This window comes from Maylandia zebra, linkage group LG16, assembly GCF_041146795.1.
Source record: "Maylandia zebra isolate NMK-2024a linkage group LG16, Mzebra_GT3a, whole genome shotgun sequence".
In the NCBI taxonomy this organism is placed as follows: domain Eukaryota; kingdom Metazoa; phylum Chordata; class Actinopteri; order Cichliformes; family Cichlidae; genus Maylandia; species Maylandia zebra.
The window spans coordinates 2,852,322-2,907,218 of NC_135182.1; the positions used below are offsets into that span (position 1 = coordinate 2,852,322).

General features: G+C 41.3%; 3 protein-coding genes across 8 annotated transcripts; 1 reads left to right on the forward strand and 2 right to left on the reverse strand.

The window, feature by feature from the left end:
* Nucleotides 1–1,946: 1,946 nt before the first annotated feature.
* Nucleotides 1,947–27,087, forward strand: tmprss3a (transmembrane serine protease 3a). The gene is made up of 14 exons (XM_024800065.2): nt 1,947–1,971; nt 2,081–2,121; nt 4,969–5,197; nt 5,672–5,788; nt 6,229–6,345; nt 6,913–7,036; nt 8,051–8,170; nt 8,887–8,933; nt 14,925–15,090; nt 20,108–20,277; nt 20,990–21,085; nt 21,199–21,341; nt 22,002–22,154; nt 26,962–27,087. Exons 1-14 carry the CDS (start codon nt 1,947–1,949, stop codon nt 26,989–26,991), a joined length of 1,578 nt encoding a protein of 525 aa, XP_024655833.2. The 3' UTR covers nt 26,992–27,087.
* Nucleotides 27,088–27,143: 56 nt separating this feature from the next.
* On the reverse strand, nt 27,144–42,979 carry pknox1.1 (pbx/knotted 1 homeobox 1.1). 6 transcript variants are annotated; one of them, XM_004571960.4, is made up of 11 exons: nt 42,855–42,945; nt 41,385–41,497; nt 34,786–34,916; nt 33,718–33,889; nt 32,857–33,057; nt 32,547–32,664; nt 32,307–32,404; nt 31,758–31,886; nt 31,593–31,669; nt 30,916–31,067; nt 27,144–28,975 (listed from the first exon to the last, which is right to left on the reverse strand). In XM_004571960.4, exons 2-11 carry the CDS (start codon nt 41,433–41,435, stop codon nt 28,794–28,796), a joined length of 1,311 nt encoding a protein of 436 aa, XP_004572017.1. In that variant the 5' UTR covers nt 41,436–41,497; nt 42,855–42,945; the 3' UTR covers nt 27,144–28,793. The 6 variants fall into 6 exon arrangements, with proteins under 6 accessions (XP_004572017.1, XP_012780393.1, XP_012780395.1 ...); XM_012924939.3 differs by having other exon boundaries at nt 32,514–32,664; XM_012924941.3 differs by lacking the exon at nt 42,855–42,945 and adding an exon at nt 41,947–42,357 and having other exon boundaries at nt 32,514–32,664.
* Nucleotides 42,980–43,380: 401 nt separating this feature from the next.
* Nucleotides 43,381–54,054, reverse strand: ndufv3 (NADH:ubiquinone oxidoreductase subunit V3). Its single transcript, XM_024800063.2, has 4 exons — nt 53,840–54,054; nt 50,675–50,780; nt 47,244–48,218; nt 43,381–43,672 (listed from the first exon to the last, which is right to left on the reverse strand). The coding sequence occupies exons 1-4, from the start codon at nt 53,882–53,884 to the stop codon at nt 43,506–43,508; spliced, it is 1,293 nt and encodes a 430-aa protein (XP_024655831.2). The 5' UTR covers nt 53,885–54,054; the 3' UTR covers nt 43,381–43,505.
* Nucleotides 54,055–54,897: the final 843 nt, after the last annotated feature.

The following is a 54,897-nucleotide window of genomic DNA, read 5'->3' on the forward strand; positions in this document are numbered from 1 at the left end:
ATGTAAATGGAGAGTCCTCTTCACACACTGAGGTTAATTATGGAGTTCCACAGGGTTCAGTGCTAGGACCAATTCTGTTTACATTATACATGCTTCCCTTAGGCAGCATCATTAGAAGACATAGCATACATTTACACTGCTATGCAGATGACACCCAGCTCTATCTGTCCATGAAGCCAGATAACACACACCAATGAGTTAAACTGCAGGAATGTCTTAAAGACATAAAGACCTGGATGGCCGCTAACTTTCTGCTTCTTAATTCAGATAAAACTGAGGCTTAGAAATATGGTATCTAACCAGATTCTTACTCTGGATGGCATTACCTTGGCCTCCAGTAACACTGTGAGGAACCTTGGAGTCATTTTTGACCAGGACATGTCCTTCAACGCACATATTAAACAAATATGTAAGACTGCGTTCTTCCATTTGTGCAACATCTCTAAAGTTAGAAATATCCTGTCTCAGAGTGACGCTGAAAAACTAGTTCATGCATTTATTACTTCCAGGCTGGACGACTGTAATTCATTATTATCAGGAAGTCCTAAAAACTCCCTGAAAAGCCTTCAGCTAATCCAAAATGTTGCAGCAAGAGTCCTGACAGGGACTAGAAAGAGAGAGCAGATTTCTCTAAATCCAGAATTCAAAATCCTGCTCCTCACATACAAGGTCTTAAATAATCAGGCCCCATCTTATCTCAATGACCTTGTAGTACCATATCACCCTATTAGAGCACTTCGCTCTCGCTCTGCAGGCCTACTTGTTGTTCCTAGAGTATTTAAAAGTAGAATGGGAGGCAGAGCCTTCAGTTTTCAGGCCCCTCTTCTGTGGAACCAGCTTCCAGTTTGGATTCAGGAGACAGACACTATCTCTACTTTCAAGATTAGGCTTCAAACTTTCCTTTTTGCTAAAGCATATAGTTAGGGCTGGACCAGGTGACCCTGAATCCTCCCTTAGTTATGCTGCAATAGACGTAGGCTGCCGGGGATTCCCATGATGCATTGAGTTTTTCCTTTCCAGCCACCTTTCTCACTCACTATGTGTTAACAGACCTCTCTGCATTGAATCATATCTGTTATTAACCTCTGTCTCTCTTCCACAGCATGTCTTTATCCTGTCTTCCTTCTCTCACCCCAACCAATCACAGCAGATGGCCCCGCCCCTCCCTGAGCCTGGTTCTGCTGGAGGTTTCTTCCTGTTAAAAGGGAGTTTTTCCTTCCCACTGTTGCCAAAGTGCTGCTCATAGGGGGTCATATGATTGTTGGGTTTTTCTCTGTATGTATTATTGTAGGGTCTACCTTACAATACAAAGAGCCTTGAGGTGACTGTTGTTGTGATTTAGCGCTGTATAAATAAAATTGAATTGAATTGAATTTACCCAGGGAAAAGGGTAACATCTCCTGGGTCTGGGGCCTGATTGCCCCCCTGGGGGCGGTGATACCTGGACCTGGGAGTATAGAGTATGTTTGGGGAGTGCATGTCGTGTAAACCCTTTGAGTGTTTACAATATAACACACTTTAAGGCAGCTGTTGTTGTGATTTGGCAATATGTAAATACTGTTTCATTGAATTCACAGTTCACAAAGAGGTGTATGTGCTTTACTTACTCTCCAGCTGTTTCCTGCTTATTCAGAGAGGTCTGTTTGCAGGAATCAATGTTCAGGTGATCAACAGCCTTCTTCCTCCCAAACTTGTCTCTATGCTTCGAATACACTCTGTAACCCAACCCACAGAGCAGGAGATACAGCGTCACCTGATCTTCATGCTGTGTGGGAACATTTACCTGCTCAGGTGTCAGTTTGTATCAGAGCGGAGGCACAGCGGGAGGGCAGCCATTAGGACAAAGACGAAAAAGGAAAAAGACAGTGATCATAATGAAGAGATATTAGGGAGTTTGAGGTCTTATGGTCTTAGTCAAAGTGTAGCTGAGTGTGGACGATGGCATGATGACTGAAGACTGTGAGAAGATCAGTACGTTGGACATAATTTCGAATTTAGGAATCTATTTAGGAATTTATATCTACTCTGTCAGTAACATCTCCAGTTACCTCTCTGTAGCGCTGTCTCTTTATTCCCACAGGTCCTGCTGCTAGTGCTGATAACACATCATCCACCTCAACAGTAAGTGGACAAAATCGAGTGCATGAGAAACGTTGTATTTTCTTCTTCGTTGAAGGCCACCAGGGGTTATGTAACATCCATGCCTTAGACATGAGTTACTGCTTCAGAGTGACTAACAAAGCTACTGTGTTTTAATCTAAAGGTTGTAAATGTAAATAACAAACTATAATCATATACAGTTCACTTGGAAGACACGGCTGTTCAGGCTTTCCTTTATTTAGTTTTAACTATTTACACCATTTTAATCGTTGTTTCTTATTCTGTATTTAAAAGCACTTTGTGAATTGTGTTCATAAGCAGGGCTATATAAATAAACTTTACATTATTTTAAGCCATTTGAACATATTTTCACTAAAATAATTTCCTGACAGTTTGTTATCGATCTGAACGCTGAATTATAAACATGTTTAGTGATATAAATAAAAATTTAAATTCATATATTCAAAATCTCATTAATCTGCATTCACAAGGCAACAACAACGAGACGTGTTTTTGCAAAGCAAGAAAAATAAAGACATCTGTCATTTTCAGACAATTCTGTTAAAAACAATTCCATTTTATTGATATAGCTCCAAATCACAATAGCAGTCACATATATTGTAAGGTAAAGAGCCTAGAATAGTACAGAGAAAACCCCAACAATTAAACAACCCCTATGAGCAAGCACCTGGTGACAGTGGGAAGGAAAAACCTCCCGCAGAGCCAGGCTCAGGGAGGGGCAGCCGTCTGCCACCACTAGTTGGAGGTGAGTGGAGAGACACGGGACAGAAATTAATAAGAGAGACAGAAGTTAGTAATTACTAATGATTAAATGAAAAGCGTTGTGTGAGCTCATAGACAGTAAAAAAGGTGATTGAGTACATCAGGGGAAGCCACCCGGAGGTTGCGTGTCCCCTGCATATTGCAGCGTAACAAAGGAAGGTTTTAGGATCCAGCCCTAAGTATATGCTATATGCTATAAACCAAGCTTTGATTGCTGCCAAAAGCTGAGTAACACGTGTCTTTATCAGGAAGGTGACCAGACACCGCTTTGTTAGTCAGGCTTTTATCTGAAAGTAACAAGAGAGATATTTCATTTCAGGGCTATTTGCCAGAGATTCTCGTAAAACTTGTTGTTAATCTTGTAAAGCTCCAAATTTTACGACCAGACTGTCAATCTTTTCCTTCTCTTAAGGGATTTTTGTGCCAATCTGAAAGTGAAAAGTGAGGATAATAAGGGCAAAAATGTAAATAAATTTAATCCGAAAAAAGAATTGTTTTGGTTATAATCAAACCCCAATCAACTCGGGATAAAGAGCGTTTGACAGATTAATACATTCACCACAACCTGCTCCCTACATCACACTTGTCCCCCGGCATGATGGCTCATCTAATCCCAGCCAATAGAATTTCATCTGTTAATCAGAGGTCTGTTCAAGTAAATTGTCTTGATGCACACTCAATCATCCAGGTAAGGAAATCACAAAAGGTTGATTCAGTTCATCTGGACGTAGCGTTCAGGTGACGTCTTCAGTCTCAGCTGACTGCAGGTTTCCAATCTTATAAACAGTACATTTGCATAATGACTGAACCAGCCCACTGAAGGAACAATGGGCAGTAAGTTCAGTTCCTTGATAATTAGTATGCAAATTCTCATGGACATTGATCAGCAACCAATGATCAATGTCCATGAGAACCATTCACAGAAAAGACACCTTTCCAAAAGCAAACGCACTTGGTTGATGCTGAGAGTGGTGCTGTTGCTGAGGTTGGGGTCATCCTGTAATCTCTTACAACCTACCCCCAACGCTTCAGTGACTGGGATGCAAGTGAAGAGAGATGTAACATCGTACAAGACCATGGTTTCATCTGCCTCCATCTCTCACGTCTCACAAAGTTTTCTCATGATAGTCTTTCTAGTTTGGCAGAATCGTGCACCTACCCATGTCTGCTGGACGTTGTTGTCATTACTAAGTGATGTGAGCGCCATATTACAATAAGTAAGCCAAACGAACAGCACGCAGCAAATAAGTCAAACGTCCTTCGTTGCCTGGTCTTAGACTTTTCTTGCTGAGCTAGATGAGCTTTCTCAGTTCATTCAAACACCTTTTGAAACAGATGTTTGTTGTTGTTCATCAATGGTCATAAAATTTGCATCTTAATGATCAAGGAACTGACCTCCCAGCTCATTGTTCGTTAGTGGTGCTAATGGTGCAGTGGTGCAGTCATTGTGCAAATGTACTGTTTATAAGATTGGGGTCAGTCAGCTGAGACTGAAGAAGTCACCTGGATGAGTGACGACTCGTTTCAAGTTCATGTAAATTGTTGACAGGTGGACATAACCACTGGAATTTGCATTTTAAGTTCTCAACATTAGCAATTTGGCAGGGACCGTTTTGTTTGTTTGTTTGTTTGTGCTACAATTTATCATATTTTGATGAGAGGGTGGAGCGTTTTGTTATCTGCCTTGTTTAGCCAGTTTGATTAACAAGCAGCATTCATTACTTATATAGTTTTAACACACACACTTGCATACTTGTTAATCCAGTGTTTAAAACAGTTATAGTGGCCAGTGTCAGCTGACCTGTGGGCCCGAACAGTCATGTCCATGACTTATAGTTCAATTAGGAAAACAATTCAACTATTTAATCATCAGGCCCAGATGTTGCTGCTAGCCCAAGCTAGTTCTGGTTTACAGCAAATTTGGGTATTTAGACGTTTTAGTTTGACAGTCACACATAACACAAACATTTTTCTAGCAAGTCTTGTGTTGGCTGTAAATGTCACATAGTTTATCAAATAAACTGAACATTGTTATAGTTGTATTGTATCTGATTTGCCCTTTTTGTTTTTCAATCTTACACGTAGGAACCAAAGAAAGAGGCACCGGAGCAACCAGGCTCCTCCACGATAGATGTGGTCTCGGTGACAGAAGAAGACCTCCCTACTGTCGAGACCCCCACCAGTCTGAACATCAGCCCCCTGGGCAGCTTTGTCATTGAGCCACAGTCAGGGAACTATTGCACTAAACCTGCAGATCCCCAACCTCCACCCAGTCCAGCCATGCCCATTACCAAAGTGCAGCCATTTATGCATGGTGAGATGCTGTGATACTCCAGGGGTGAATATGTACTTGCATGACATAATGGAAATATTACTGTTCAAGGCTAAAACTAAAAGGAGATCAGCACAAAATCCAACTAAATACAATGCAAAAGATCTTTTACAGATTCAGCTCTTTCTTACATGAACGTCTTTACGTCTCCCTTTTTAAAATGACTTTTACAATTTGCTTTCTACCAAAAAGGTCTGAGTAATATTGAAGAAAATTATTTTGACAATCGTCTTGAAAAATGTCAAAATAATCTTGCTGCTAGATCAGTGTTTGCAAAGGGACACAGTGTGTTTCCTCGGATGTAAAATGCGATGACTAAATAAAGCACACAGTCAGTGTAATAAAGCCTAAACTTAAGAGCCATTTAGTGTTGGAGTTGAAAAACTTTTGAAACTCAGGTGCTCATATTGTATATTGTTGGCACAGCGAATTTTCACTAACCCCGTCTGTCCACAGAAGATGACATGGATAAAAGCTGGAAGAGCAGAATCTTAGCCCATCGCTTTGCCGTTCTGATATTCGCTGTTTGCTGCATCCTCGGGGTGGCTGTCCTGCTCAGCGTTGGCCTTGGATGTAAGGAGCTCAGTGCTGTGGTAACTCTCTACATTTTGCAAAAATGGAGCCACTGAAGTGTCAGGATTGTTGCACGTTCGATATGTCACGTGGTTGGTGGTCACAACCTTAATAGGACTGTGTGAAGAATGACCAAGAATGACAGAGGCAGAATTTAGTGGAGCATTATTTTTAACATGGCAACTCAGACAGAATCACACAAATTAATAAAATGTTCAGTAAATAATCAATAAATACAAAAAATACTGAAACAAAAATAACATTTACTCCACACAAGCAACTTATTACAGACCAGCAGAGGTGTTCCTGCCTGGTGCCCACAGGAAACAATGCAGGTTGCCCATCTTTTCTCTTTATGTCTGCAGTATTACCGAACACTGAACAAGATCATTCAGTACTTCTAGAACCTTCCTTATCGACAGTTTCATCTGTGCCTACAGTGGGCCTGAGCTGTTCGGGGAGGTTTCAGTGTGGCTCCTCGTCTCAGTGCATCAACAGCATTTACCTGTGTGACGGAAAACTTCACTGCAAAAATGGGGAAGACGAGCTTGGCTGTGGTAAGACACACACACACACACACACACACACACACACACACACACACACACACACACACACACACACACACACACACACACAGCCATACTAGTTTTTTAATATTTCCACATGTGGAAATACAGCAACTGTACGTTTAGCTAGCAGACACATTTTGTGCAAACTGTGCAGAAATATTTGTGCTTCTGCTGGGATTTTTTAACAGTTTGAAATGAAGTGGCCACAACTTTAGTGACATCTACAGCACCACAAGCATGAGAAGAAAAAAGGATGTGTTGAGGGTGTAAACAGGCTGTGGGATGACACTGTTTTCATATTACTGTGTGAGTTTCTCCGTGTGGTCAGCTCACAGCAATGCCAGCCTGCAGGACAAACACACAGGATCTGGGGGATCTCAGGTGGACTCCCATACAACCAGGCCTGGCTCTGCTTAGCTCCTGAGCTCAGATGTGCTCAGTTGGCATTAACTGAAGATGCCAGAACAGCAGTTCTATGTTTTAGAAAACAGGATAGTGTACCGTCTCCCTTCTTGTAATTTCCTGTCTGTGTCGCATGTGTCTGTCTCTCAGTGCGTCTGAGTGGCAGAAGTTCAGTCCTGCAGGTTCAGATCCAGGGAAAATGGAGGACAGTCTGCTCAGAAGATTGGAACAACAGGCTGGGCAGAGCTGCCTGCAAGCAGCTTGGATACTCCAGGTTACACCAATGTTTCATTCATTTCTGCAGTGTCTAGTTGTCAGGCTGAGATGATACATTTCTTATTCGTGTCCTTTTTTTGTTTAGCACATTTTCTTGTTTTGGATGGACTTTTAAAAAGTGGACCACTGCTCCAAAGGTGGTGGACCAGTGGTCCATTTGACCAGAGTAAACTATCTCCAATTAAATTACAGTACAGTTACTGCAATAGACTGGGAAACTGTCTGGGATGTATTTTATTTATTAACTTGTGGAAGATGGAACATCCATGAATACTGTAACATCTGAGATACTGATAATATAGTACTAGAGATACTATATGTCCAAAAATATGAAGAAAACTTATTCAGTTTGTGTCCAACGTCATCTGCAACTGACATCACTTCAAAATAATGCTTGAAGGAAAGGATTGCTTACTTGGTTAAATGGCTGTTACCTTGAACCCTCCCTCCTTGTGTCCCTGCTCTGTTCACATCAGTGATTCTCTGTGACTGTGCTTCGATGTTCGGGCTTGTTATTATGCTGCAAAATGAATTTGGCTAGTTTGGTTTATGCTGGCAGCAGAAGATAAATTATAAAGACTGCTGAACCAAAAATGTATTTAAAAATGAAAGTAAGAGTCAAGTCAGCTTTAATTGTATAGCACGTTTAAAAGACATTAAGTGTCATGAAACTAAACTCTTACTGCACATAAGAGAGTACAGTTAGAGTTTAGTTGGAGCTGAAAACAACTGTGTTTACAGGGCTTTTATCATTCCAACTACAGTAAGAAATAGATGGTTTAGGTCACAGAGTAATTATGGTTTTGAAACAACAGTAACCGTTGGTTTAACAGAGACAATTTTGCAACGTGCATCACCTTCAGGGGAAAAGACAAACAGGACTGTCAAACCCTGAAATGTATCTGTGTGAGCCGTAACAGATCCAAGACATGAAAGTCTCACAGGATGTCAGACTATGAAGGATAGATATATGAAGATATATGAACATAACCCTGACCCTTTTGTTTTTCAGTTATTTAGAGTCTTTCTTCATCTCTCTGACCTACATTGAGAAGGACCTTCAGACTGACCTGATGTCTTTTCACTGGAACAAGTCACAGATAATCAAGCTTCAGAACGCCCCATCTATCAGGTGTACACACCTTTTGTCCTGTTTGAGTAAATGGAAAGTGTGTATTTGCCCCAAAGTGATAACACTGCTGTTGTCATCCAATTAGCCAATCAGAATTTAAAAAAAAAAAAGAAGAAATTGCGCCTCAATATTAACCAGTCAAACAAAATACTCTCCAAAAACGGTCTGTTACACAGCAATGAGCGCTATAAATATTTTCACGAAACTATGAAAACATTACAAATTCAAAAGAGACAAACTGTTACTATATCAGCCACATCTGAACTCTATAGACGTACCCTGCATGAAAACATCAAAGACTTCTGATGACCACAGACTGCTACAGAACACTATTGAAATCAATTCTGCCAAAGTATTCACTCACCCAACCAAAGCAAATACTTTGGGTAAAACAGTGTGCAAACATACACTTCACTGGCTTTAGTATCAAGAACACTTTACTATACAGACCAGAGGAGCCAGACATCAAATTACAACCCACCAATTACCTCGTGATCTACAGCTGTCCAGTGGCTGAGCATTTAAAGAGAAGAAGTAGAAGAGGTCATATTAAAGCTTAGAGGGAACGAGATTAATAAAAGATCTTTTAGTCCAGTACACCATCAAAGTATTTTGAAGCTTTCGTTTTAAGGTATAAGAGTGTTTTAACTTGTTGTACGTGTTCAGTTCGGCTGAGCTTCCGTGTCATTTGACCTATGGTTTCTATTTCACCACAGTAAGACACAGTGCAGCTCAGGGCTGGTGACAACTCTAAAATGTCTAGGTGAGAAAGCATGCAGCATTTGTTTTATTGATGTTTTTATTATATAAGAAAGTTTTCCACACACTTTGCTTGTTCTGTGTTTTGTCATATTACAGCCTTATTTCAAAATGGATTAAATTAGCTTTTCACTTCCAAATTCTGCAAACAATACCCCATCATGACAAAAAAAGGGAAAAAATATAACATGCGTATTTAAGTATTCACAGTGTTTGCTCAATGCTTTGTTGAAGCACCTTGGACAGGATTTACAGTTTTACATCTTTTCAAGTATGATGCTACAAGCTTGCCACACCTATTTTCCTCTATTAATCAACCACAGACCAAGACAGACTTTAATTCATTTGAAAGCCTGATGCTTAACATTGTCCAACCCAGCTGTGAAACTCAGAAACCAGTCTTACTTGTTATCATCTATCGTCCACCTGGGCCTTACACAGAGCTTCTGTCTGATTTCTCAGACTTTATATCTAATTTAGTTCTGAGCTCAGATAAAATAATTATTGTGGGTGATTTTAACATCCATGTAGATGCTAAAAATGACAGCCTCAACATGGCATTTAATCTGTTATTAGACTCAATTGGCTTCTCTCAAAATGTAAAAGAACCCACCCACCACTTTAATCACACTCTAGATCTTGTTTTAACAACGTACGACTCTGGATACTGTAGCTCAAAGGTCTCAAATCAGAAGTACCTGACTCCGTGGTATAATTCTCAAACACGTACCCTAAAGCAGATGACTCGTAATCTGGAGAGGAAATGGCGTGTCACAAATTTAGAGGATCATCATTTAGCCTGGAGAAATAGTTTGCTGCTTTATAAGAAAGCCCTCTGCAAAGCCAGAACATCTTACTATTCATCACTGATTGAAGAAAATAAGAACAACCCCAGGTTTCTCTTCAGCTCTGTAGCCAGGCTGACAAACAGTCAGAGCTCTGCTGAGCCAACAATCCCTTTAACGTTAACTAGTAATGACTTCATGAACTTCTTCACAAATAAAATTTTTATCATTAGAGAAAAAATTACCAGTAATCATCCCACGGATGTAATATTATCTACAGCTACTCTTAGTACCATTGATGTTAAGTTAGACTCTTTTTCTCCAATTGATCTTTCTGAGTTAACTTCAATAATTACTTCCTCCAAGCCATCAACGTGTCTTTTAGACCCCATTCCTACAAAACTGCTCAAAGAAGTCCTGCCATTAATTAATGCTTCGATCTTAAATATGATCAACCTATCTCTAATAATCAGCTATGTACCACAGGCCTTCAAGCTGGCTGTAGTTAAACTTTTACTCAAAAAGCATCTCTAGACCCAGCAGTCTTAGCTAATTATAGGCCAATCTCCAACCTTCCTTTATATCAAACATCCTTGAAAGAGTAGTTGAGTAGTGGTGAAGAGCTGCAGTCCTTCTCTACAGAGCAACGCTCTTGGTCACCTCTATGACTAATGGTCTTCTACCCTTATTGATCAGATTGGCTGGTTGGCCAGCTGTAGGAAGAGTCATGGTCTTTCTTTCATTTATGAATGATGGTGGCTGCTGTGCTCTTTGTTGTGGAACATTTTCTTTACCCTCTCCCTGATCTATCCCTCAATACAATCCTGTGCATTTTATGTTTTTTATTTTCAATAAATTTGCAAGAATTTTGAGTTTATTGTATGTAGAAAGGCGTGAGGTGAAAACTAAAATTTAATCGATTTTAATCCTTCATTGCTTTTTTTGAAATAAAGCTATAAAATATATATATATATAGAGCAAATATATATATCCCCTACAATTAGGAGAGAGGAACCTGTGTCACTCTCCTTTGAAAACTAGTCTAAACAAACTACTCTAGACAAAAACTATTTTGTCTAGATTTAGCTTTAAGAGCATAGCAAGCAGCCTTCCAGTGGCCCTTTTTATGACAAAAGTTACAGACTTTGTCCAGGTTGTACAAGTTGACCTCTGATCCACCTGACTGGTCAGAAACACTAACAGAATCAGCACTAGCTTCAAGTGTAGTACCAGGGTTATGAGAATCCCCCAAAACACACTCATGAGCCACCATATAATCTTCTGCTAGAGCAGCAGCTTCAGTAGCAGTGTTTGCTTTTTAATTGTTGATGTGCAACTATAGCCTCAAGAATCCAAATTTTAAACTGATCCAAGACTATAACCCCGTAAGCCTAACCCAGCCTACAGGGTTTGATGTGATCAGATAAACTCAAGATTGTTTGTCCTCCTTTTTTTCCAAGTCCCAAATCGTTCCCTGTAAGCGTAGAGAAAGCTGCTTTTACAATATAATAACTTAGAATAAAGAACCTTGAACTTTGTCTTTCTAGTAAACTTCCAGTGCAAACTGTAGCATTAGTGTCAGCAGTATCGAACTACTGTCATTGATGTGAAACATGTTCGAGCAAGGAGAAAAAAGTTTTCTGAATCATTTTCATTAAATTTTGACAACAGTGTCAGGTTGCACAAAATATAATACTTTTCAGTCCAATGGTAAAATAAAGAATACCGCAGCTCAACAAGATTTCAGTTTTCCACTTTTAATCAAATATAGCCTATATCTCTCCGCAGCTTTCAAAACACATTCTCTCCATTGCTAACTGCTTCTCATTTTCTGCATTTTGTTTCCTTGCATCATGTTCTAGCAGTAATTTAAGCAACTCATTTTACTGCAACTCGTTCTGACACCTGGCAGAGAAGAACTAGGAACAGCTGAACCAAGTTCCCTTGTACATGAATCAAAACAGCCATTTCACTTAAATTTGCTTGAATACTTTAAACGTGTCCATAAACCTCTTGTCAAATCTCAGTCTCATAATGATCTACTATTGATCATCACTATTAATGAGATAAAAGCCTTAATAAAGGAATCTATTTAGCCATATTTTTACAACACACGAGTCAGAGGATCAATTGACCTCCTCTACATGTCATGCTAAAACCCAAACATTGCTGCTTCCAGGGTACAAACAAATCCAGAAGAGTACAAATCCCTTCTCATATACTGCCTGCTTATAAAGCATAACCTGATACTTAGCCTACTCTTCATGCAGTGTCAATGCCAGATTGGCTGTCTGTATCTGGAAGTCCCCCGGGATCTCAGCTTGGTCATTCTCAACCACCCTGGGGGGCATATCCCATTTTCACTTCCAAGGGGCTTCCTAGCCATACTTGACACAGATGTCACTGTGTACTATTCTAGCCACTAGGTTATGGCGCTCCATGTATGCCCTGCCTGGTGTGGTAAACTCCAGCTCCTTTCAATCTTGTGCTTAGAGCTTGTTCCTGTGCTGCCATGATTATTGCCTCTGTCCTGTCTTTCAGTCCAGCTTTGTCCAGCCATTGTTAGGATTTCTCAATATTAGTTACTTCTTCTATCTGCCAGTACATGTTGTACAAGGGCACGTCCTTCTATAATGGTTTCTCTTCTCGCCCCTCTTCTTTCTTGAGTTTCTGCTGATGGAGAGTGGTTTAGACACACACTAGTCCTTGGCCTCCTTTCTTCTGCTTCTGCTGGACTTGGGGTGAAACCCTCGTGGCATGGTAAGGAGCTTTCTTGACCTGATGTAAGTGTCTTCTGTCTTCTCCTTTGACCAATTATTGTATCAGCAGGGTATCTGACAAACAGCAGGGCACAGGTGTTGGCCGGATCTTTTTCTTCCCACTCATCTGAGTCCTCAGGACTTACCTTACTCTGCAGGTATTTGGTGGTTACAGCTTTTCTAGCAGCCTCTTCATGGTTCATATTTGCCTTTGGGATTCTGAGGTCCTTGATGTCTGTAATGTTATCTTGTCCCACTCTTTGTTACCATCTGACTACACTTCTCCGGACCGGATGAAGTTTCAATGTCACTTCTGTTAGATCTTAGTGGTGTGGATCAGTGAACTGATGTCTCGTTCACTCCTGGCGAAAAGATTGATGTCATCCATGTAGAGGGTGTTTGCTCCATTCGGAATTCGGTATCTGTAGCCAGACTTGCTGATGATCTGGCTGGGGGGGTTTAGGCCTACACCGAACAGTTAACCTCTTGTGTTTTTCCGCCCATCTTCATTTTATTCTTGATGACGGCTCTTAGGGTCCTGTTAATCTTGTACAGTTCTAGATATTAGAATATGAACCATGTGCCTATTCATGTTAGCCGCTATGATGCCAGGAGCATCCGTGTTGTGCTGAGGCAGATTTTTGGCCAGTAGTTGGATGGGACCAGTCCCTTTTGGAGATTCTTGAGGATCAGGACTATCTGGCCTGCAGCTGGTCATTCTGGGTGCATCAAATGCATTAGCAGCTGGTTAGTTTGTGCTGCCAGACACTCATTGAGTGCAGTTAACTTATTGAGCAAGTTGGAGAGCAGGCCCTGGTCCTGTCCAACTTTTCATGCTGTTTCTTGGATGTCTCCCATTGTGACTGTGACTGAAGCATGTTCAGGGTGGAGATTACCATGGTCTGCTCTTAGATCCACCAACCACTGAGCATTATTGTTATGCAATCCTTCTCCCATATGCTCTTCCAGTAGTGCTGCACCTCCTGCCCTGGTGATGATGTTCTCAGACTGTTCCTCTGGCACTGAAAGAACATCTTGGATGGTTTAATGGAGAACATCTGGTTTATCCTTCTGACTTTTATCTCTCTATATCTGCCCAATCATTTATTGATAGGGACCTAGAAGAGAGAGACCTAATGTTTAATAAACCAAATTTAACTGTTTTGCTGCGATTTAAGCATTGTTTAAATGCTTAAATGTGATGCTTAAATCGGTATAAATGGTAGAAATTTGTTTTTTCAGCAGGCCAGGCATTCCAAAATCTGCTTCTTTTCCCCTTCTTTTAGGCTTTAAGCAGTGGAGTTGCTGCATGTTTCAGATCATACCTGCTGCATAATCAAGGCCTAAGGGCTTAAGATTCAGGGCCTAAACTGAAGGCGAGACCTTCTCCTTCAAGATTGTTTAGTACAGAGCAAGGTTTCATCAAAGTAGCAGTAGTAGTGGCTTTTTTTTGGTCAGCAGTATTGAAGTCGTTACCCCACAAATGTAAGGTATTACACATTACTCATCACTTTCATTGCTACTAATTACATTTACTAAAAGTAACATTTTCTTAAAAGTAATCCATTACATTCCTTAATTCTTCACTGGAAAAACAAATTCTTTACGCTACTTGTTGCATTAGTTTGTCGTTACTCTGTAAAATTACTAATTTACAAAACACGCATTATTTCAAGATGCAGTGGTCAGCACAGAAGAAAGTCCTGGGTTATGTAAGTGTGATTGGCTGTCTGTCTCTCTGTGTCAGCCCTGCAACTGCCTGGGCAGGGTAAGCCCCTCCTCCTGCCATATGGCAGCTGAGATGGGCTCCAGGATCCCCGTGACCCTGAAATGGATAAGCCCAGGAGACATTATATCAAATGTTTATTATTTATTTGGCTTATTAACCTCAACATACGACAATGCTGCAAAAAAATTAATTTTCAAGTACAAAAATAAATACCAAACCAGTTTATAATCAGGTGGACGAAAAGATCCATTCACTGATTGTATGTACAATATGCATAAACTTTGAACTATTTACAGTGAAACAACACAGAAGATCAAACAACATAACATAAATTAAAATATGTAAAACTCAAAAAAAGCATCCATGTAACAATTTTAACAACTGAAGTGTATCACTTATTTCCTCACCTTTCCAGCTTGTTATCTTTGTAGTGCTATACTCTTTCTCTGTCTCAGCCCCCCCCCCCCCCCTCCCTTTTTATTTTGTGTGTGCTGAGTCTGTAACCCCTCCCCCCGCCCTTCCCCTTCCTGCTCAGTGCATAGCAATGACTATTTGATGTCCTGTAGTCGGCCAATCACACACAACTTGAACAGAAAAAAAACAGAAAGGAAAAAAAGAAAAAACTAAAGCTCTAAAAGAAATTTCGTTCCCAGCCGACACACTGTCACTATAGGACAGTACTAACCTTCTGGTGGTGACACTTTGTTTCTCTGTGCCCTCAGATTGCGGTCTCAGGCCTCAGTACAGGACACGTATTGTTGGAGGTAACATCACGAAACAAGGCCAGTTCCCCTGGCAAGTTAGCCTCCATTTTAGGAATGAACACCTGTGTGGAGGCTCCATCATATCACCATACTGGGTCATCACTGCAGCACATTGTGTGTATGGGTGAGTCAATCAGATGTAGATATTTTACATTCTCTACAAACATCTGGTTCTTCTTAATACTGACAACAAAGGCCTGTTTGTTGAGCGGGCATAAAAACACTATTATGCTTATGTCTGTTAAGTCCTTGTTGTATCCAAGGGTTCTTCTCCTAATGCCTGGCAGCTCCAACTTTGCCTAATGTATCCACTATCCCTCTTCTGCACATGTCCAAACCACTTCAGGTTGTCACGGTCTGTGTGGCAGACCGTGGGGATGAGAGGAATGAGGACCCAAGATGCAGGACTTAATGATGAAGGCAGTGTGTTTATTTACAGTGGTGTAATAGTTCACAGAATAAATCCCCGTGTTTTCCCCTTGACTTCCGTGTCGTCTCTTCACCCACAAGTCCGTGCTCTTCCTCTCCTGTGTGCCCTCGCACCCTGTGCTCGCTGCTCTTGTCTTCCCTGCTCCTTGCTGGAGAAAATAACAAAGAGGCAACTTGTCAGGACACTCGACTACCGCAGGCATGCACTCACCGGACTTAACATTTATCACCACTAACATGGAGTCTCACACAACAATCCCACACCGAGGAGCACTCAGCCACAGTCTTAAGAAGCTCCCCAACGACGCTTCATTAGCTGCAGGTGTATGTGATCATCTACTTCAGGTGTGGCCATCCTCTAGACAGGACACGCCCACCAGGCCTACCTGAAAAGTCCTTTCAGAGAGGCGGGCTCTCGCTTCGGCCACTAAGAGAGTTGGAGATGGTTTTGATCTGACCAATGAGCCGAATTTACGGCCTTCTGACAAGTGAAGCGTGCAGAGTTTTTTTCAACCAAAACAGCTTTGCAGACTCTCCAGAAACACACAAGTCCTTACCAGCTGCCCCACGACCCAGTGTTTCAGATGGCTGAAAGAAATGTTTGATGGCAAAAGGCAATGCAGTGTTGAGGTTCTAACGTTTAAATAAGAAAATGCCAAGAGGAGACCAGCAGCCCTGAGTCTGCATGCAAAACATGAAAAACTCCAAAGCAGATGCTTGTTCTTACATAGCTGCACATATTCTTTGTTGTGGTACTTTTCTGTTCCAATGAAACAAGAAGATCTCATTTTAAAGTCCTTTTTTTTGCCATCCTGTGATTGCATTTGCCATATTCTCTTAATATCTTCGAGCTATTTCCAAGAATGCTGATGTTAGATTCAGTTTTAAAGCTGGATGTGATCTTAAAGTCACTCTCACAGCACTGATTTTAGAGTAATGTACAATAATTGTAATGTCATTTAAATTTCCAAACGGCAGTCAGGGTTATGTTGAAGTACAGGCTGTATGGAGGACCGTACCTTATCTGTTAAGCTCGCCTTTATGACACCATGTCTGTGTGAATTACTGACATGATATCAACATACCAAGGAGTTTATGACTTGTTTTTCTTTTATCAAAGAAAAGATGGAAAACTTGAAGTTACAGCACAATTTCTCCAAATGTGTACTTCTTTTTAAGCCAGGGTGCTTTTACAGCATTCACATTAGCTCAGGTGATAAAAATACAATGACCACACAGACAGGAAGTGAACTTTAACATTCGAGGTTCTGTTCGAGTCTTTCTTAGATGATGTGAACAGTCTCATGGAGCTTCTTTTTTATTTATTGCAAATCACTTGTACTTTATTTGAACACATGCAGGGAGCTTCTGTGATGCATTTACTTCTCCGGCCTCGTGTTCCCATCTTGTATTTCTAAAACCCAACTTCTGTGTTTGCTCTGTAGAAACACCAATGAATCTAAACATTCACAGATTTCATCAGTACATCTTCAACATTTTAAGTCTTTGTTGTTTTTATGTTTTACATTTTAAAAAAGTTTCAACATTTTCTGTTTTCAAAGCACAGTGGCATGGAAAAAGATTTTTCTGCTGCTGCAGAAATGATTGTCCCAGAATGATTCTGGGATTTTATGGTCAAACATTGTGATTTCCTAACTGTGTGTGGAGTAACATGAGCTTTCTCTGATGATGTAAGTGTCCTGACCAAGAATGGTTCAGGATTAAACAACACAAACTGTTTTGATAGCAGAAACGGTCTATCTTATAGCTCTCAGAGGTTACAGACAGTTTTACAGACACATCCTTTTTCATGTCTGTTTACGTGGTTTTTATGTATATAGTTATTCTCAATAGTACACGCATCGTCTAACTTTTCTTTGCTCTACAGTGTAAATGTAGGAACTTGCAAGTTTTTTTCAAACTCTCACAATTTAACACTCAATGCCAAAAACAGGGTTGACCCATGTTTCTATGATGTCTGCTTCAAATATGTACAGCTCTGAAAATCCCTTCTTCTTCTTTTAAAGTAATGTAGAACATGATCTCTCTCACTCTTTGTGTCTGTAAAAAAGAAAACCACAAACTGGTAATCGCGTAATAATAATAATAATAATAATAGCTTAATAATGCAGAATTGTGATATGGAAATAAAAAACTGAAGTTGTGCCTATTTGAACACGTTGCCTGCCTGCAGCACTGAAGCACTCTGTGAGAGACGTCTGTCTCGCCCTAGCAGCACCTGTCCCTGTCCTCCTCTTCACTTTGCCTCAACATATTTCATCCTATTCTGTGATATGATTTACTCTGAGGTGTTTGACGAGGTCAGTGCTGTTGCCACAACATCTCACTTTCTTGCCACATGTATCGCAAACCGTGTCGTGGCCGTTTGTGGAGATAAAATACGTCCACACATGACTCCGTTTCACTCAGCCATTGTTGTGAGTGCGCACGCCAGTGGCTGCAACACATTTATACAGCCGTGTTTCGCACATGACTATGAAAGGCGGAAGAGGAAGTAGTTCCTTCCGATTTAGACGATCCGAATGATATAGTTTCTTTCCACTGTGTTCCTGTTAATGATAAACTACAAATTTACCCCAAAGTACTAAAATATCGATGAGAATCGATTCTAGAACATAAATTACTGGTATCGGAAGAATCGATATTTCAATATCAATCTGCACATCACTACTATCCACAGCAGCCTCTGACCTGATGACCTCAGCGCTCGGGAAGAGGGATGAGGTTTCAGCAGATCAGATATAAAATGGGGAGCTTGACCATGCAGGGCCCTTAAGGTTAAAACCAACATTTTAAAGTGAAACCTAAAGTTTCCTGGCAAGGAAGTTGTTGTTTAACCATTGCTTGATATCTGCCGGGCAATTACTTAAACAAGACCATTTAAAACTCAGACTTTGAAAGAACAGTGTAACTGAATGTCATCAGCATAGAGATGATAGGAAATATTGTTGTAATGCCTAATGATTTGGACCAGGGGGGAAATATAGAGCACAAAACATGGAGTACACTGTGTTTAATACGTTTAAAAGAGCATTTGTATCATGGTTCAATTTTACAAGCATCCTGTTTTATTGTGAAGAGCTTTGTAAGAAGAAGTGAATGTGGTTGTGATCGGTAGCAGGATTGAGAGAAGTTGCAACGGAAATTACAAGAAGATTTGTATTTGTATGAACCAGACTGCTTGATAGTCCGTGTCCATGCACACATTTTGCAAACCGCCTGTGAGAAGCTCGAAATCCACAGTGCAGCTGCTCACTTTTGTTTTAGCATCTTGGAGTTGTCCGCTAATCACTCTGCATTCCTTCACACATAACTGTTTCGGTACATAAAACATGCCCTCCACCCTCTCGAAACATGAGACTACAGAGCCTATCAAAGCAGTATAAAAACATGTCTGTAATGAGTTGAAGTTTGACAGTGAAAAGACGTCCACAACAACCACATTTTGGCCCATACATGGAGGTCGTACAGACAACAACACTAGATGTTCAGTAGACATTGGAAAAAGATGTCTCCTGGCATTCCAAAACAACAATATTCAATTTCAATTCAATTTTATTTATACAGCACCAAATCACAACAGTCACCTCAAAGCGCCATACATTGTACAGTAGATCGTACAATAATGCATACAGAGAAAAACCCAACAATCATATGAGGAAGCACTTTGGCGACAGTGGGAAGGAAAAACTCCCTTTTAACAGGAAGAAACCTCCGGCAGAACCAGGCTCAGGGAGGGGCGGGGCCATCTGCTGTGATTGGTTGGGGTGAGAGAAGGAAGACAGGATAAAGACATGCTGTGGAAGAGACACAGAGGTTAATAACAGATATGATTGAATGCAGAGAGGTCTGTTAATACATAGTGAGTGAGAAAGGTGACTGGAAAGGAAAAACTTTTTCCTTTTCCAGAGGATTCAGGGTCACCTGGTCCAGCCCTAACTATATGCTTTAGCAAAAAGGAAAGTTTGAAGCCTGATCTTAAAAGTAGAGATAGTGTCTGTCTCCTGAATCCAAACTGGAAGCTGGTTCCACAGAAGAGGCGCCTGAAAACTGAAGGCTCTGCCTCCCATATCAGCCAGCTCGCTCTATTTACCAGTCATGGCCCTGATTCTTTCCTCCTTTCTCCAATGTTTCCTTTTCTTTCTCTATCTCAAACAGGTTTTCCTCCTCTCCTTCTACTCTGTTTTCAGTAACATAATTTCCACGCTGAGTGGCTGTAGCTCAGGAGGTAGAGCAGCTCATCTGCTAATCAGAGGGTTGCTATTTTGGTGACTGTTCCAGCCTGCTTGCCAAAAACTTGTGGGCAAGCTACTGATCATTTCCAAAGTTGCTCTCTGATGAAGCCATCAGAGTATGACTGATGTTGTCTAAAATGCTTTGAGTGTACAGGTAGAGCAGAAAGGCTCTATAAGAACAAGTCAATGTACCACGCTGCTGGCCAACAACGGCTGAGGTCACGTTCAGTATGTTTATTTATTAAATGCAAACATCAGGAACATTTTAGATTGACGTAAGCTTTTCTCAGTTATCATCTGTTATTGTTCACACTTTGCCGCACTTATAAGATCACACTGAGGCTGATGGAACGACTGGGACAGACTGAGCCTACCCTATTTGTTGTGTGCTCATGTCTTTTTTCCGTTTTGTCCCCCCCCCCACCCCCCGGATCTTTTCTTGCTGTTTGTGCTCAGGTTTGTAAACTCCTCCATGTGGGCGGTCTATGTGGGACTGACAGAGCAGCCGCTTCACGGGGCCCAGGCTTTGGCTGTTGAGAAAATCGTATACCATAATCGTTACCGACAAAAAGGACTCGACTATGACATCGCACTGATGAAACTGGCCAAGCAACTTGAAGTTAATGGTATTAGTATCCTTCAACCTCTCATTCGCTACAACTTTTTTCCTTGACAACACTCCCTAACACTCATTATTTATAGCCAAAGCTAGAGTGATCCAGGTGTCTTCATTGGCAGACTCACAGGATGCAGTTCAATCCCCAGACCAGGCAGATTTACTACTTTTGTTATTCACATTCTTTGTAGTTTACTTCATATTCCTGTAAGTGCATCTTTGTTAGAATGTCTTCAGCACATACTGCAAGCGAACAATGAGCATGGCTATGCAAATACATTTCACTACATACAACAGTAAATGCATCCTTATTAGTATAGATTTTACTACATAGAAAAGCACATATCAGAACACATCCCACTTCAAATGGGTTCCCAACAGTGATTGCACACTGAACACCAGTTGCCCCATGAGTTGGTGTACGTTCTCTGTTCACTGGTAAATCTAAATTATTGACGGCCTTATTTTTTTCCCATATTGTACTTTTAGACCTATAAACTGCATAGTGCACTGCATCAAAGATCGTTCCGTGTCTGGCAAACTTAAAATACGTGACAGCTATCAGATAATCTTCCTTTCAGTCCTGTTTAGGGATCTTTCACTCTCTTCCCTCCCTTCTGCTTTACTTTCTCTCCTAGGATATTTTCTTCCTGACCTTGGAGTCCCATAGATCAGATTGTATGAATAAGTCTGACATGTATCAGTAACACTTTTCCCTGCAGGCTCTGTGCAGCCCATCTGCCTGCCCAGCCATGGAGAGGAGTTTAAGGAGGGCACCTTGTGCTGGATCTCTGGTTGGGGTGCAACAGAGGAAGATGGTGAGTGTAGACATCTAAAGCTTATTTTGTATTCTGTTTAGTTAGGTGTTGTTTAGGGTGTTTTTGTGGGGATGGGGCCACATTTATATGGTTGAAATTCTTCTTTTTAACAGGAGACACTAGTGTTGTTCTGCGCTCAGCTGTGGTACCACTTATCTCCAACCAGAACTGCAACAAACCAGAGGTTTACAAGGGCTTAATCTCCTCCTGGATGATCTGTGCAGGATACCTGGAAGGTGGAATTGACTCCTGTCAGGTAGAGCTAGTTTCCTTTTGCGCTAAAATGAGATATATTAGTTTTATGGGGAGGAGGTGGATTGCACAGATGAGAGTCTGAAAGGGAGAATGACAGAGCACAGATTTAAACTACTGTACGCGTTGCTATGACCACAAGCACGCAAACAAGGTACAAGGGTTGTAATGGCAAACCAGTCGATCCGAGTCGAGTCGAGTCTATTATTAAATTCCGTTCTTTGTATTCTCTAACGGCAAAGAAAGACACGGCTCAAAGTGGTCTAACTCAAAAAATGATCTTTAATTTTACATTTTCCGGAAAATGGAGACTGAGCAGACACACAAACACGCCAGCCCAAGTCTGAGGCATCAGCACCCCGTCTTGCTATATTTTGCAGCACGTCACACCCAGTTTCGATACAAACATTATATAGTTCCTCTTTTCTTTGTGTCAAATTTCCGGTGCAGCTTTGCACTTCCTCTTTCTAAAGTCTGTTGCCAGGGCAACCTGTCACCCTTAACATAGTTCTCATCTGGGTCTGGCATACATAAAACAATATAATCAGACAATAAGCACTAAGATTATATATTAAATACATGACACAATCCGTGGCAAGTCGACATGATTAGGTAATAATGGAAAAGGGGCGTATGTATGTTTTCACCTATCTGGTGTTTCCAGGGGGACAGCGGCGGTCCGCTTGCCTGTGAGGACTCGTCTGTGTGGAAGCTAGTGGGAGCAACCAGTTGGGGCATTGGCTGTGCTCACATAAACAAGCCGGGCGTTTACACCCGCATCACACTCGCTCTCAGCTGGATCCACAAACAGATGGAGGTCAGTGTCCATATTTAAGGTCCCGATGTAGCAAATCTTGACTTGAGTCAAGTACTAATCCTGTCTGTCACATCCAGCAGACAATGTCTAAAAATGGATTCAGACTGATTATGAATGTAATATTACTATTAATGCACATGCAGCATTCTTGAGGCTCATCTACGCGCAACTGGTTTAAATGTCTTTACACACATAGCGGGTTTAGTCCGTGCGTTTTGATTAGCTTGTGAACAGATACACAAAGCGTTTTATTATGCAATGAAAATGCAAAAATGTATGCATCAGATGTCATCATCCACATAACTTATTCAAAGTTTGCAACATGCATATACAAAGATGCAATTACTTCTCATGTTAATGTTTAAGACGCTTGTGGTGGGGCGTGGTCTGCGGTGCCGTGCGGACGCACCTGCACGGCATCCGCAATCACGCCCGCCGTGTTAAAACACGGGGACTCAGGGGTTGGTGGTGGTTGTGGTGGTGTGATGCAAATGTTAAATAAAGAAAACATGGATCTGTGGTCCCGTCGTGCCTTAATTCCACCACAACGCTATATTTAGAAACTGAATCACTATCATTGCGAAGTTTGAACACAAGCAAGGAATTTGTCGTTGTTATATTCTATCTCTGTACCACTGTTTGTTGTGGTACAGAGATAGAATATATGGTACATTTCTATGTAAATATTACAAATATGAAAAAGAAATACACACAAAGAGAATATATACTAACTACCTACAGATATAGATCACAAATTAGAAATGAAGAAATATGTATGCAAGGTATATATAAGGTACGGCATGATATGCAAAGTGGCAGCAATCTTCTTCGCCCGTTTCAGTGTCCTGGAGGTGTGCAGGTCAAGGTCAAGGTCAAATTTATTTATAGAGCACATTTCAAAAAGCCGATGCTGCACAGAGTGCTTAACAATATAAAAGTAGCATTAAAAAGCAGCAATGTAATACAATAACAATATAAAAGAATAATAGGACTATAAAAGAATTAAAACAATAACTAAAACTATTTCAAATAAGATCAAAATGCTTGGGTCATAGTGTGTTAAAAGCCAGGGCATAAAAATGTGTCTTTATTAATGATTTAAATTGCTCAAGTGTTTGTGCAGATCTAATATTTAAGGGGAGACTATTCCAAAGTCTGGGACCTGCCACAGAGAAGGATCTATCACCACGAGATTTGAGATTAGTCTGTGGGATGGACAACATTAATTCTGAGCTAGACCTCATGGTTTTTCCTGGAGCATAAGCACAGAGGAGCTCAGACAGGTAAGGAGGGGCTCGGGCGTTAAGTGACTTAAAAACAAAAAGTAAAAGTTTAAATTGGATCCTGTAGGAGACAGGAAGCCAGTGTAAAGAAGCTAAAACTGGGGTTATATGCTCTCTCCGTTTGGTACCAGTTAGCAGGCGAGCAGCTGCATTTTGAACCATCTGAAGACGATGGATGGTGGCCTGATCTAGACCATAATACAATGAATTGCAGTAGTCTAATCTGCAAGTAAGGAAAAGGTGAATAACACGCTCAAAGATGTTAGCCGGGAGGTATGGCTTTACCTTGGCTAGCTGCGTTAACTGAAAGAAGCAGGACTGAACTACTGCACTCACCTGCTTATTCAATTTAAAAGAACCATCAATATAGACACCGAGGTTTTTTACATGTGTTTTACAATAGAAGGAAAGGAGGCCCAGAGTGCTGTCGATATGATTAAGTTTCCAAAAATGACAACCTCAGTTTTATTTTCATTTAGCTTTAAAAAATTTAATGACAACCACTTTTTGACATCGTCAAGGCAGCGTAATAAGAGCTGCGGATGGTCTGACCCTGCTTTTAAAGGTAGATAAATCCCTAAATAGGTCTTGTAGGGAAGGCAGATTGCAGCCAATTAAAGTGTAAGTGTAAGGACTTCACTGTCTTACACAGGGTTCATACGCCTTTTTCAGGGTCAAATTCAAGCACTTTCAAGGTCCCTTTTCAAACTTTTGCAGCACATTCCCCCCCTCCCCGCCAAAAAAAAAGAATGCATGTTTCAATTCACATCACCTCATAAAGACCATGTGAAAATTAAGACAAATCATCCTAGGTGAACTTAAACACCTTTGTTCCCCTTTTGTTAAGACATAGAAAAACGCACCATACAAAAATACTGCAAATGGAAACGGTCACCTTATATACATCGTGTATAAACTCAAAATGCACATTTCACTTAAAAATTAAGATGTGAAAATGTGAACAAATCAACTTGTTAGAGATATTCATCTCCTGTTGACCCCCCCAAAAAAGAATAAATAAGTCTTCTCATCAGATATTGATGCCTCTTTCCTGTGCGACAAAAAAATAGGAGACAGATGTTTGTTTGTTTTTTAAGGTAATTCCCAATAAAACTAACTGTTTTACTGCTAACTACATTGCTGTCTGTATTATTGCTGAAGTCCTAAACGTCACCTTTAAAGTGTTTGTGCTAATAACATCATGTACAGTCAGACAGGCATGGAGAACAGCACTGACTGGGAGGCTTTGAACAGATCACATAGTTCAATTCAACATATAAGACTTTAAGGATGCACAAGCATCCACTTAAAATCTATTTAATTTATCATCTGTGATATTATTTTGTACAAATCCAGTGTATTTTGTTCATCTGCCTTAAACAGGCAGCCTTAAAGTATGAAATATTCATATACAAATACACATATAAATGTGTGAACTGTCTCAGTGGCTGATTGTGCCCCACAGGCCTCAGTGTGAGCTTGAAGACATTTATAATGTTTAAGTAGTTTAATGTGTCGGTGCTGACGATAAACACATTTTGAATGAAAGCCGGGGAACTTTGGTGGCACAGAAACAAGAGGCTATTCTTTGTGACCATATGGATCACTCATATTACCATTATTTCACCCAAAGGCACCAAGTTAATACTCAAAAAAGCTGCAGCTATACACACAAATATAAACAGTACTTGGTGACAACTTTGCTTTTAGCCTCTAACCCTCTGGTGTCCAGGGTATAATTGGCCGTTTATGACTACTTTTGATTTGGCCTCTATATTTCACCTTTAAAAACTGTTTATCTTGCCAATCTGTTGTTTACTCATTTTGACAAACTGTATCAGCACAATTTATCTAAATTCAGACAAAATTTAAAATAAGAGTAGAAAGTGATATTTTTGACTGTAAAAACCAGAAGCATGTTTAATGAATCATTTTCATAACTTGAAATGCAAATAGAAATTGTACATTTTTAAAAAATATGCACAAGTTTTGCAAACAAAGTATTTACCTAAAAATGCAGCCAAGGCTCAGACGTTTTTTATATAACCCTTTAAAACTATTTACAGAACAATCAGCTGTTCTGCATCAAAGAAGAAGGCACACAAATTATTTATGCAACTCCAAAAAATAGTTTGTGTCACTATAACACAGATGAGAACAGCACAGGGATAAACCTGCAGGTCTGACAGCAGGTGTGTCACTCAGCGTTTACACTGCAATCTGCCTTTTTTGCAGCAACTGTGACAATCACTTGTAGAACTGACACACAAAACAAAACAACGACTACACTACACACTAACTACACAAGACAACACACTAACTTGAGACTCCAAACACGGTAAACGTCACAAATGTCTCATGTATCAAAACTCTCTCTTGCCGGTCACTCCTAAAACTTCCCCCTCTTCCCAAACAACCAGATGCCACATGTTGCCATATCATTTTTTGATTGGTCGACGTGGTATATTTTTCCACCAATAGGGAAGTAGTGTGTATTTTCCTTTTCTTTTTTCACTCACAAGCAAAGCGTGTCTGCTAGCGCTCTCCTTAGAAAACGCCGTTTTTACCGTTTCTTCCCGGAGTAAACGCCACTGTTGTATTAATAGTAATAATAATCATAATTTTAAAAAATAGCATGTGTAACGTACACGTACTGGAAAATTATTTACTAGGACTCACCTATCATGCGACTGGAGAGCGCAAACTCCACCATTGTTGTTTTCCATCAAACACTCATTAAAACAGCGGCCTACAGGTATGTTAGCGCACTCATCCCCGACTGTCCGAGGGAGGGGCGGGGTCACACGTTGAAACAGACGCAAGGCAGCCAGGCGGGGAAAATTTGCTTTTACATTTTGCGACTCATTTTATTTCTCTATCTGATAAGAAAACTATTCAATCAGATAGTTATTTGTGGTGAATGAAATACAGCTATACTTCCACCTTGAAAAGACAACATTAAAATTCAAGCATTTTCAAGGATTTCAAGCACCCGTACGAACCCTGTGTACAGGCAGAATAGCAGAGGAGAAAGTACACAGCCCTGATGCACTGGAAGTCTGAGACGTGCCTGCCCAGTCTCGTATGCTGCCTGCTGTCAGACAGGAAGTGCAGGTGGGAGCAGGAAGAATCAGCTGGGGAGCTTGTCCTGCAGCAGAGGCGGGATGATTGTATTCAAAGCAGTACTAAGAAATGTCACTTGCATAGGTTCCAGTGCAGTCCCATGTTAACAGCATCACCTACTGACCTGCTGGCTCTGTAAGTGAAAAGGAGGTCCACATGAGGGTCAGTGATGGATCTGAGATGATATAGTACCAGACGCTCAAATGTCTTCACGAGTACAGACCTCAGAGCAACAGCCATTAAGGTCTGTGATCCTTGGTGTTTAGGAACATGGTTAACATTTGTGCAAAGCCACAAGGATTTCAAATTGAGCACTGCAGCCTGGAGTAAAGATAAAACTGCATGTTTTAAAACATATCGAGTGCATTTTATGTATTAATAAGCGTCTCTGTACATTTCAGAAAGAAGAGGCTCTGAAAACAGGAAACTGAATCCCCCCACAGTGACTTCTCACCGGACTATCCACATGTCTCCACATTTGGCAACAAGTACCTGTAGAGACAAACTGTACACATTATCACAGAGACTTTGAAGCAGTCCTGTCTGGTGGAGAACATGACGGAAAAAGAGTAAAGAGACAGTGGACAGCAGAGTTAGGCATCATTTATTCCAAAATAGAAAGCTCTAAGGCAAAACAGACGAGCGAGAAGTACAAGAGAAAAGTGAATGCTTCATAAAAAGCTAGACAGAGGTGACAGAGTTCAGCGAGGGCAACGCGTAGCCATTAAACCCTCAGGCTGAATCAAATGAACAAAGTTAACTTTACAAGAAGGATAAAAACCAAGTTACTGCAACTACTTACAAACAACTGTTTTACAGTACAGCATTACAGTTATTTAAACAAGAGGCACCCCATTATGTGCAGTAATGTCAAACTGATGGAGCTTTCAGATCCTTCACTGTGTGTGTGTGTGTGTGTGTGTGTGTGTGTGTGTGTGTGTGTGTGTGTGTGTGTGTGTGTGTGTAGTGGGGCGGGGGGTCATGGTCGCAGCTGCAGCCCTTGGGGATCATTCCTTCAGGAGGGCAATGACTCCAAGTTTCCAGCTGCTCTGTTTTCAATGCAACAGCATGTATGTAGCGTGTACATAAAATAAAAGCTAAATGCGTGCAAAAAGTCCACTGCTTCTTATTGATGGAGTCCGTAACCCCTCCTGATTGTGTGGTTAGCATAGTGTTCTGGATTGTGCATTTTAGAAAGTGACACCTATGCTACTACTGTAAAATGGTTAAAAGACAATGTATGGTATACACATTGTGGGCCAAACAAAGACGGGAACGCTGCAGTCGCTTTGCTGCTGGAGAGGGTTCCTGTGATACTGCAGTACACAAAGTAAAAATATGCTTTAAGGAGCCACAAGTGTTCCACTGTTTAGTGTCTTTTTGGCCAATTTCTCCAAGGGTCATACTTCCTTTTTGTGCTTCTTGGTAAGATTTATTTTAGAAAAGAACACAGATAAGGCCTTGTTAATATTTTAAGCTTAAAACCAATTTAAATAGTAATTTTCATCAGCATTCAATTCCTTTTTCTGTTTTTTAGAAAACTTCAAAAGAACCCTGGAAAACAGGGTCACAGCATTTATTATGAATCTGTACATAAATATTTCTTACAAAACAGGAGAACACAAAAATGAAACCAAAAAACAAACAAACAAAAAAAACACTCATTTCATATGTTTGTATAGAAAAATAAGCATCTCTCCTCTAATTTACTTTTAATCTCTCCACCTGTGCTCTACTCTGCCTGCAGGGGGCAGTGTGAGCCATGGAGTCAGTCATAAGAGCACACACGTCTACTTAAAACACAAGCATGCAAAAGTCAAGACAAACCAGAGACACAAGAACAAGACAGAAGTGGTCTCATCCAAAATGACAATCTAGCTGGGAGCAGGGGGGGACGGGGGCGGGGACAAAAAAAGTCAACGTTTATTAACGGAGTATACAAACTTGTCTCAGGTGTTTTTAACACTTGTTTTTTTCAGTTTGATTTCATCTTTTTGAGCTTAAATATACAAAAAGTGCACTCACCTACATCATTTATACAATAAAAAACTGTTTGTGAAATGACACTCCTGACATACACGTGCAGCAACAACCGCCGTTCAGCAGGGTGGAGGCTTGGAAGAGTGCAGGGTCCATCCCAGTGTGTCCTGTGCTCTGTGGAAATCAAACGGACGCACCTCTGTTCTGTCGAACTCATTTTGTGTGTCCTCTGCGTGTGGGCGGTGCTTGTCCTCTACTGCAATGAGTTGCTATTGTCCAGGCCCAGCCCCGCCATGTCCGCGTCATTGTCCTCATCTCCGCTGTCCCCCGACTCGTCTTCACTGTGGCCTCCCAGCATCACCTGCTGTACTGCCAGCGTGGCACCGTCTGATGTCAGGCTCTGCAGACCCTCCATGTTCATCGTCACCATTGTACCTAAAATATTGAGACAGTTTTTTTAAAAGCTTATTACCAAAAAAGTCAGAAGGGAAAAGCTGTGGCTGGAAACTCCCGACACGAGTCACGAACATGTCTCGTTGTTTTCCAGGAAATGACAAACGTTTGCTTTGTGTGCTTTTATTCTGCTGTATCATGTAAAACACACATATGATCTTACAGTTTTGTTTTTGTTGAATTAAAACTGTATTTGTTTCAATCTGCCTTGCAGCCTTGAAATAAATATGGTCTGTTACACCTCATGTCCTCTTTCATCTCACTATATGAAGTAGAAGAGCTGCTGTGAGCCTTCAGCATCTTTGTTTAAACTCAAACTGTATCAGACTAAGTTGGGATTGACAAGATGGCGCTGGTGTGTGTGGCTGCTCGTCTGTCATTGCCAAGTTTGTTCCTGCTACAACGGTCATAACCCACGTGTGTTATTTAGGACCATTGACACTGTTCTAAATACTCCATTGAATGTCTGTTTGGAAGTTTCTCCTGATATTTGCAATGATTTTTTAACCTTTTTATTGTAAAGGTTGTCACCACCAGGGTTCTTATCACAGCTCCTGACTCTGACCCTCTGTCTCTGTCCCTCGCACTGCTGTTTTCACTCAGTTTGAGCTTGTGACGCTCTCCACTTTAGAGGCTGTGGTTCGCCATATTAAGCCCACAGGTTCCCCTCGGGATCCTTTTCCTCCACAATTTTTTAAAGAAATTTTTCCTAGTATATGACAGTATGTCCTTGAAATTATTAATAGCAGTTTGCCTTCTGGTGTGGTTCCTGCAAATTTCAAGCATGCAGTAGTGCAGCCACTGCTTAAGAAACCTGGCCTTGATCACACAGTTTAAGTGAACTATAGGCCTATTTCCAAGCTGCCTTTAGTCTCCAAGGTTTTAGAGAAACTTTCTCTGTCAGCCTTCTCGGTTCTGAATCATCTTCTGCTCCTCTGTCATGCGGCCTGTGGGACACAGGGTTCAATCTTAGGGCCTCTGCTCTTTTTATTGTATCTATTGCCTCTGGGTTCCACCCTTAGAAGGCATGGGATCGCAGTTCATTGTTATGCCGATGACTGCCAAATTTATTTGCCACTGAAGCAGAAAGGTGGCATCTCCATAAAACCTCTCTTGACATGTCTAGATGACATTAAAGCTTTGTTGGCTCTAAACTTTTTAAATTTTAATGAAAATAAAACAGAGTTGTTGGTGTTTGGACCTAGTGGTCCCTGCAAGTCGTCCTCTGTAGATTTGGGACCTCTGGAAATCTATTTTAAACCTGTTGTTACTGACCTTGGTTTTAAGTTGGACCACCAAATTAGAGCAGCAGTGAGTCTTTAGTTCATCTGTTTAATGTCTGTAGTCCAGATTTTTTTGCTGTGTAAAACAAACGGGGGTGGCCAGAGCAGCTTACAAAGTTCGCTGTTCTTCATGCTGGAGCTTGTTGATCAGGTGGTTTGTTCAAGAACTCCTGCCAGCTTTTTCCTAGTAAAACTTCCTGTCATAGCGACAGCACTGTTGTTTTGGATGCTGGAAAAAATCTTTTTTTCTCTACCTGAGTGCACCGTCTCTGTAACAGTACCAACTCCTCTGTGCTTTCCACATTAAGCTACTTAATAGTGACACCTGAGTGCTACAGAGCTGTACATTAAAGCATTGAATCAAACCATTTGTGTCGAGGATTTTTAAACAATCAAGTTGTGAAATGTTGCAGTCCTAGTGACATTGTCAGCAATTTGTTAAAAGCAGCAACATTTGTGATACAGTGATGACATTTGTTGCCAAACTAGAACAACAGTTTGTTAAGCAGCAGCAGCAGCAGCGGACAGGAAGTCTGCTGGTATCACTACATTGACTAGTGTTTGTTTCTCTGCATTAACTCTAATATATGGGCCAAGTACAACAACAAAAGCATCTCGATACGGTGTTGTGCTGCCTACCATCAGGCATGGCCCCTCCTCCTGCTGCGATGGAATCAGGCCAGAAGCGCTGCAGTGGCCGGTTTTGAGGTGTCTTTTTCTTGGCTTTGGGTGTCTCTGAAGAGCTGGCATCCAACATGGGCTGCAGGATCCGTCTCCGTGCATTTATAAACCTGCAGACACAGGGTGATGCTGGCTGTACAGACCTTTGCACTTCAAATGCTAACAGGTGCTGATTAGGCTCACTTGTCAGGTATGGACAGCTGTATGGTTAGCTGGATTTTACACACCCTGACTCAAAGGACACAAAGAATAGGAACTGTCTGATGTCCTGTACATATTAAATACACTGTAACCTCCTTAAACTTAGCTAAAAAGGTGACACTTCCCACCTTTACTTAAAGAAGTTGCAGTTATTAACTTAGGGCAAAGTTAAATATCATCTTTTTTGTTTTGTTTTCATTAGGCAAAAAAGCAGAGAGGTCAAATGGCAAACTATGGGAACAAGTCAGAGTTTCATCAGTGAAAAGTGAAACGAGATGAGCAAAGAAGAAACCCTCAGCTGATCGCAGGAAGCCCTGCACAATTACCTGGCTGACCAATTATACTACAACAATTAGTGGAAAATTGCCTGCCATCACAAACATGACTGTAAATAGTGATGTAGTTAGTATTTTCTTGGGTAAAGAGCAACTCACCAGTTGTTGACCTGCAGAAGTGTCAGGTTTGTTTGAGTAGCAATCTGCTTCTTTTCATCCTCTGTGGGATACGGATGCTGCACAACAGAACAGGGTTGAAATGCATCACTATTTTGTAAGGACTTGAGTTCTATACAGGCAGATGATTTATGCACAGAGACTCACCCCGATGTGCTGGAAGAGCCATGAGCGCATGACATTTGTGGCATGCTTTGGAAGAACGCCGCGCTTGTTCTTGGTTGAGTTGTCCTCATGACTAAAGAGGTTCAAGTCCTGGTGAAACTGCAGCTGAAGCTGAGTACACAGATGTTTGTTTAGCCATCTTTTAATTATCTCAACAGAATGAAAGGTTATGTTAAATTACAATACTGTTCCACATCATTTAACCAAGGACCTCAGCTCTAATTTTGAATTATTTGCCCTTAATGACAGAGCACCGATCTTAAAAAGCTACACCATTTGATATTAGGAGCAGACAACACATTATCTGCCATAGTCAATACGCAGCAAAGGTTGTTGTTACATTGTTATAGAACAAAGTTACAACATGAAGCCCTCCAACACCTCTAAGCTTGTCTTCATTTAGTTCAATTAACTTTTACTCTGCCTCTCATTCTACTTTTAAATACTCTAGGAACCACAAGTGGGAGCAGTAAAATTCAATGACAGGGATTCCACTTAATAGCACGGCAGCAACATAGACAGATGTATTACCTGATTGTTCTGGACGCGTATTGTCCCGGGAGAAAGAGCCTGTGTTACCACCTGGCCCTGAGGAGTTACAACTGTGACTGGCTGGTACACAGTCCCGCCTGAAATACAAACACACAATTTTCTAACCTGCTCAGCTGAGTGCAGAAGACTCAATCAGAGTCCTGTTGGTACATGTGAATATCTGGGCTACAGTCATTAGTGCAGTACCTGAGGAAGGGGTCGTACGCCAAGATGACATACCTGCGACCACCTGGGTGGGGTTGACAGTTGTCACAGTAACGTTTCCTTGCTGCAGGGCCGATGCTGGAACTACAATTTGACCCTGGGGACTAATGGTCCCTGATATGGAGCTGGGGGTCTGTGTAATAGAGCATGCATACATAAAGTAGGCGCATGTATGTCTTCCATGCTGCTAACTCTTATAACGCCATTTTTAAAGTATTCCCATTTAGCTGGCTAATATACCCCAGCAGGGGCACTGATCAGTGGTAGCTAACTCTTCACCTGAGGCATTTGGTGGTGACGCCTGCAGTTCACCTACACTGCATACCTGAGACTTGGTGGGTGAGAAGCTCTGGGCCTGGCCTTGTACAGGCGAGTATGGGCTTCCCGGGTCACCACTCAGCAGAGTCTCACTGTTCATCTTAGTCTTGAGGCAGGCGATGTAGCGACTGCAAAAGTCCTTGCACAGGTCGCTCACCTTCTCCAGCTCCAGCAGGTGGATCCGCAGCACCTGGATGGCTTTCACCATCTTCAGATAGAAGGAATGGAAAGAGTTCTTAGGCTCAACATCTTTCTGTTTAACAAATGTTTACCTGAGGGTATTACAGGGAGGTCAAAGGTCAGGTCCAGTTATGACAGTCGCTTCCGATCACAGCACAGAATTACAATACAGCACGATGCCACCCTGTGAAGATTTAATTACTACTTATTTGTTGTAGCACAAGGTCTTTCTCAGAAGGAAAATACACCTAAAAAAGTCTCAAATTTATGCCCTCCTTCACATTTCCAAAGCCATCCCGTGGGCTGTCTTTAACAGGCCGATTCTGGCCCCTGTAGCCGTTTACTGTCACAAAAGTCTGTGGGCTTCTACTGTTGCTGGCCCTTCAGAGAGAAGTGAAATCAACAAACAAAGAGCTGAAGTGAAAACAATGAAAAGTGTCCACTAAAGCCTTTCATGCTGTTCTTGATTATCTTTTATTATAGTTTAGTTTTTGTGGTTTGTGTTGACCTTCTGTCACTCCCTTTCTTTTCAACCAATCGGTGTATCGACATCCCTGCTGAGCTCCAAGTTGTTGGTTGTTTGGAAGACAATATGCAAGCGTGTTCGGATAGGTTACACAGCCCTCTGCATGTACAAACATAAATGCTGTGAAATAAGGTTTAGCTTTCTGAAGCAACAATGTCTCACCAAGTTGTCAAGTTCAGGGTCTTCACTGAAGAAAGGCTTCCCCTCCTTCTCTTGATTACGGACAAAATTCTCAATGTCCACATCAAAGCTCGCTGAGGTGATGCAATCAGAGCTCAGCGTGGACTGCTCACACTTCTCAAACAGCAGGGCCAACAGAGGGAACAGAGGATGCCTACGAAAGACACACACACACACACACACACACACACACACACACACACACACACACACACACACACACACACACACACACACACACACACACACACACACACACACACACACACACAGAAAAAGGATCACTTCAAGCTTCATCAGTAAGAACTTGGAAAATCCACAAGGACGGGGAAAAACAAAAAAAGTATTAGCAGCAGGACATGAGACCTAAATGAATCAGAACTCTGTCTTGACATCAGACATTTAATATATGTATATTTACACACACACAAATACATACACACACAGTCCTAAACTCTTTCAACCGTTCAACCTGCTTCCCTCCTCAGGTGAGGTGTGGAGGATATCCTGAACTTGGTGAAACTTTCTTCGAAGTGGAGCTCACGTTGTTGGACTCTAACACTTGGACAATAAACTCTCATTTGATGTGAGGATGTAACCAAACTCTTTGTCTGGACCCTTTTAGGACACTAGCCTAACATCAGCTGACATAATGTTAGCTTATAACCAACTGTTGCTGCCTAAACAACAATGGTTATAAGCTAACATGATGCTCATTGTAAGCGATCAGGGGGCAGCAGGGTTACAAGTCTAATCTGCTGACGATATGTAATTAGGACAACATTTGGAATAAATAATCATGTCTATGCACGTTTTCATGTATTAAAGATTTGACTTCAGTTCAGGAAGTCAGTTTGGAGGTGAGGATGAAGAGAAAAAGAGGTGTGAGAGAGCAGTGGTGGAGAAGCTTCCTTCTCCAGAGGAAATATGCATGTGCAAACTTTTGTTCATATATAGTTTGATTTAATTTTAATTAAACAGCTTGCATATACTGTTACTGTTGAGAATGTCTGATTTTCTATTTCTATTTAAACAAACATACACTCCTACCGATATATGGATGCCTTGTCAGCGTCCATGGGTGTCTGTGGCTCTGTTGGTGCCGGGCTGGGCACCTCTCCCAACGTACCCTCCATAAACTTCTGCTCCGAATCACTGTCTACCTTTATGATGCCTTGCATCTGCAAGGAAGGTGAGAACAGACAAGAAACAGACAATTACAGCACGAAGCGTTCAAGACAAAGATGACATGTGACAGCGTGTGGCTTCATTTTAATAGCACTCCTTTTCAAAGTCATAGGAATTTTCAAGCAAAAAGACTACTTTCTGAAATCCACAAGTTACTAACAAATGACTACAGAAAACCTGGACGACCTGACAGCTCCTCAAAAAGTATCTACTGCCCCCTGGTGTGAGGCTGCAGTACAGGTCATAAAGCCCACCCTCTCTGTTAGCAAATGGGGCAGGGCTCAAACAAAAACAAAAGAAGTTCACCTCAGATTACTAGTACTAGTACTGCCATTACTACTACTCATGTTGATTTGGGTTCAAGGAGTCACCTTTCTTAGAAGTCTGATTAGCAGCAACAGTTAGAGAAATTTGGGTGTATCTGCTTGGGAACTGGAGGCAGAGTCTAGATACTGAGAGAAGGTCTGTTTACCTTCCATAACCACAACCTGCTGTTTCAAACTGACAATAAGGAAACTGGACTAACAGAAAGAACATGTTTCTACACCCAGTTACACATATTAATTCAAGTGCTTTGAAATGACAGTCTTCACTGGTGGGGATAGTTACAAAGCTTTCTTCGTTATGAATTAGCATACATGGTTTTATTGAACATTTGAAGAACCAGCAAAAAAACCAAACTCTTGTAGAGGACATGAAGTCAGAGATAGAAGCGACAAGGAGCAGGTGCATCTAATACAGGTAGAGCTGCTGCAAAACCCCACAGAGCTCACCAGCCAGCGTAACAAATTCTGGATCCTTTGCTTTTAGTTAGCATTAGCAGCACATGCTGCCTCTGATGTGAAAGGACTTTTATGCTGCGCACTGTGATTCACAGCAATGGTCCCGGGTCAGCCCTGACTTTGTGTTAAACTAATCCAAAATTAATGATGGTATTTCTAACCACTAGATATACCACAACTTTATCCTTTCAACAGCTGCTGAAAGTTAGGGGACCTAGCTGCTAGATATTTATATTAGAGATGGACCGATCCGATATTACGTATCGGTCCGATACTGACGTAAATTCCTGGATCGGATATTTGAGAGAAATAAAAAATGTAATCCGATCCATTAAATATCAAAAAAGCACCTCACAAAACTTGCGACATGGCGTAACTCGGCTCATAACCTTAGAACGTTGGAGAAGTATGCTCACGTGATAGAGCGGCTGTGTGTATTTGTAGCCTCGCTACCAAACCAGCATTTTATCTCCGAGGAAGTTTTCCCAGAGAGAAGTAAAGCAAGTGTGTAAGTTCATCTCTGAATGTTTGTAAAGCATTCCTGCGTTAAGCTTAACAACCGATATGGAGCGACTGCCTCTCTCTCCCTCCCTCTCCTGCTGCTACTTCAATCGTGACACTGATCAATGATCAGCTGATCGGCTTTTCTGTCGCGAGTCCGTCTCTCTTCTTTGTTTATCGCCCACTTCGCGCCAGAAAGAGGAAACCAGCGGCTGAACAACCGCAGCACGTTTAAGCTTGATAAGCTGCTGTTAGAATGTATTTAATATTACTTTCTACACCAGGATCTTTTTCTACAGCTGACGGCTGGTAACTGTGCAGGGGCGGATCTAGAAAAGTTTAGTCAGGGGGGCCGATAGGGCATGAACAGGGAAAAGGGGGCACAAAGACATACTTTTCTTTCTTATTCTCATTTAAAATGTCGAGCTTTTAATAAATAATTATCTGAATCTTACACCCAAAGTTTTAATCTGATGTAAAATGTATAGAAGTCCATTACTGTATATAGTAACTGTTAAGTCTAATATACCCCAGTAAGCTATAGTACTTTATCTATTGAATCTATTTAATTATTCTTGAAAAGAATAATTGATTTATGTGCATTTTTTTTTCACACTGCATCAAATTAAAGTTGATTACGTCGATTAAGCATCATGAGGTGGGGGGTGGTTCCCTTTTTTTTTTGTTTTTTTTTTTTTTGCTGGGAGTTTTAGGACCCTATTAGTTAGCTTGCTTACTCTTTAAAATACCAGAATAGGGAGGATGGAGCAGGTTTAAGTTTGTTAGATTGATCAGTGTTGCTGAACTATGAAATATTTTGGGTGCAGTGTATTTTTGGCATACAGGTATAACAGAATAGCTTTAGTGCTTTTTGTTTTTTTTTTTTAACTTGAGTATGAACTTATACAAAAAGCAGCAAGATATTAAAAAAACAGTTTTATTGATTAAAAAACACTATATCGGATTCATATCGGTATCGGCAGATATCCAAATTTATGATATCGGTATCGGACATAAAAAAGTGGTATCGTGCCATCTCTAATTTATATAGAGATCCTCCAGCTTCAAACTGTATCACCCTTCAAGGACCTGCAGTTCAAAAAAGCGCCCCTCCGACAGCCAAACCCATCTGTTTTCTGATTGAATAGTTACATTTGTGATTGACATGACATTGACCAATCAGATGAAAGGAAGAAAAATAGGATCAAAATTCGTACTTGTAACTTGAAACTTGAGTGCAGAGTTTCACATGTATTCTTTGGCTAAGTCCACACACAAATCTTTTTTTACACATACAAAACTGATTTACAAGTACAAAATATTTATGACCACAATTTGAGCCCATAGAGGAGTCAAAAGAATTATGAGAAGAGATCTGGAATCAGCAGGTACGACTGGCCTGTATGCACAATGACCACACAAGACTCCACCGCTGAAGAAAAAGCATGTTGAAGTGTGTTTTAAGCCTGACTAAACAACATTTAGACAAGCCTGTGAAATACTGGGAGAACATATTCTGGTCAGGCGAGACCAAAACTGAAACCTTTGGATGCTGTAATCAGAGATGGGCAGTAATGCGTTAGAATGTCTCAAGACAGTGACGTAAGCGAGTGCGACGTTCGTGACAACAGCTGTGTGCAGATCAACAGTGGATAATATATCGAGTGCGGGAGAGAGTATGAGCGTGCAGCGTTTAAAGCGTGGAAGTACTGACCTTACTTTGAGTTTGATTCCATAAAAAGTGACAAAAACATTAGTGTCAGTTGTGCGTGGGAAGAAAACTTCTTTTTACAGCGAAAAAAACCCCTAAACAAGCACCGAGTGCACAACGACGTAATGGGAAATTCACAAAAACTCGCGGATTCTTCCACTGACCGCTGCGGCACACCTGCACCAGGGTAAACCTCCGCCTGCCCCACTCCTACTTTACAGGTGAAAATAGAGCAACAGGACCACTAGTCTTTGACTTTATTTATTTTCTGCTGTGTTTTACTTACTTACTTTGAAAGACTGAGTGTAAACACAAAAAATATTTTATTTTATGCGCTGGAATGTGCAGAAAATAGGTTTAAATGTTAAACTAATTTCTTCCAGTCAGAGAATGTTGCAGATAATTTAATTTTTGCTTGATGCATAAAGTTAAAAGATTAAAACTGATAAAACGAGTTAAAAAAAAAAAGAGACTTTTCCATTTGATTACATTTTGCATGATGGATTATGCAGAAAAAGTAGAATTGTAATCAGTAATTAGTTACTGATTACTTTTTTCAAGTAACTTGACCAACACTGGCTGTAATACACACCATGTTTGGAAGTCAAACACCCCAAACCGACAGTGAAGTTTGGAGGTGAGAACATCATGGTGTGGGGCCATTTTTCCAGCATACGGCACTCGCACACTTCATATATCTGAAGGAAGGATGAATGGAAAAATATACCGACATTCCTGATAAAAATCAACTGCCATCAGGGCCAGCCAATCACACGACCTGAATCCAATTTAAAAATCCATGGAAAGAACTAATGCTTATTGTATTGCTCTATATAAAGCTTTGTTTTTTAACAAACACTTTGCATGTCAGCTGTCATCAGAATTGCAGACTGTAAAATATATAAGACGTTCAGAACCAAAGTGTGTCAGGATAATGAAAGGATGAGCTTTAAAGGATAAACTTCACATTTGACTGCAATGATTCTTTGATTACAGGAGTTGCTCTCAGCACCACCCAGTGACAGACGAATCATCCAATAAGCCCACTCTTTATGCTAAATTCACTTATTTAACTTTGGAGCAAAATTATAGTAACTCAAAAATGACCTGATTAAAAAAGAACAAAGGCTAAACTGCCAGATTATTTACCGTCAGTGAAGGCTGCAGCTGTCTTACTGAGGAAGTTCATGAAAGAAAGTCAAAGGGATTATATATCCATGTAATTGGTATCATATGTACCGTTATCCTCTTTACCTTTAGGCGCATAAACAGTTACTCAGTTTGGGATTCAAGAAAACTGATGATGTCCGCTGTGCTCAGCTTCTGTACATATTAGGGCAACACTTCTGTGATTACTATATGTTTAGATTTTAAATAATTTTCTACTGAACTAAATGTAACACCATTGTGTAAAAGTTGAGAAACACTGTTTAAGTGCTGGGTTTGTCCTCCTTTTAGGCCTACAGTGGAGATCTGAAGATTTCCCTTTGAGGGAGCTGATGCTGAAAGCCTGAGCTCTTCTTGATCCCTCTAATGAACCTCAGTCCTCCTGATGTTTCTGACACGATGTCTGCCTCAGTGGGTCAAACGAACATCTGGCACAGGACAGCTGTGTTGTAAGAATAGTAGGTTTCTACAAATCACTGGACCCAAGAATCCAGACCCAGTTGGCTCTGATAGTCTCCCTCACTTGTTTTTAGCTGAGTAAATGCAGCTGTTGATTTAAAAAACAAACTACTACTACTCTGGGTCATGTTGTTAAATGAAAAGAAAAAAATTATACTGCTCAGAGAGTGCAAGTCTCCAGTTCTCTTTATGTTAAAATCTCAAAAGGCAACATTGAATCTTTAGATAATTACAGTAACACTGTGTTTCTGAGGTGTGTATGTAGCTGTCATTTCTCTTGTCTAAAGTCAGGATAACAAAGTTACACTGACTAATAAGTCAAACATCTCGACTATGAGCAACACTGGTGTATAACAACAAGCTTCTAACAGTGTGTGTGCTAACTGCTAATCCAACTAACAAATTAGCAAGGATGAAGGAGGAGGATGTTAGATGTTGTATACAACTATAGTATGGTAAGATGTGTGCCTTTTTAATTAAACCAACATGGCTTTATTTGCCTTAATTTCCTGAGTCTTGAGGAGCAGTAAAACCACCAGCAGAGATGTTAAAACTGAACAACCCCGGCTACATAAAAAGCACATGGGATATGCTCACGTTTACATCCTGTGGGGCTGTAGACAGGAGATCAACAACTCCTCCACTAAGAGTCACTACTTCCATTCCCTTTGTTAACATCTCCATACTTTTTTCAAACAAACTGTTAAAAGAAATGGAAAGCTATTAAGATTCATTAGGTTGTAACCCTTTTCTGAAATATTTTTTTAAGTCCCCAGTGCATAGGTCTGGCAGAACCCTCATGATCCAGAAAGTGAAACACTACCATCTCTGGTGTCCAAAGAATAACAACTGAGAATACACTCCCCCAACTTCTATACACCTGTGTTAACAGACCTCTCTGCACCGAATCATACTTGTTATTAATCTCTGTCTCTCTTCCACAGCATGCCTTTATCCTGTCTTCCTTCTCTCACCCCAACCAGTCACAGCAGATGGCCCCGCCCCTCCCTGAGCCTGGTTCTGCCGGAGGTTTCTTCCTGTTAAAAGGGAGTTTTTCCTTCCCACTGTCACCAAAGTGCTTGCTCACAGGGGGTCATATGATTGTTGGGTTTTTCTCTGTATTACTGTAGGGTCTACCTTACAATATGAAGCACCTTGAGGCGACTGTAGTTGTGATTTGGTGCTTTATAAATAAAACTGAATTGAATTGAAATGTGAGCAGAGGCTCTGCAAAATACTTTATTGAGCAAAGTCTTTCTCCCTTTTTACACTGTGCCTGCCTACCGGCAACACAGTCCCTTCAAGGAGCATCCCCAACCATGTGACTGCAGCCAACAATGACTTAGATTGAACACAAATAGACCAAAAATGATTGCCTGCGTAGGGAGGAACATTTCTTCTTAGTCATAGTTCATTCTTAGCTCTCAACACCCACAAATTTTAGCACCTAAATAAAGATGTTTTTTAAGCAATTTACAAATATGCATACAGATAAATACTAGGAGGAAATGAGGCTTACAATGCATTACTGATGTCTCCCATACTGCGTTTCAGAGACAAGCTCACAGTCTATATATTACTCAAACTGGTGTAACAGCATTGACACCGATTGCATGTTCACGTTATTCTGCTACCAAAGCTGACTTCTCACCACTAAAAATAAATTATCTATTAGGCAGAGTCCAGAACACTCAAAGTTTTAGCCTAGAATGTTTAGCTGTCCCAATTATAAACAGTATCCCGTCCTGCTGTTGTGCTTATTCTCTTTAGTTAACTAGTATCTCAAAAGAGCAGACTATAGCTCCCTGCAGGTCCAAGCAAAGTTTGTCCCTCTCACCCACCTGCTGCTCTCCCTTTGGGTACTTATCTATGGAGACTGAGTGGGCTGCCATCACGTTCACTGCAGATGCTGCAAACACTGGGGCATTATAGAGTGCAGGGACTGGTGGCCAACCTACACAGTACACACAGTTTCAGTTAGACTGCCTCAGGTGTTTGCACATAAGCTTCAAATGACAGAACTGTTCTGATTTCATTATTAAACTATTATCAGTGTTACTGGCTTTGTTAATTAGGTTGGCATTGTTACGGTAAAATACAGAAGTATGGACATAATACCGTTCCCCTTTGTAACACCAAGATGCAAAATATATACAAAATGTCAATATTAGAACAGAAATGGAGAGGAGCTAATGATATGTTGAATATGAATGTTGTCTTCATACGTGCTAGTAGCGAAAGCACACTACGGGGTCCAACGTTACTCTTCTTTGCATATAGCTTATCCAGCTCACCTCTAAAAGCCAAGAAGAGGCTGGTATCATGAACCTAAGGGGTGTTGTACAAATAATAATGCTGATGTTATATCTTAGCGTGTCTTGCAATTGATGTTAACACACCCACCACGATTTAGCCTTTAGCTCGTGTTAGCTGTGGCAACCGTGGCGGCAAGGGGACATTAAAGTGAAATAAATCCTTTGGGCTAATATTAGCCTACTCTCCTATAACCCGACTAACGTTACTCGTAAACAAAGCAGCCCGACTGGGAAAACGGTCGTTTTCGTACAGCTAACAATTATCCAGTAACGTAAACGACACATTTGCGCTTGTTCACGAAGCCAACCTAGGCTTCAGTCAAATAAGCAACCATATGGCCGAGCTAACGTCTTCGACGTAGCTAAGTATTAACTTCAAAGTGTATTCGTGTTGGTAGTGCAACCAAAACGCAAAGCGCCATATTTAGCGAAGGTAATCGCGGCCAAAAAACAAGCTAGCTGACCAATCTAGCCAGGTACAGAAAAAGACCCTCCTGCGGATTGATACGAAGTAAGCCATTTTACCAAATAATAAGACAGCGTCGGTCGCTTAACAGTATGCATTTAAAATTAAATTATATTTCTTGTCAGCTATATGAAATAATTGGGCAGCAAAGAAATTATTAAGTATTGGATTGCTAGCCCGGTTGATCCTAAATTCCTCCCCTTTTCAGTCAATCAATCAAGCGGGGACAGCTGCCCTCTACTTCCCCTCCCCTACGTGGTAAAGTGTTGGGCCTCGTTTCTAGCGCTCGCCCTTTGCTTTTCCACAATCCTCCTCAGCCCCCAAAACGCCGACATATTTTTTAACCCCCCCTCCCATGTATACAGTTTTTTTTATCCTTCACAGAGCTCTGCCGCTTCTGTTTCCTCTAAAAAACACCCTCTGCTGCCCTGACTAAGTCCGCGCTCCTCGCCCCGGGACATTTTTGCGTGCGGCCCAGATTGTTTGATTGATAGGGAACGGAAAAAGAGGGACTTTGAGTGACAGCTTACCTGAGTGCCAATCTTCGTCACACTGACAAGCGGCTGCAGCAATCGGGACCCGCAGTTGTTGCGTTACGTCATCGCGCAAGGGCACGCAGGGGCGCAGGACTCATGATTATGTATTAGGTGGGCGGAGACATGACGTTCTGCTGCCTGCGAGTCCTGCGCCCTGCTGTTTTTTTTTGTCTTAGCAAAAGCGATTCACTTCCCTCGCTTTATGCTTCGTTCCTTTATATACACGCGTTTTAATCATCAACATACTAATGCGTGAAAGACAACAGACTGCTGAGTGCTTATTCCTAAACGAATGCGTATGGATAATTTGAACATTATGTGCATGCAGGCATGCTAAACGAGTCAAAATTGTAATCATTAAAATAGAACCACAGATAAACCACTTGCACACTCAGCTCTATTCAAATGGTGCCCCTAAGGCAGAAAAGCACGATAAAAGAACTGTTTGATCTTTCCCATTTCTTTATACACCAATTGCTTTATACAAGACAAAACAACCAAGTCAGGCAAAAAACAGACCTCAATTCTTATGTGTGGACTTTAATGATTTACTTTAAAAACAACAGAAGTAGGGGGACAATGAAAAAAGAGACACTGCCATCACTGTCATCTTTAAGCCATAACTTATGGTCATATCAGCTCTTTTTAGTGCCTGGGTGAAGGCTTGCCAGAGGAGGGCTGAGGGAGACGAAACTTGGCCATCTGCATATCCAGGTCTGCAAATGTGTAGGGGTTGTAGCTGTGGTGCTGGTAGTTTTTGTAAGTGCTGTTATCAAACAGTTCTTCTGGCTCCGAAGGCACAGCTGCAGCTTCTGCAGTAAGGAGGGGGAGGGAAAGAAAGATGTAAGAAAACTGGTAGAAGGGTGAGCTTTACAAAATGTCTTGTCTGGGAACAGAAATAAAACCAGGTCAGTTAATGCAGTACTAGGTTTAGTCCTGTGTCCCTGTTACTGATTTTAAAGTAGTAACTGCTGCTTGAAGGGATTCATCACACCACATTTGATAATTTCTAAAAATGAGAACAAAGATGCAGTTTTGTAAGAGTTTTTTGAGGGGACTGCACATTTCCACATTACTCATGCCAACCCAAGGAGGTTTGTGGCCACATTTTACAGTGGCAGCAACCCCCAATGGAGTATGGAGACACTAGCATAAGGAGCATCAAGGATCATGTTTGTGACTGGAAAAAGGATGTCAAGAAAAACATGTTTCCAGAGAGTAAAACAGCCCATCATAGAGAAAGAGTGATACTGCAGAGGTAAGAAAAGAAATGGAACAAGTCCAAAAAAAAAAAAAAAAGGGGGGGGGGGATGTCCGACACCCGCACAGCGCTATGTTACTCTTAAACAGAGATACAAGAGAGAGGGATTTCCTGTAAATCTGCCAGCATGCTGTGACAGTAAAGTTTTGTTTTTCTTTTTTAAATGAAAACACATTAAAAACTTTTTTCCACCTACACTTAACGAATATGATTCCAGATAAACCAAAAGCTAAGATTTCAAAATGTGAAATAAACAAGTGGTGCAAGGTGAGGAGTGGGGAAGGAAGGTTACTTCAGGAAGCAGGAATACAGTCTTGGGATGTGTGGGACACTTCCAACTTCAAACACATCTAACAGCTGTGTAGTTGGATCATCTGAAAGGATTTGCACTCTTCTTTTTTGGGACTCAGTTTTTAAAAAAGGGCCTGCAATCCTGATTCCTGGAGTACTCCCACCAACTGCAGCCACTCCCAGCTTCTCCTCGTCCAGCTGCTGTTAGGGAAGAGCAGTATATTCATCTACACTACAATCATGAGCCACTGGTGCACCAGGGTTAATGATCTGTGACCTCAACATTACCTCAGGCACCTGTAACTCACATTCCATACACACAAAGATAAGGGTGCAAATGAGCCCATGTGAACAGACGTTAACATGAGAAAATAGCAGTCAACTACTCTGTGAGGGAAAACAGACACTGTTAGCAGTCCTAGGACAAGAACACTCAAACTGTGAAAGAGTTCAGTTGGTCACAAAGTCAAAAGGAAGACTGCACAAGCAGGTTTAGTGTAGCAGTATGCAAGAAGTAAGTTCATCTGATGACAAACCTTTAATCACATACACCTTTGCCCTTGATCCTCCACAACAATTAACTTCAGTTTGAGTATACAAGTCAAGTAAATCCTCCAACAGTAGCATAACAGAGTATGGATGAAAAGAGCCCAAAAGCTCTACAAGCATCGACCCACAGTGTGTACAGTAGAAAGCACAACTGGAGAAGAACTACTTATTCCAATTTAAAATGATTCTATCATGATTAACAGGAAGTTAAAAGATTCCACCTCGTGATATACACTACCGGTCAACAGTTTTAGAACATCCCAATTTTCAGTGGAAATTATGCAGTTCAATGTCTCATTGCACTCTGAAATGAAACAACGGTACAAATGAGCAATTTGAGTTAAAAAACAAATCATAGAATCAATTTACAGAGTAAAATGTATTCTAAACTTTTGACTCAAAGTAGCCACTTTGGCAGATATAACAGCAGCACACACCCGTGGCATTCTCTCTACAATAGAAATCAAATATTCTTCACAAAGTTCTTCCAATATCTGTTGCAGAAGTTCCCATAAATGTCGCACCTGTAGGTTGCTTTGCTTCCACTCTTCTCTCCAGTTCATCCCAAACCAGCTCGATGGGGTTTGGGGCTTACTACGACTACTACTGAGCTGTTGTCCCGTGAGCCGCCATCACACAAGCTGTTAACTCTCAGAAACTTGTCCTCTGATTCAGTTGTGTCTTTGGGTCTGCAGACCTCTTCCTGTCACAGTTTGTTTCTGAGCCTTTGGATGGTGAAAGAAACTACTCACTGACACCTGGACATTCTTTGCAGTTTCTCTGTAGAAGAAATTTTTAAGTGTTATGATGGTCCATCTCTCTTCCATTTTTAACTGCCTGTTTCTCGCTATTTTTGTAGCAACACTCTACTTTCAGCAGTACAATACAGTTCAACTGATGCTCACGAGGGTATGGTACCACAGTGTGTTCCAACACTGCTTTTATGCAGGCAGAGGGGGAAGTAATCCAGAAAGGTTGGAACACCTGTAGGAATTAGTAGCAGCAGCTTTCAAGGCTTGATCAACCTCCTTTGCTGCACAACAGCCTTAAATTGTTAACCTATGTTGTGTTCCCTGAAAAAGGCCTTTGTGTATAATTCTGTACATTATTTTACAGTTTTGGGTAACTTTTTTTTTGTAAACCTCTGGCAGTTCACCACTTACCTTTGTACATTTTCAAGCTGTTCATTGGACCTGAATGACTTGAACTGCAACAAACAACTGGAAGAACTGTGGTGCTCTAAAACGTTTGACCGGCAGTGTATATTAAAAAAAGAAAAAAAGAAGTGTTCCACATTAGAGTACAGTAACCACTGTAGCACAACTGAAATCAGCTCAACCTGTGTTCCCTATATGTCCACTATATGATCGCTTCAATGTTATTAGCAGGAAATAAGCATTTTAGCCATTCTGTGACTAGAGGGTGTGGGAGGGGTCAGGAGCTGCAGAAAACACTATCTGACATCATGCACTCCAATATAATCGATCCCAGAAAGAACGAAGAAAACTCAATGAAGCTTGTTTCTGTCACAAACATGATATTGTGCCAGTTTTCATGTGCCTACAGTATGTTCCTGAGATGATTTCAGTCTACTTTCTAGTCCCGTTATTGTTTGCCAGCACTAAATTGGCAAGCAGTTCAATCTGCAAAGATGACCTCCATAGAGGTTTTCATCCCGTTTACTTTTTCAGTTCTCTTATGTGGATGAGCAGAACTTTCAGGGAACTTAAAACAATCAACATCAGTGTAAAGTTGGCATATTCTAATGTCAGGAACAACAAACCTCCGACGTTTGTCTTTAACCTGAACATCATTGTTGCCAGTGTTTTGGGGTTTGTCAGAGAAAAACAAGTTGCATATCCCAAAGTACTCTCTAATATTACAGACAAGTTTAAACTACTGCATCTCCCTTATTTATGTTGGGATCAGAGATATTGCTTTAGTTGCTGTAACTTCTAAGTTAATAATGTTTATTCTTATCCTCTTGTCCCACATGGGAAATTTGTCTTGGACAAACGGTGCTAAACATAGTAGCATTCTGATAATAAAACCAACACCTAGAGACGCTTAAAGGAGGCCATTAAATAGAAAACACGGACGATACTTTTAAAATACAACATGAACTGTTACATGTGAGGGAAGCTGCCGCCTGGTTAACAGAGCAACAGCACTCAGACTGTGTTTGGAGGCACAGGCAGAAAAACAATGGTCATTTCTAGAAGAGCCATAAATAAAAAGAGAGGGAGGTAAAGATTTAAGGGTCAGGGTAGTGTAGTGTGTACCCTTAGAGTGTTCAGCTGTGGCCTCTGTCTGCAGTTCCTCTCCTGCAGTTTCAGTTACAATAGGAGCAAGGTCCATCTGCTCCTCGGTGCTCCCTGCACAGACTGAAGCTTCAGCCGCAGCAGCAACTTCAGCAGGACGGGCGTCTTCTGCTCCAGCTTCAGCAGCAGCGTCAACAGCTTCAGCAGGACGGGCGTCTTCTGCTCCAGCTTCAGCAGCAGCGTCAACAGCTTCAGCAGGACGGGCGTCTTCTGCTCCAGCTTCAGCGTCAACAGCTTCAGCAGGACGGGCATCTTCTGCTCCAGCTTCAGCAGCTTCGCCTCCAGCCACAGGAGCAGCTTCAGCAGAGGAAGACCTTGGGTCTTTTAGAGCCTCACCAATGGCTTCTATTTGAGCATCAACAGGAAATGCAGCATCTTTTGTCACTCCTGCAGCAGTTTTGGCTGAAACGTCAGACCCAGTCACCTCTCGAGTGATGATTTCTGGGCCTGACTTCACCAGCTTCTCAAAACCAACACTGGGTACAGTCACTGTAGCTTGAGCTGCTCCTAAGGGTGCTGGTGTTTCTACACCAGGTGTGATAGGAGCCCCATATTCATTCTGAGCTTCGATAGTGCCTGCCTTTACTCCTGTGACTGTGATCCTCTGGGGTTCTGCCTCTGGTGCAAAGCCCTTGATTTCTTTCTTCTTCTCATCCTCAGAGTCAGAGTCCGAATCGGAGTCGGTAGAGTCTGAATCGGAGTCGGTAGAGTCTGAATCGGAGTCGGCTGCTGGTTCAGCAGCTACTTGCTCACTGGCAGCAGTAACAGGAGTGATGGCTTGTGCAGCTACAATGCTTTCTGCAGTGGAGACAACCGCTGGTCCCGTTCCATCCACAGACTGTGCTGGGAAACATCCAGGCCCTGAAAGTCTAACTGGGAAGGCAACTGCTGTCTTGTAGGCTAACAGGTTTGCTCTCTCATCTGGAGCCTCTGTTGCTGAAGAAAATGGTAAATATAACATGAACAGTTAAATAATAAAATAATATATTCAATTTGATTTGTGGGTGTGCATTCACAACTCCTCTTAGATACTTTTAAATCCCACTTCGAATCAAATGTACTTCCCCAATCCCAGAATCTGGAACTGTTACCTCACAAACCTATTGTATACGTAACAGAACATCGTTTAAACATTTGATGTTTTCTGACACATCTTACAATTTTATGAACAATATAAGCTTTTTTGAAAAGTGTTACTAAAAAAAGAAATGGCAGGGAAAATATTTTGTAACCGATTAGTTTAACAGGCAACAGGTCAGTGACATGATTGAAGAGAGCATCTTAATGAGGTCGAATTTCTAAAGAAGCAAAGATGAACAGATGATCACCAACTTCTAAAAACTGCCTCTGCAAACTGTGGAACGATTTCAGTATAACGTAAAATTATGGAGACTTTGAAATCGCGTCAGTTCATGGTATCATCAAAAGAATCAGAATTAAGAGAATCTCTAAGCAGGTACGTGCTGCAAACAAATACTGGATTTTTAGGGCTTCAAGCTCCACAACATTAAAACGGGCATGAACACTGAAGAGAAGAGGGACGACCCAAAGTCTGCATCTCTACACTAAAATAGGAGATGGGGAATTTTGATTATCAAGAAATAACATGTTTAAGATCATTCAGAATAGCGTCGTACAAATTTAGAAAATTGGCTATTAGACAGAAGGACCACAAAACTAACAACATGTCACAGAGTAAAACAGCAGCAGCTTTCTCCCTTACAGACTTCTAGTGAATTCAATTAAAATGATTCAAATGTACCACATGCTCTAAAATGTAAAAATCATATGGCACATTGTCTGTGAAGGTTCTCAGTCATCCAGGTCATCGTAGTCAAAGGAGCTTGCAAAGAAAAGCGTCTGGACTAGGGCTGCCACGATTTGTCGACTAGTCACGATTACGTCGACTATCAAAATCGTCGACGACTGATTTAATAGTCGACGCGTCGTTTGAAGCTTTGTAAGATCACAAAAGACGCAGGAATAAGTGGCAGGATTTAAGAGTGTAATAACGGACTGAAACAGAAGATGGCAGCATTGCATATACAAGGATGCCAGCTGCCGTTAAACCCCGAAGAAGAAGAAGAAGAAACAGCTGTGTCCCAGAATTCATAGCGCGGCCCAGCGCAGTTTCCAACAATGGCGGCAGCTAGTTAGTTTTAACTTTACTCTTATTATTCTTTCTGGGTCACAAAATAAACGTTTAACATATTTTCAGGCGAGAATGTAGCTGTGTAAACCTCAAATATCTGCTCAGTTTATCAGGACACCACATATTTTCAAAAGCGCTCCGACGTTTTCGGAGACATCTGTTACCCACTAGCTCGTTAGCGAGCCGGGGGCTAGGCTCACTAGCGCCGCGAGAACACCGGACTCCCCGCAAATCGTTTTCAAACCCACCGCCGTCTTTCGCTACTCAGGTTAAATATATATGAGTCACTTAGATAACTTAAAATGTTATTGTTTGGCTTTTTTTAGTATTTTATTTGTTCCTGAGTAAATCAGTTTGTCTGAGATTAAAGTTATAGTTTTTACACAGCTGAATAAACGTCAAGCAGACAACTGATTATCAGAAGTGTGAGATGCTCCAGAATATACCCCAGGACACTGGGGTATATTCTGGAGCATATTCTGGGGTATATTTTAGATAGCAAGGAGTTTATTAAACTTCACCGAAACAATCTGCAAATTTCATTAAAATTTAATAAACTATCATCTTGTCTTTATTTTTAGTTAGCACAGACCTTAAACACTTAAAGCTGTAAGCTAATGATAGTTATATAAGAGCAGATGCTGCTGGTGCAATAAGCTGTAGTTTTACGTCCAATGGATGATGATCTGATTAGTCGACTAATCGCAAAAATAATCGGTGACTAGTCGACTATCAAAATAATCGTTTGTGGCAGCCCTAGTCTGGACCTCTTTGAGTTACTTGAAGACGTTTCACCTCTCATCCGAGAAGCTTCTTCACCCGAAACTCTGGCTGATTGGGACCCACACCCAGTTTCACACCTTGGCTCAGGCGATTAGAGGATCATCAGGGGGTCCTTTTGTCCCTCTGTGGGGGGAAACTCCCACTAGGTTTATATCTGGGACTCTCCACCATTTGACCTTAGAACTGAAGAAGCTTCTCGGATGAGAGGTGAAACGTCTTCAAGCAACTTAAAGAAGTCCAGACGCTTTTCTTTGCAAGCTCCTTTGACCATATGGCACATTAGCTTCACTGTGGAAAGAGGTGCATGTTACGCTTTAAAGGCATCATAACTGAAAGTACACATATACTCATCATGCACATATGCATTATTGTATGAATGAACAAAAGCAACCACCCAGCACAACTTAAAAAGCCACAGCGTAAAGCAGTTAACAGAACCCAAAGGTCTTTTTCTTGCCTGCACTCTTGGTCTTCTTCCCAGGTTTTGCTGGTTTTTCAGTCTTGGTGCAGAACGAAGCAGCTGGAGAAGTCCTCAGGATTCCCAAGTTCTCCAACTGGAGACGCTGCAGAAGAGAACAAAACATTGTCCAGTGAGAGTACAGAACCACACATTCAGGCTCGTTTTTGTGATCATTTCACTGGTTCTCGCAGTGTCCTATTTTCTTAATCCTGTCTGAAAAGACCTGACACACATTAACTTCTTTATAGTCACTTTAAGTCTATCTGCACCATTTTTGCATCCACCACCACTAAGCATTTATTTATCTGACCAATTTTAAAGTCTGCCACGAAGAGGAAACTGCCTGAACACCATCAACACTGTCCACCGTGAAGTGAGTTTTACATTGTCATGGTCTGAGAGGGTGCTGACCTATTAAGAAACCTCTGGTCTACCTCCAAATTCTCCGACTTCACCTCAAACCACCTGAAACTTGGACACACTAGGGCACGGGTGTCAAACTGCAGCCCTCGAGGGCCGGAGTCCTGAAACGTTTAAATGTGTCCCTGCTGCAACACATCTGAATAAACTATGATCCTTAACACACATCAAAAGTGTTTTTAGAATGGATAGAGCAGGCTAACATCACACTGAGGCTACGTTCACTCTGCAGGTCTTAATGCTCAATTCAGATTTTTTGACCAAATCCGATTTTTTTGTCTGCTCGTTCACACTACAAATAAAATGCGACAGCAAACGCGCTCTAGTGTGAACGCTCAAAGCGGCCGCATGCGCAAAAGAAGACGTCACACACAACGCGCTCTGTTTAGACCCAGAACAACAGCATGTTTGACTGATGGCCTTAATGTAAAGACTTCAGACTTTACGTTTTCCAATTTTTGCTTTAAGTTATTTTGTTATTGACATAATAATGTAAATAACCTAATAATGATCCTTATTGCTGTTTTAGAGGAGCGCTGCTTCAAAGGATAGCTGCAGATTTCTGTCAGAATCTGCAGATTATACAGTACAAATAAAATGTTCACGTTTCTCCAACGCTGTCTTCCCAACAGTTTCACTGACATCTACGCTGGATGGCCAGGAAGCGTTCGTGATGTCTTCTCCGGAGCTGATAATTAGTGTCTGTCTTGTGTCAGTGACGTAAAAGACGGATTTAATGCGACATGACCATCAAACAGCAGTCGCTTTCTAAAACATCAGATATGTATCGGATTCAGGACCACATACGAAAGTGACCCAGATCGGATTTGTGCCGTTCACACTGTCACACCATGATCGGATAGATGGGTCGAATAGGGTCACAAAAAAAAAAAAAAAAAAAAAAAAAAATCGGATTTGATGCGCTTTCGCCTGCAGTGTGAACGCAGCCTTACTGAATGTCCTTCCCAAAGATCCCAACTTCAACCTTATTGAAAATTTGTGGACTACACTTAAAAGTTGGATCCATCCCAGGAATCCAACCAATTTAAATAAACTCTACCAATTGTACCAGAAAGATTGGTCATATAACCAGCCAGAATTATGCCAGAGGTTTACTGGTGACTACCAAAAGCATCTGGTTGAGGTGTCAGTGTTTGCATATATTCAAGCCAGTATGTATATTTTTGACTGTGTATGGAAAATCCAAAATAAATTCAAACTTTAAAGCCATTAAAGATATATGCTGTACAATCATTCCACCCTGGAAAAAAGAACAAGTCAAATTAGCGTGACATTCATGCCCAGTGATGAGCGTATATAAACTTCTGACCTAAACTGTACACACTGCTCGTTTTGAGCGCTCTTATTTAGACTGATCAACTGTAACATTATAATCATCTTCCTAACATAGTGTTGGTCCTCCTTCAGCTGCCAAAACAACCCTGACTTCAGGCCGAGGCATGGACTACACCAGACTCCTGATGGTGCGCAGTGGAATCTGGCACCAACATGTCAGATCCTTCAGGTCCTGTAAGCTGCGAGCTGGGACCTCCATAGATCTGACTTTTTTGTCCTACACGTCTCACAGATGCTCGACTGAACTGAGATCTTGGGATTTGGAGGCCAAGTGAGCGCCTCAAAATCATTGTTGTGAACCATGAACCATTTCTGAACCTTTTTGCTCCGTGGCAGCATGCATTACCTCGGCCATCAGAGAATACCCACAAAGATTCACGTTTTCCCAGCAGAACTTTACCCAAAGCATCACATTGCCGTCACACTAGGAGATGCTCTGACCCCGTCGTCTAGCCATCCCACTTTGGCCCTTATCAAACAGTCAAATCCTCATGCTTCCCCGTTTCTTCCTGCTTCTAACACATGATCCTTGGGGAGAAAATGTCCACTTACTCCCAAATATATTCCAAATCAGGTCAGCAAATCAAAATTTTACTTCACATGTCAATGATCATAATGTTATGCCTGATGAGTAAATTCATCTATTCATAAAATCAGACTGTGAAGACATTTTAGCTTTATTATGTTCGTTTATCACCTATTTTATCAAGTCACCGAGGAAAGGTGTGAGTTGGGGCTGACACGCCTGGGAAGGGTTCTAAAAGTCGGTCCCAAGGCCAACACTCCCAAACACAAGCTAAAAACATGTATAAAACATGTATACAGTCAAGTGCAGCAGGGAATGCTGGGACCTCTACAAAGGAGAAACCAAACAGCCATCCCACAACATGGAAGAGCCACCACAGCGTAAGACTCAGTTGTACACCTGCACATAAAGGATGCCGATGTTCACATTTTGGACCAAGGGACAAAAAGTACGTGAGGACCATCATCATTATCATCTGACAGGAGCCATCAGCCACCAACAATTCAGTTTTGTGCCTGTATGCTGTGCAATCCATCCCCCCTAAGAAAAAAATCAGTCCTAACCGTGATAAAAACCGGCTTAAACTATCAGAGCACAGAGATCATTTATTTCCCCTTTTTCAAAGTGGTTCGCCTCTTTCCAATAACAACAGGAACAAACGATGTGACCTGTAACTGTGACAGTTTCAGGGTCATGTGTCGGTGCTGCGGTTGGCCTGTCCTGTTCCGACAGTTGCCGTCTGGTCTGTACTACAGACGCCAGCGTTGATGTGACTGAGTCCAAGTGTTGTATCTGTACTAGTACAACTAAACACGACACCGATACAGTAAAACACTGAGAGCTAGTACAGTTCTTGTTACCTTGAGAGGACCCAATCGTCCTATGCGAAACAAGAAAGTCGCCATTTCGTGTTCCCAATATTATTCTCCGGTCGGAAACTGGGCTTAAATACAAGAGTTCCGTGATACCAATGGAACTTTGAAAAACAATGTTTTGATTTTAAAGGATTTAAAAGCGACGTGATTCGATAGGCCTTCTTTTTACTTTTACTATATAGTGATTTAGGTTGTGTCAGTACAGACATTTGGAGGCTTCTCCTCGTGTAAATAAGCGAGACTCACTCTTGTGGCGGCGCCACAGCGGATCACCTGCCTCCATCTATCCCCGTGGAGATGAAACCCATCTCCACAGTGACACCTGCTGGCCAATTTGGCTGTGGTCACAACTGCTTATTATACTGTGACTGTGAATAACTCAACACAAATTTCGGAGAAATCCACACAAACAACAAACAAAAATATTGAGACTGTTAAAGACAACAAGCTGTGACTGTAATGGATTCTCCCTCTGTTAACAATCGTGCTGCTCTTTACAATAAATCAGTTTATAAAGTAAAACACACAGAGAGGAGACTGCTGTGTTTGCTGCAATAAGCACACAGGTTTCCAGCTGCATTTCCAAGTAGGATTCAGCAGGTCAGAAAACCCTAACACTGGCTGTAATGGCTCCACATAGGGAGAAGGATCGACTCCCAGCAATTTCTATTGTGGGCTTCTGTAGATTTTCTTTATGCACATGCTGTAATCTGCTGACCTGCTGCTCTCTGTGTCCTTAAACAACTGAATTTAACAAGATGTCAGCAGTTTCATCCCCCACACTGACACTATACAGTTTATACTGTCTTTACACTTGACAGTGTACAGCTGGAGTTCAGTGAATTAATCTAAGCATCATCAGCTTAAATACAAATTCATCTCTGCCAGACTTGATAAAACCTAAATCTGAGCATGAGCACCACAGCCACTGTGTATCCGTACAACACAGTGCTTTACTGTGTTGTACACACTCACTACAGTTACTGGACTCTACACACTGTCACTTTAAACAATGCCACTTTGAATGCTCACTGCACAGTTTT

Excerpts from the sequence above, each read along its gene's own strand:
- tmprss3a (XM_024800065.2), top strand. The coding sequence starts at position 1,947 with ATGACTGAAGACTGTGAGAAGATCA. Across the intron at positions 1,972-2,080 it reads TGAAGACTGTGAGAAGATCA|GTCCTGCTGCTAGTGCTGAT; the intron begins GTACGTTGGACA and ends TTATTCCCACAG. Across the intron at positions 5,789-6,228 it reads GCTCAGCGTTGGCCTTGGAT|TGGGCCTGAGCTGTTCGGGG; the intron begins GTAAGGAGCTCA and ends CTGTGCCTACAG.
- pknox1.1 (XM_012924939.3), bottom strand. The coding sequence starts at position 41,435 with ATGGCAGCCCACTCAGTCTCCATAGATAAGTACCCAAAGGGAGAGCAG. Across the intron at positions 33,890-34,785 it reads GACAAGGCATCCATATATCG|GCATCCTCTGTTCCCTCTGT; the intron begins GTAGGAGTGTAT and ends TGTCTTTCGTAG. Across the intron at positions 31,068-31,592 it reads CTTCTGCAGGTCAACAACTG|GTTTATAAATGCACGGAGAC; the intron begins GTGAGTTGCTCT and ends CTGTGTCTGCAG.
- ndufv3 (XM_024800063.2), bottom strand. The coding sequence starts at position 53,884 with ATGGCGACTTTCTTGTTTCGCATAGGACGATTGGGTCCTCTCAAG. Across the intron at positions 48,219-50,674 it reads GAAGAAGACCAAGAGTGCAG|CAACAGAGGCTCCAGATGAG; the intron begins GCAAGAAAAAGA and ends CATTTTCTTCAG. Across the intron at positions 43,673-47,243 it reads CACAGCTGAACACTCTAAGG|AAGCTGCAGCTGTGCCTTCG; the intron begins GTACACACTACA and ends TCCTTACTGCAG.